Source organism: Phocoena phocoena, chromosome 13, assembly GCF_963924675.1.
Source record: "Phocoena phocoena chromosome 13, mPhoPho1.1, whole genome shotgun sequence".
In the NCBI taxonomy this organism is placed as follows: Eukaryota; Metazoa; Chordata; class Mammalia; order Artiodactyla; family Phocoenidae; genus Phocoena; species Phocoena phocoena.
In genome coordinates, this window is record NC_089231.1 from 63,059,067 (window position 1) to 63,128,245 (window position 69,179).

Below are 69,179 nucleotides of genomic sequence, written 5' to 3' on the forward strand. Positions count from 1 at the left end.
ATAGTTTCTAAATTACGTGTGGACTTTGGGTGAACTGGATCTGGGTAAGGCTTGCCTCTATATGGAAGTTTGATGTTTTCTCTGCTTTTCTGGCATGGTTTTGACATGGTGTTCTGAAAAGTAATTTACTTTCCAATAATTTCAAACATACAACTTTAGATACATAAAAGCAAGTCTTGTATCTTGATTAAATATATTCCTAAATATTAATGTTGACATTATTTAAAATGGAATTGTTTTCATAAGTTCTTTTCAGATTATTTATTGCTAGTATATACGTATAAGATATGATTTTTGTGAATTGACATTTTTTTCCTATAACTTTGCTGAATTATTGACTAGTCAAATAATTTTTTGTTGTTATAGGAAGTTTTATATGTAAGATGGTGTGATCTGTGTTCTGTGAATAGACAGTTGTAATTTTTCCATTCACACATAGATGCCTTTTCTTTCTTTCCTCAAAACTCTGGGTAGAACTTCCAGTATGTTATTAACAGTGGTGAAAGCCAGCTTACTGGGCTTGTTCTTGATTTCAGGAGTAAATCTTTTAGTTTTCAGCATTGAGCGTGATGTTTGCTGTGGCTTTGTATACTACTCTTTTTCATATTGAACAAATTTCCTTTTATTCCTACTTTCTTGAGTGTTTGTGTCATGAAATAGCACTGGATTTTGATTATAGCTTCTTCTGCAATAATTGATATGATCATGTGTTTTTACTTCACACCTTTACAGTTGTTCAATACATTGCATAGTTTTGTTTTTTTAATTTTATTTATTTTTGGCTGCGTTGGTCTTTGTTGCCGCGTGCAGGCTTTCTCCAGTTGTGGTGAGTGGGGGTTACTCTTCGTTTTGGTGCACAGGCTTCAGTAGTTGTGGCACATGGGCTCAGTAGTTGTGGCTTACAGGCTCTAGAGCGCAGGCACAGTAGTTGTGGCGCACGGGCTTAGTTGCTCCGCGGCATGTGGGATCTTCCCGGACCAGGGCTTGAACCCGTGTCCCCTGCATTGGCAGGCAGATTCTTAACCGCTGCGCCACCAGGGAAGCCCTTCTTGATCTTTTAACAGGGTTTAGTCCCACTCTGTCCCTGCCATAAAAATGTCCAATGTCCAGTTATTTACCCTATTTCTGTTGATGGTTTTTTCGAGGTGCAGGTCTCGAAATATAGACAGGAGTCCAGTCATAAATCTGTAGTCCTGGAGCCCGTTTGTCTCTTGCTTCAGGAAATGTAAACAGGGGGCTGGTAATGAATGTCTGGCCTGGAGCCCATCTTCTTCTCACCCCAAGAAGTGTGAACAGGAGGCCAGTTGTAAATGTCTAGCCTGGAGCCCATCTATCTCCTGCGTGATACTCTTTAGGGGTAGCACTGCCAGATCATACGGTAGATCCTTTTTCATCTTTTATAGGCACTTCCATAATGTTCTCTATAGTGGTTATAACCGTTTACATCTCCCTAGGACCATAAAAGTATTTCCTTTTCTCCATGCTTTCTCCACCGTTTATTCATTGTCGATTTTTGATGATGGCCTCTCAGACGGGAGCCAGGTGATCCCTCATTTTAGTTGTGATTTGCATGTCTCTGCTAACCGCTATGTTGAGAATGTTCTTATGGGGTGTCTATTCATAATCAGGGTGAGTAGAATTTACCTGTTGAAATTGCCTTCTTGAAAGTGTGCCCTGTTTTCAGTTATTTTCGAACACTTAGACCTGGACATTGTTTGAGGGCAAGTATCATTTAGAGCACAGCAGGCCTTGTGAAAATTAAGTGCCCCCAACCAATCGCTTTCAGGTTGCTTTTGTGGGAAACGGCCACAAGGTGGCAGAATTTCCTTGGGCCCAACTCTGGTTGCCCCGGCAACCAGAGCCTTAGGGGAAATCCTGTTGGGGGTTGTAAATTAGAGTGGAATGTGCCAGAACAAACACCCAAATCTTGTGTCTCATTAACACTTTTTAAATTAGATTAATTTTTATTTTTTATTGCAGTAACATCGATATACAAGGTTGTGTTTGTTGTAGGGCTAGAGAATATTTTTCTGTTAAACATATACATATATCTATGCATGTTCGGCTTCTTTTCCCATAATGGTTATTAAAGAGTGTTGATAGACTTCCTTTGGTATACACAGATCCTTGTTGAAGATCTGTTTTGTATGTAATAGTTTGTATTTGTTAATCCCATCCTCCTAATTTATCCCTTGCCCCTTTCTGTCCCCTTTCGTAACCATATGTTCGCTTTTTAAGTCCCCGAGTCTGTTTATCTTTTCTAAATTATTTCAATGGTGTGTATTTTTAGATTCCAACTATAAGTGATGTCATAATATTTGTCTTTCTGATTCTGACTTACTTAGTATGATTATCTCTAGTTTTCTCTACGTTCCTGCAAATGGAATTATTTCATTCTTTTACATGGCGGAGTCATATACCATTGTATACATGTATCACACCTTTTTTATCTGTCCATGGACATTTTGTATGTCTCCACATCTTGGGTATTGTAAATGGTGCTGCAGTGCACGCTTGGGTACATGTCTGTTTGAATTCTGGTATTCTCTGCATATAGTCTTAGGGGTAGCACTGCAGATCATATGGTAGATACTTTTTTACATTTTAAAGGCACTTCCCATAATGGTTATTAGAGAGTGTTGATAGACTTCCTTTGGTATACACAGATCCTTGTTGAAGATCTGTTTTGTATGTAATCATATGGTAGATTCTTTTTTACATTTTAAAGGCACTTCCATAATGTTCCCTATAGTGTCTCTTACCGTTTACATCCCACAAGCAGCATAAAAACATTTCCTTTTCTGAATGCTCTCTTCACCATTTATCATTGTCGCTTTTTGATGATGTTTATTCACACCGGTGCCAGGTGATCCCTTGTTGTAGTCTTGATTTGCATGTCTCTGCTTATTGCTATATTGAGCATGTTCTTATGGGCTGTTTTTATTCATAATCAGTGTGAGTAGAATTTACCTGTTGAAATTGCCTTCTTGAAAGTGTGCTGTGTTTTCAGTTATTTTTGAACACTTTGGCCTGGACATTATTTGAGGGCAAATAATATTTAGAGCCCAGCAGTCCTTGTGAATATTAAGTGCCCATAAGCAATCGCTTTCAGGTTGTTTTTTGGGAAAGGGCTACCAGGCGGCAGGATTACCTCGGACCCAACTCTGCCCCGGCTACCAGAGCCTGAGGGGAAACCCTGTTTGTGGCTTGTCAATTGGAGAGGAATGTGCCAGAACAAACACCCAAATCTTGTGTCTCATTACCAATTTTTAAATTCGATTAATTTTTTTATTGGAGTGACATTTATATAGACTGTTGTATATGTTGCAGGTATACAGAATCATTTTCATTTATACATATACGTATGTCTGTGCATGTTCAGCTTCTTTTCCCATAATGGTTATGAGAGTGTTGTAAGCCCTTCCTTGGTATACATAGATCCTTGTTGAATATCTGTTTTATATGAAATAGGTTATATTTGTTAATCCCTTTCTCCTAATTTATCCCTTGTCCCCTTCGGTCCCCTTTGGTAACCATGTTTGCTTTTTTTTTTTTTTTTTTGCTGTATGCGGGCCTCTCCCGTTGAGGAGCACAGGCTTCGGACGCGCAGGCTCAGCGGCCATGGCTCATGGGCCCAGCTGCTCCGCAGCATGTGGGATCTTCCCAGACCGGGGCACGAACCCGTGTCCCCTGCATCGGCAGGTGGACTCTCAACCACTGTGCCACCAGGGAAGCCCCATGTTTGCTCCTTAAGTCCCTGAGTCTATTTATATTTTCTAAATTATTTCAATGGTACATATTTTTAGATTCCAACTATAAGTGATACCATATAATATTTGTCTTTCTGATTCTGACTTACTTCGCTTAGTATGATTATCTCTGGTTTTCTCTATGTTCCTGCAAATGACATTAATTCATTCTTTTACATAGCGGAGTCAGATACCATTGTGTACATGTATCACATCTTTTTTATCTGTTCATCTGTCCATGGACATTTTGTATGTCGCCACATCTTGGATATTGTAAATGGTGCTGCAGTGCACGCTTGGGTGCACGTGTCTTTTCGAATTCTGGTTTTCTCCGCATATTCTCTTAGGGGTAGCACTGCCGGATCATATGGTAGATCCTTTTTTACCTTTTAAAGCCACTTCCGTAATGTTCTCTATAGTGGCTCTTACCATTTACATCCCACAAGCAACATAAAACCATGTCCTTTCTCCATGCTCTTTCCACCATTTATTCATTGTAAATTTGGGTAATGGTGTTTTAGACCAGTGCAAGCTGATCCCTCATTGTAGTTTTGATTTGCATGTGTCTGCTAACTGCTATGTTGAGCATGTTTCTTGTGCTGTTATTCTTCATAAACAGTGTGAGTAGAATTTACCTGTTGAAATTGCCTTCCGGGAAGTGTGCCGTGTTTTCAATTATTTTCAAACATTTAAGCCTGGACATATTTTGAGGACAAGTGTCATTTAGAGCCCAGCAGTCCTTGTGAATATTAAATGCCCATAATTAATCGTTTTGAGGTTGCTTTTGCGGGAAACAGCCACAAGGCGGCAGAATCTCCTCGGGCCCAACTCTGGTTGCCCCGGCAACCAGAGCCTTCGTGGAAATCCTGTTTGGGGCTTGTAAATTGGAGTGGAATGTGCCAGAACAAACACCCAAATTTTGTCTCATTACCACTTTTTTTTTTTTGGATGCATAGAACTGATTAGCTTTTATTCATGTTACAAAGAGTTGTTTTCTTTACAAAAATTATCTTTCTGTCTTCTTTTTTTTTAACATCTTTATTGGAGTATAATTGCTTTACAATGGTGTGTTAGTTTCTGCTTTATAACAAAGTGAATCAGCTATACATATTCATTTATCCCCATATCTCTTCCCTCTTATGTCTCCCTCCCTCCCACCCTCCCTATCCCACCCCTCTAGGTGGTCACAAAGCACCAAGCTGATCTCCTTGTGCTATGCACTATGCTATTCCCACTAGCCATCTGTTTTACATTTGGTAGTGTATATATGTCCATGCCACTCTCTCACTTCGTCCCAGCTTACCCTTCCCCCTCCCCATGTCCTCAAGTCCACTCTCTAGCAGGTCTGTGTCTTTTTTCCCATCCTGCCCCTAGGTTCTTCATGATCTTTTTTTTTTTTAGATTCCATATATATGTGTTAGCATACAGTATTTGTTTTTCTCTTTCTGACTTACTTCACTCTGTATGACAGACTCTAGGTCCATCCACCTCACTACAAATAACTCGATTTCGTTTCTTTTTATGGCTGAGTAATATTCCATTGTATATATGTGCCACATCTTCTTTATGCATTCATCTGTCGATGGACACTTAGGTTGCTTCCATGTCCTTGCTATTGTAAATAGAGCTGCAGTGAACATTGTGGTACATGACTCTTTTTGAATTATGCTTTTCTCAGGGTATATGCCCAGTAGTGGGATTGCTGTGTCGTATGGTAGTTCTGTTTTTAGTATTTTAAGTAACCTCCATACTGTTCTCCATAGTGGCTGTATCAATTTACATTCCCACCAACAGTGCAAGGGGGTTCCCTTTTCTCCACACCCTCTCCAGCATTTATTGTTTGTAGATTTTTTGATGATGACCATTCTGACTGGTGTGAGATGATATCTCATTGTAGTTTTGATTTGTATTTCTCTAATGATTAATGATGTTGAGCATTCTTTCTTGTGTTTGCTGGCAATCTGTTTATCTTCTTTGGAGAAATGTCTATTTAGGTCTTCTGCCAATTTTTGGATTGGGTTGTTTGTTTTTGTGATATTTCATTACCACTTTTTAAATTACATTAATTGGGCTTCCCTGGTGGCGCAGTGGTTAAGAATTGCCTGCCAATGCAGGGAACATGGGTTCGAGCCCTGGTCTGGGAAGATCCCACATGCTGCGAAGCAACTAAGCCCATGCGCCACAACTACTAAGCCTGTGCTCTAGAGCCGGTGAGCCACAGCTACTGAAGCCTGTGCGCCTAGAGCCCATGCTCCGCAATAAGAGAAGCCCTCGCAATGAGAAGCCCGCACACTGCAACGAAGACCCAACTCAGCCAGAAATAAAATAAATAAAATAAATCTATTTAAAAAATAATAAATTACATTAATTTTTATTTTTTATTGGAGTAACACAGATATACAATGTTGTGTTGTTTGTGGGTATAGAGAATCTTTTTCCTTTAAACATTTACATATATCTATGCCTCTTCGGCTTCTTTTCCCATATAGGTTATTAGAGTTGATAGCTCTTCTTTGGTATACGTAAGACCTTGCTCCATATCTTTTTTAAAATTTATTTATTTTATTTATTTATTTTTGGCTGCCTTGGGTCTTTGTTGCTGTGCTCAGGCTTTCTCTAGTTGCAGCGAGTGGGGGTACTCTTCGTTGCAGCGTGCGGGCTTCTCATTGCTATGGCTTCTCTTGTTGCGGAGCATGGGCTCTAGGTGTGTGGGCTTCAATAGTGGTGGTGTGTGGGCTCAGTAGTTGTGGCTCACAGGCTTTAGAGTGCAGGCTCAGTAGTTGTGGTACGCAGGCTTAGTTGCTCTGCAGCATGTGGGATCTTCCCAGACTAGGGCTTGAACCCATGTCCCCTGCGTTGGATTCTTAACCACCACCAGGGAAGCCCTCCATATCTTTTTTTTTTTTTTTTTTTTTCGGTACGCGGGCCTCTCACTGTTGGGGCCTCTCCTGTTGGGTAGCACAGGCTCCGGACGCGCAGGCTCAGCGGCCGTGGCTCATGGGCCTAGCCGCTCCACGGCATGTGGGATCTTCCCTGGACTGGGGCATGAACCCGTGTCCCCTGCATCGGCAGGCGGACTCTCAACCGCTGCGCCACGGGGGAAGCCCCGTATCTTTTTTATATGAAATAATTTGAATTTATTAATCCCATCCTCTTAATTAATCCCTGACCCCTTCTGTCCACTTTGGTAACCATATATTTTCTTTTTAAATCCCTGAGTGTGTTTATGTTTTCTCAATTATTTCAATGGTGTTTATTTTTAGATTCCACTTATAAGTGATATCATGATATTTATCTTTCTGATTCTGACTTACTTTACATAATCTGATTACCTCTAGGTTTATCTATGTTCCAGCAAATGGCATTATCTCATTCTTTTACATGGCGGAATGATACCATTGTGTACACGTATCACATCTTTTTTATCTGTTCATCTGTCCGTGGACATTTTGTATGTCTCCACGTGTTCGGTATTGTAAATGGTGCTGCAGTGCATGCTTGGGTGCATGTGTCTTTTTGATTTCCAGTATTCTCTGCATATAGTCTTAGAGGTAGCACTGCCAGATCATATGGTAGCACTATTTTTACTTTTTAAACGCAGTTCCATAATGTTCTCTGTAGTGGCTGTTACCATTTACATCCCACCATCACCATAAAAGGGTTTCCTTTTCTCCATACCCTCTACACCATTGATTCATTGTCAGTTTTTGATAATGGTTATTTACACCCGTGCCAGTGATCCCTCGGTGTAGTTTTGATTTGCATGTCTCTGCTAATTGCTATGTAGAGCATGTTCTGATGGGCTGTTTTTATTCATAATCAGTGTTGAGTAGAATTTACCTGTCGAAATTGCCTTCTGGAAAGAGTGCCATGTCTTCAATTATTTTCGAACTTTTAGGCCTGGATCTTTTTTGAGGGCAAGTATCATTTAGAGCCCAGCAGTCGCTGTGAATATCATTACCCATAAACAATCTTTTTGAGGTTGCTTTTGTGGGAAACGGCCACAAATAGCAGGATTTCCTCAGGCCCAACTGTGTTTATCCCGGCAACCAGAGCCTTAGGAAAAATCCTCTTTGGCCCTTGTAAGTTAGAGTGGAATGTACCAGAACATACACCCAAATCGTCTCTCTCATTATCATTTTTAAATTAGATTAATTTTTATTTTATTTGGAGTAACATTGATATACAATGTTGTGTATTTTGTAGGAAAGAGAATCTTCTCCGTTATGCGTGTACATATATCTATGCATCTTTTGCTTCCTTTCCCATGTAGGTTATTAGAGAGCATTGATAGCCCTTCCTTTGTGTACATAGATACTTGTTGAATATCTGTTTTATATGAAATAGTTTGTATTTGTTAATCCCATCATCCTAATTTATCCCTTGGCTTCTTTTTTTTTACGGTTTTCTTGGAAAGGTTTTTTACTGTATTTTTATTTAAGGTATGTATAACTCTAAATTATATAATTATAAATTTCACCTATTCTATTACATGGTTCTACCTATTTTGACAAATGTATATAGTTATGTAAAAACCACCACAATCAAGATATAGAACAATTGCATTATGCTAGGAAATTCTCCCATACTCACTTGTAGTCAGTCCCTCCCCCACTTCTTAGCCACTGATCTATTTTCTGTCCCTGTAGTCTTATCTTTACAAGAATATTATATAAATGGAGTCATACAGTATGCATCCTTTTGAGCCTGGCTTCTTTCACTTAGGATACTATGTTAGAGAATCATTGTGTGCCCTTTGGTAACCATATGTTTGGTTTTTTTTTTTTTTATTCAAGACCCATTTATTCTCTAGTTCTGCCACAGGGAGACACCCTCCTTGAAAAGGCGTTAAATCCTTCCGTTCACTTTAACACCTTGTGCTGAAAACACGTGTTCCAAGTTTTCAACTATGAGATCCACATTCTTAAAGCACTAATTCTTAAACCTCATCTAGATTTCTCCCCTTGGATGGGGGAAGATGACCCAAACACAGCGAAGAGCAGCTCAGAACTGTGAGCTCTGCTTGCCCAGAAGACTTTGCAGCTCCCCTGACCACCCGGCTGGAGCCAGGATTAGGGCCTTGAGACGAGGAGCACCTGCTGGGCTGCCGCCACTGCCACCGGCCCCTTCACTGGCTTGCTGTCACCTCTAGTTTCCCTGGAGTTTGGGGATTCCAGACGGTCTCTGCTCACACTTCTGCATCACACCTGCTGCCTCAGCACTGCTGATCCACACCAAGGGGGAAAAGCACGCAGAACTGCTTTTCAACACACCAACGTTCCACATAAAAGTTATTTTATAAGCCTGCAGGTTCTTTTTCATCAGAGGACATTCCCAAGGCCATGACTTCCCCCGGCTCCCCACTGCCCTTGCCGGCTGACTGGACATGCTTGGTCACGGTGCTGAGTCGGGCACACGCCCCGGCTCCACTCAGGCGCCCTCTCCTGGAGGACTGAGGGCAGTGCCCTGGGCTCATCAGCAGGATCTGTCCTGAAGCCAGTCCGAGAGTGACACGAGCCACACCTGCAGGTCTGTTCCACTGACCAGCCGCACAGGACCGAGCTGGGCCCACGGACCTTGGTCTGGATTGTGTTGGCTGGTCATTCTTGCCTAGGTTCACAGGCCAACAGCCAGTGTCCTTCCTTTCCTGCTCATCACTGCACCAGCGGCTCACTCCTACCTGCTGCCGTCACACGCCTGGCAACCTCGTGTTCCGGGGCCAGCCAAGAACTGAGACCCCAGCAGGCCCCTAGTTCCCAGCAGTCAAATTCCCCATTAAACTACTGCTGCCTAGCCGTGTTCTCGAGACTTCAGAGCCGGGAAAGTGCGGAGAGCGTAGCAAGCCGCGGCGCCCCCATCCCCGGACCTGTGATGCACCGCGGAGGCGCCGGAACCTCGTCGCACCGCACCCCCCGCCCCAACACAAGCGACATCTGCGCCCACCTGTCCCGGGGACCTGGGCGCACCTCCGGCCACCGCGACCCTGGACGGAGACGCGGGCGCAGGGCTCGGCCGGCGGCGGAAGCTGGGGCGGGCGGGGATCCCGGCTCTGGCCCTGGCCCCGAGGCTTCGTGGACCCTCCAAGCCCACCTCCGTCCCCGCTGCCCGGGAAGCTATATGTAACTTTTTAATACCATCTTCTAGTAAAAGGAACCAGAGCTCTTCGAAGAAATGGCTGACACTAGGACTGAGACAGTAAATATATGAGCCAGGCCAATCTTGAATCTTGTATCAGAAAGTAAGGAAGTACCAAGAAAACAAATCCACAGGATGAAATGATGTCAAAGGAAAACAATGGAAAGAGCTCTCAGTAGCCAAAGTGGGAATGAACTTAGCAACCAAATCTGGATTGCTGGATAATAACACAAAGTTTAAAAAATAAAAAAACTATCCATAGGTGTCCATGTTGGTAAAAATAAGTAACTGCCTAGGGTTTTTTATGAATGGGGTTGAATAGAAATCTCCTATGTAGAAGAATTCCAAATAATTGATGTAGACACTCAGCCATCCACGGAGTGTGGAGGTGGAGCTAACTCCTGCCTCCATAGGTGCTGGTTCCCAGTGTGACTTCCTCCTAAGGAAGTATGGAAATGGAAAAAAATTAACTTCATTGTGGAGAAATCTGACAAGCACTACCTCAGGCAGGTAACCAAAGTTAATATTAACAGTGATAAGTTGCCTTGAGAGCCTGTTCCCTTGATATAAAGTGATGAGAAATCACTTTACCTCTGTGATCTGCTTACTCAAAACCCATAACTCAAGCCTAATCATGAGAAAAACACCAAGTAAAACCCAGCACAGGACAGTCTACAAAATACCTGACCAGACCTCCTCACCAATGTCAGTGTCATAGAAACAAGGAGAGTCTGAGAAACTGTGAAAGCCCAGAAGGGCCTAAACAGACATGATGAGTAAATGTCACATGATACCCTGGATGGCATCCTGGAAGACAAAAAGTTAGAATGAAGGAAACCCAAATGAAATATGGACTTCAGTTAATAATAAGGTATTGATATTTGTTCACTAATTGTGACAATTCTGTAGAAAACAGTCTCTTGCAATGTGATCTGGTCTCTCGCCAATCCTTTGTCCTGCTTTGGGGTGGCCCCATTCACAGGAACAGTCTCTCTCACTGCATCCAGGGCCTCCTGGAGCAACTCCAGGCTGATACCGCTCAATGTCCATTTTACCAGAAAGGGTCTCTCCTTCCCATGAAAAGCCATGGTCTAAAATGCCTTTGGCTTGGGTCACATTCTCATTCTTGAACCCATCAGAGCACCAAGAGGATAGAACATAGGATTGGCTAGATGTGGATCAGAAGCCCATCTTCAATGTGTGTGGAATGTGGGGTCTCCCCTCTGGAAATGTTTGGATTGAAAGTAGGTAACAAGCAGTTCCCCCAAGGAAAGCTGAGCTGCTGGACTTGGCCATGAGAACAGATACCCAGTCCGGGAAAGCAGCTGCTTCTGTATCACTGACAGATCACTGCACAGCTGTGGAATCTGAAGCCCAAAGAAAGAAGGGGTTCAGTTAGGGTCAGGGGCTGCAGCCACCCATCCACGGCCCTTGCTGTCCTCCCTTGATGGCAAGAAGCTCTTCCACTTACTAAAATAGCAGCTTTGCTGTTGGTGGTAAACTCCAGGCTCTTGCTTTGGGCATCGGGTCCTCACATCAGAGACAGGCCCTGATTGCCCGTGTGCCTCAAAAGGCACACAGACTTCATTCACGCCCCTGGTGGTGGGAGCCCAGGAGTCACACCTGCCCCCTGGCCACATTAGTCACCCATTCCTGAAGAACAAAATTGCTAATGTTCCAGTCTCTTCTCTCTCCTTTACAAAGAGCTGAGACCAAATGCTGGGTGGTAAGTAAACTCTTGCTCAGTGAAGCAGTGGGAGCTTCAAGGGTTATTCCATGCCACACAATCCGCAGTTGGCAAGCTTTCTGGAGGACACAGGGGCTGAGCCCTAAACTCACATGGCTCACTGAGACCATGTGGCCTCCGTGAGAAACTGCCCATTGGGAGGCCCAGTGGCCCCCATATCTTTGAGTCTTAACGAATATGAGTGTCAAAGTTTATTACAACTGGAAAGCCAAAGAATTTTAGGGTAATAGTCTGCTGTTTGGATGTTGTGACCAGGGCCACACTCCATGTTCGGAGGGTTATTACCTCTCTTGGCCGGCTACGAGGCTGCGAGGGAAGAGACACTTCTCTCAATCACATGGATGTAGGGAACGGAAACATCCAGGGGGATGTCTACACTGCCCAGGTAGCTGTTCAGTTGCACAGCTGCATGGTCGGCTCAGTAATTGGCAACAAGAGCTTGACAGGGCCCAGGCTGGCCTGAGCTGGAGAACCACAGATGCCTGCCTGGATGCTCAGAGGTCAAGGGCTATCCTGTCTGAGACTTGATTTTCTACTGATGCCCACTCAGATGGGACAAAAGATTCATCAAGTCCCAGGAGGGCCGCAGTAGCCCTCAAAAAGGCAGCACCTGAGGGCCAGCCAGTCACTGCACCCAGTCCTGAATAAATCCACACATGTCTTCTGAGTGCCCTCGCGTCAGAGCTATGCTGGAACCTAGGTCTGCCCAGGCAGAGTGGGGCCAGCACCATCCTTTCCAGGCAGGAGGGAAGGCTGACAGAAACTGCTTGATTTCTGATGCCCTCCACAACCCTTGACTGAGGTTGAGTTGGATTCGAAACAGAGACAAGTACAGACATTCATTCTTCTCTCAGAGCCCAAGATTGGGGGGCAGAAACACAGTGATACAGCTCACCTACCTGACTAATGTGTGACCCTGGGAGAATAATGTCCATCCTGGAAGCCTCAGAGAAGGAGAAGGGGGGTGAGGGTGGGTTATGCTTAAACCTAAATCTAACCCTAACACCACAGCCTATAACCCTAACCCCTAACCTATAACCCTAAACCTAACAACCCTAACCTTGGACTCTAGACCCTCGATCCTGACACCTAAACTCTAATCTCTGACCCTGACCCTTTAACCATCACCCTCTATCCTGATTCTCCAAGTCTGACCATAATCCTAACCCTAACCCTGACCCCTAAGCCCTGACACTGACTCTGACCACAGACCTAAACCCTAGCAAAGTGGATACCGAGGGATGTCTCTATAATCTCTCAAATAAACCAAGGGAATAAATCTTTATCATCTTACATTTAGTAATAGTTTCTTAGATCTGACACGAAAGTACAAGCAATGAAAGAAAAAAATAGATACATAGGATTTCCTCAAAGTTAAAAAGTTTGTCATATCAAAAATGCTATCCAGAAAGTAAAAAGACAGCCCACAGAATGGAAGGAAATGTTTGCACATTTTATATCTAATAAAAGTCTATTTTTAGAATGTATCAAGAAACTTACCAGGGACTTCCCTCCTGGCACAGTTGTTAAGAATCTGCCTGCCAATGCAGGGGACACAGGTTCGAACCCTGGTCCAGGAAGATCCCGCATGCTGCAGAGCAACTAAGCCCGCGTGCCACAATTACTGAAGCCCTCGCGCCTAGAGCCTGTGTTCCGCAGTAACAGAAGCCACCACAATGAGAAGCCCACACATGGCAATGAAGAGTAGGCCCCGCTCACGGCAATTAGAGAGAGCTTGCGTGCAGCAATGAAGACCCAACACAAGCCCAAAATAATTAATTAATTAATTTTTTAAAAAGAAACTTAACAAAAACACAAAGAACTCAATTTTTACAACGCACAAAGGACTTGACCTGACTCTTCTCCAGACAAGATATACAAATGGTCAGCAAGGACATGAAAAGGTGTCAAACATCAGTAGTCATGATGGAAATGCAAATGAGTACCACGATGCAATACCCCTTCAAACACACTAGAATTGTTATTGTCAAGAAAAATAAAAAATAATGAATAGTGGCAACAAGGTAGAGCAAATGGAATTTTTTTTTTTTTTTTTGCGGTACGCGGGCCTCTCACTGTTGTGGCCTCTCCCGTTGCGGAGCACAGGCTCCAGACGCGCAGGCTCAGCGGCCATGGCTCACGGGCCCAGCCGCTCCACGGCATGTGGGATCTTCCCGGAACGGGGCAGGAACCCATGTCCCCTGCATCGGCAGGCGGACTCTCAACCACTGCGCCAACAGGGAAGCCCTTTTTTTTTTGTTTTTTGTGAATGGAAATTTTAACCATTGCTTGTGGAAATCTAAAATGGTGCAGCCTATATGTATAATATTTTGATATATCCTCAAAAAGGTAAATGTACAGTATGATATGGTGCAACAGTGTAACTCCTATAGACACCAAAGTATTGAAAACAGGGGTTCAAACAAAAACTTGCACATCCATGTTAAGGGGAGTGGAATATGACACCCCCATATATGCCTCTTTGGCATAAGGATTATTTTGAACCAATTAATTTAAAAAAACAGACACAGGAGAATCTCTGAAATTCGAGTAGAAGTTAACCTTTTGGGGAGGGAAATTTACATTTATAATGGAAATGTACAATTATAAATGTGTCTCCCTCTCAGTACCAGGAATAGAAGGGTGACTATCTCAAGAAACTGTTATCAGTGGAGAAGGCCCGGACTTAAATCTGCATAACAGCCATACCCTTTTTTTTACTGTGCTTTGCCTGATAACCTCCTTTATCCGGGTTCCCCCCTCGCCTAACACCTTTCTTTTGTTTTTAGCTGAGGATGGCATTTGAGGAGGGGATTCCCCCTCGCCTAACATCTTTCTTTTGCTTTTAGCTGAGGATAGCATTTGAGGAGCTGGTTTGGGCCATTTCAGGGACTTACTCAGTTTTCCTGGGTATCTCCCAAATTCACAGGATGTATGTACGTTATTAAGCTTCTGATTGTTTTTCTTTTGTTAATGTATCTTATAGGAGTGATCTCAACTAAGAACACAGAAGTATAGAGGGAAAATTATTTTTCCTCCCATACACATGCAATTAAATACTATTTAGCAATGGAAAGAAATGAACCATCAACCTATGCAAAGACATGGATGAATCTTACATGTATAATGCTAAGTGTGACAACCAAAAAAAAAAATTGCAGGAGACTGCAAACAGGAAAAGGGTTTATTTGGGGTCTTAAGAATTGTGTTTGGGAGTGTCCACTGGAAAAAAAAAAAAGCACAACGTGAGAGTTATGTTTTATTTGGGGGCAAAATGAGGACTATAGCGTGGGAGACAGCCTCTGAGATAGCCCTGAGGAACTGCTCTGAAGAGGTTGGGGTGGGGGTGGGATCAGTATATATGTGATTTTGGTGAAGGGCGATACGTGCAATCAAGCACACATGTTGGCAGAAGATTGCAGCTGGTCATGAGGCGGTTGCTGCTAGTCACGAGGAGCGGATGCCTCAGTTAATGATTTTAGTGCTTTTCTTTTCTTTTTTTTTTTTTTTTTTTAACCGGTACGCGGAGCCTCTCACTGTTGTGGCCTCTCCCGTTAAGTAGCACAGGCTCCGGACGCGCAGGCTCAGCAGCCGTGGCTCACGGGCCCAGCCGCTCTGCGGCATGTGGGATCTTCCCGGACCGGGGCACGAACCTGTGTCCCCTGCATCGGGAGGCGGACTCTTAACCACTGCACCACCAGGGAAGCCCAGTGCTTTTCTTTTTTTAAAATTAATTAATTAGGCTGCATGGGGTCTTAGTTGCAGCACGTGGGATCTTTCATTTACAGCGTGTGGGCCCTTCGTTGCAGCACATGGGCTTCTCTAGTTGCAGAGTGGGGGCTTAGTAATTGCGGCGCGTGGGCTTAGTTGCCCCGTAGCGTGTGGGGTCTTAGTTCCCCGACCAGGGAATTGAACCCGTGTCCCTTGCATTGGAAGGCGGATTATTAACCACTGGACCACCAGGGAAGTCCCGATGCTAGTGCTTCTCTCGATATGAGAAGATGCAAGAAGTTGGGCTCGTAAAATCTCCTGTCTGAAGACCTGTTCTGCCAGTTTTCCCAGAGCAGAGTGCCTCATTCCTGATCTCTACCCTGATCTCAACTCCTTTCAGGGTGTGTTTTGAGACTGCAGTGTCTGATGACCTCATCCTTGCAGAGCCAGATGGCGAGTGACAATTTTTAGTTGGCAGGAGACACAGATTCAGGTAACCCTTAAAGAGTGTTCTAGGGAATAGAAAGGGTCGGGGCTTATAAAGACAAAAAGACACAAGGTTGTTAAAAGTTGCCTGGCAATAATTGTTATTGACTCTGGCGGGAGTCAGAAAATATTTGTCCTTAAGAAATCACGAGTTTTGGGGACTTCCCTGGTGGCGCAGTGGTTAAGAATCCACCTGCCAATGCAGGGGACAAGGGTTCGAGCCCTGGTCCGGGAAGATCCCACATGCTGCGGAGCAACTAAGCCCGTGCGCCACAACTACTGAAGCCTGTGCACTTAGAGCCTGTGCTCCGCAACAAGAGAAGCCACCAATGAGAAGCCCGCGCACTGCGACCAAGAGTAGCCCCTGCTCGCCGCAACTAAAGAAAGCCTGCATGCAGCAACGGAGACCCAACACAGCCAAAAATAAAAAATAAATTAAAAATAAATAAATAAATAAATTTAAGAAAAAAGAGATCATGAGGTTTTTTTTTAGGGTAAGGATTGTTGCAGCAAAACTAAAAATGAAGTTTTCCCTCTCCTAAGAACAAGGAAAATAAAGGGAACAGTGAACAGGCTAGAGAAGAAACATAACCTGGCCTGAAAGAGTTAATCCTAGTTTTATTTTAACTGTTACTAATCTGTAGTGTCTGTAGTTAGAATTGTCCTTCACAAAGCTAACCCATCACCCCAATCCTTTGTAATTTACATTCTGCACCTGGTATTTGCTCCCCCTGTAACCTCTTGTAGCAAATCACCCCTTGTAGTTGTTTGCGTTTCAGAAAGGAGGTCGCAGACCGATAACCCGGGCTGGGGGATGCAATTACCGGGTTGCTTGACTCCAGCGGTGACTGTTTTGAAATAATGCAAGAAGAATGCATGACCTTCACCATTTTGATCCTTGTCACTTACTGCGGATTGCGAACTCCCTTATAAGAATCCCTGTAATTCCCCAGGAAGGTTGGTGGGGTGGGGCACAGTTCTTGAGGCACTAGCCTACTATCTTCCCTTTGCCTGGCAAAGAAAATTAAGCTCGCTACTTCCTATCTTCCAAACCTCTGTCTCCATATTTTTATTTGGCATCGGTGCACAGGGAGCCAAGATTTTTGCAACAGGCTTGGGATTTAATCCTTGTAGAGTAGATGGCAAGTGCCAATTTTTAGTTGGCGGGTTTACTGTTACCATTTTACTCTAGCCTTTGTGTAAAATTGAAAAGTCTGAAAAGAACCAATGTTTTAGAAGAAGCAGTGTCACTTGTAAACATCCTGCCACCTAACAGGACAGCCTCTTCTTCTCCACCCATGACTTGATAAAACAGGAAGCTCTCAACACAGGCCTGAAGAAGGTGGATTTCACGTCACTGTGAATTAAAACTGTTCTAATGCAATGAAGCTACTAAATACATATGCTTGTTCTTAAGAAAAATTATAAAACTAACAAATCCTTTACTCCAGATATAAAAAATAAAATCTATTAATCACTACTGTAATTTGATTCCAGAAAAATAGCCAACTGAAGCAAAAAAAAGCACAGGCTGCCCATAGCACAGTCTACAATGTAGGGCGGGGGTGGGGGCGGGGCCTCGGTCCACGCCCACCGCGTGGGCGGGGGAGAATTCTCAGAAATCTCGCGATTTTGAGGCTGTGGAGTAACGCCTCCGAGGTCGCGTGGGCGGGGAGGCAGGGTAAGGGGCGGGAACAATGCGGGACGCTCTCCGGTGGGGCAGAGACAGCCTCCTTCTGGGTGACGCAAAGCCGGGTCGCGCTGTGCTCAGAACTGTCGTGAAAGGGGGCGGGGCGCGCCGCGCTGGGGAGTGACGTAGAGGCGCGCGTCGCTTCGGCGGCGGCTGGCGGTGTGCGGGCGCCATGGAGCGGTACTCCGGCGCCTTGGAGGAGGCTGTGGATGGAGCCCGGCAGCAGGAGCGGCACTACCAGTTGCTGTCGGCACTGCAGGGCCTGGTCAAGGAGCTGCCCAGGTGCGCGGCCTCGGGGCGCGCGGGGTGGGCGGGGCCGCGGGCAGGCGGCTCGGCCCCGCCCCGCTCACTGCGCCCTCCTCCCGCAGCTCCTTCCAGCAGCGCCTGTCCTACACCACGCTCAGTGACCTGGCCCTGGCGCTCCTTGATGGCACCGTCTTCGAGATCGTGCAGGGGCTGCTGGACATCCAGCACCTCACCGAGAAAAGCCTGTACAACCAGCGCCTGCGGCTGCAGAACGAGCACCGAGGTGCGCGGGGGCGACGGGACGGCCCAGCTCCCCGCGCTGGAGCTCGGCCTGCCCGGGCAGTTCCGGTCTCTGCGGGCGGAGGCCTTCCGCGGATACCGTTCGAAAGAAGCCCTTGAAATTGACCGGATCGAGGGCGCGGGGCCGTTGATGACAAATGGGTCAAGTCGGTTTTACTTTGTCAGTTGCACAGTCATATTTTCGCAGGACATCCAGAAACTCCCTGCTCGCGCTCCCGCGTGCCCTCACTCCCCTTCCAGGCAGGATGGCCCGAGGCCTCTGTGCTTGGTCAGCCCATTGGCAGGTCTGGTGTTGGCGGTTGGCCGCCCGCAGTGATGCCCCGCAGTGTTGACAGCTCTGCAGCGCCCTTTAGTGTCAGTTTCCTCTCCACAGCGCATCAAGTTCCCTTGCACTGATCCCTGAGGCACCCTCCAGAATCCGAAAACTTTTCCACTTGAGCCACGCGTTTGGCCAAAGCCTTGGGAGCCTTGGCCCCTCCCAGGCATCCCTACTGGGAATGGGAGGGGCCTCCGGAGCCCCTTCCTGCGAGGTATGCTGGTCAGCTCTTCCGGCCCCCTCAGATTTCCCACCTTTCTTATTTTATTTTTCCCCAACTTTTTTTTTTTTCCCCAACTTTTTATTTATTTGAAAAAGGTTAAGTATTTAGAAAAGTTGGAAGTAGAATATAATGAATACTTACTTATACGTTCTCCAGCTACACTCAGTAACTGAAGTTTTGACAAAGTTCTTTGTGTCCGTAAGTATGTGCAGCACCACAGGGCTTCACCAGGGGTCCTCAGCATTCCTCTAGACCAGGGTTTTCAACAGCAGCGCTGTTAGCATTTGTGGCTGGACAAGTTTTTTTTTTTCTTCTTCTTTATTTATTTATTTTTGGCTTCATTGGGTCTTCGTTGCAGTGCGCGGGCTTCTCATTGCGGTGGCTTCTCTTGTGGAGCGCGGGCTCTAGCCGCACGGGCTTCAGTAGTTGTGGCACGCGGGCTCAGTACTTGTGGCTCGCAGGCTCTAGAGCACAGGCTCAGTAGTTGTGGCACATGGGCGCCGCGGCATGCAGGATCTTCCCGGACCAGGGCTTGAACCCATGTCCCCTGCTTTGGCAGGTGGATTCTTAACCACTGCGCCACCAGGGAAGTCCTTGGACAAGTCTTAATGGTTCTTTGCTGAATGTTTAAAAGCATCCTTGGCTTCTAACTACTAGATGATAGTGGCACCTTCCGCCAATAATGACAGCCAGAAATGTCTCCAGACATCCTTGGGGGTCAGCCTTGGTCCAGTACTGAGAACCAGCGATCTAGAACAAGAACGCTCTCCTCTGTAACCACAATGGATAGAAATGAATCATTCCAGGGTGTGTTCTGACATTGAGTCCACAGTCACATACCAAAACTTGTCTCAAATTATCTGTCCCTTTATAAGGATCCAGTGTGGGGTCATGCATTGCCATTGGTTACTTTGGTCTCTGCTTCTGAAACAGTTCCCAACATTTATTGTGGCGCTGACTTTTTGAAGAGTCCAGCGTATTCTGCCTTAGAACGTCCCCACTGTGGATCTGTTGGATTGCCTCCTCATATTGACATTTTACCTCTTTTTCCACTTTCTGTGTTTCCTGTAAACTGGACAGCATGACGATACACACGTTAAGCGTTTGTGGCAAAAATTCCTCCTAGTGATGTGAGGTCCCTTTCCTGTGGGGGCAGATGATAGACATCTGCCCCAGGATTAGTGTGTTTCTATCAGGAATGGATGTTGGGAATTTGTCAAATCTTTTTTCTGCATCTATTGAGATGATCAGGTGGCTTTTTGGTTACGACGGTGAATTACATTGATTTTTTAAATTCCTGGGATAAATCGCATTCCTGGGACAAATCTTAGTCATGATGAACTGTTCTTTTTGTCTATGTTGGTTTGATTTGCTAAAATCTTAAGAATTTTTACTTCTATGCTAGTGATGGACATTGGCCTGTAGTTCTCTTGTAACATTTTTGTCTGGTTTGAGTATCAGGGTGATACTTGCTTCACAGGATGAGTTGGGAAGTGTTCTCTTTGGTTTTCCAGAAGAATTTGTGTATAATTGGTACTACTTCTTCCCTAAATGTTTGGATGGTTGTCTTTTTACATATTTTTTTTTATAATTATATTTTATTTATTTATTTTTGGCTGCGTTGGGTCTTCATTGCTGGGCACGGGCTTTCTCTAGCTGCAGTGAGCTGGGGCTGCTCTTCGTTGTGGTGCCTGTGCTTCTCATTGTGGTGGCTTCTCGTTGTAGAGCACGGGCTCTAGGTGCGCGAGCTTCAGTAGTTGTGGCATGAGGGCTTAGTAGTTGTGGCTCGTGGGCTCTAGAGCACAGGCTCAGTAGTTGTGGCGCACGAGCTTCATTGCTCCACGGCATGTGGGATCTTCCCAGACCAGAGATCAAACCTGTTTCCCCTGCATTGGCAGGCAGATTCTTAACCACTGCGCCACCAGGGAGGTCCCTGTACACATTGTTATTGAGGAATGAGATGCATATTCACAAATCCAAAGTACATAGCTGATGCCTTTTAACGCTCAAATCATGCCACATTTGGCCAGTGGAAGAACAGTGGGCTGGCTCCTGTGTCCTTTTGATGTGTCGCCATCATTCTTGGAGCACTTCTTGCTTTCTGGTACAGGAAGGTGTTCAGGCTCATCATGTTCTTTCCCAGCCTCAGCCCCTCTTCTGACAGCCTGCTTCCAGCTTCCCCACACCAACAACCTTCCATCAGGATGGACCTTTCCCCTTTGCCACCGTAAAACTTTCCCACTCCTCCTGCCTTTGACTGGGTCTGTGCCAAATGCAGGCTGTCAGTAAGTAGTATTTGCTCTCGTTTTGGTGATCTTTATCTCCAGAACTTAGTAGCTCAGGGAGCAAATCAGGCGCTCAGAATAATTTTTTTAAAGGGAGAGGGGGCAGCAAGGGAACAAGCCATGTCTCCATGGAGCCCTGGTTCCTTTCAGTGGGGAGTTTTGATAACTCTTCAGACACTTCGCTTCTTGTCCTTTGGAAGGTTTTGTGCTGTCAGCAGCGGGAAAGTGCCTGTGACTTTCTGCTTTTCCTTCCTCTGACTTAGCAGGTGGTGGTTGGCTGCCATTGCTTTCCTTGGTCATTGCAAAGGCCAGGCCCCCGCCCGGGCAGTGGGTGCAGCTCTCTTTTTGCCTCTGGTTGCTCGCCCTGTGGAATCTGGAAGTTGACCTGAGATCTGTAGTGACGTTGATAGATGCGGTGAAGATGACATTTCCCTGCATTTATCTGTTTCCTTGCATCCTGCCTCCACACGTTGTAAATGTTAACTGGGGAGTGTCTTTGTCATCTCTTTGTTTATGGAAATGTCTTGAGGGTAGCCCTCAGCTTCAGACTCACTTAGTGTGATAAATGCCATAGTCAAGATGTGCACGCACTGCGAAGAAACAGGAGATTGGGGAACCTCAGGGGTCCTCCAGAGAAGGGCTGTAACGTGAGGTCTCTGCCGAGGACCGAGTGGTGGCCTTGTGTCTTATAGCCGGAACCCCTCCTCACAGGGGAGCTCTGGCCACTTGACACTTACTAGTCTAGGATTTTGGCTGCATAGTGTTGAGTGTTCTGTTTTGTGATTGGTTTCTTTCCATCCCATGCTACCTTTCTCTTCTGTCCAGTCCTGTACAATTAGTGGGGACTGTGGAAGCTTTCCTTGGTGGTCGTGGTGGCCCCTCTTGGAGCAACACAGACTCCCTGGCACATGGCCTCTGCCGGCTCATGCCATCTATTGAAAAATTAATCAAAAGTCAATCTAAGAAAGAAATGGAAAATTTTAGTCGATCCAACCTGAGGATTCTAACCTGGAGACAGTCTTTCCGAAAGCTCTGAGGACTGTTCCAAAGAGGTGAGGAGGAAGGCCAGTATATATGTGATTTTGGTGAAGGGGTACATGTAACCCAGCATGCAGCTTGGTAGAAGGTTACTGCTATTTATGAGGAACAGATAGCTTAGTTAATGGTTTTAGTGCATTTCTAAGTATGGGAAGATGCAACAAACTGTATTCATAAAATTTTCTCCTGAAAATATCCAAGTGTCTGAGGGCCAGTTCTGCCAGTTTTCCCAGAGCACAAAGTGCCTCATCCCGATCTTCACCCTGAATTCCTTTCAGGTAGGTCAGCGACTGCAGTGGTTAATGACTTGATTCTTGTAGAACTGGGTGGTGGGCAACATTCTCTCTGTTACAGTCCCTTCTCTTTCAGTCTTTTTTTTTTTTTTAATCAGTGTTACTTTATTCTTTTTTTACAATTTATTTTTGGCTCTGTTGGGTCTTCGTTTCTGTGTGAGGGCTTCCTCTAGTTGTGGCGAGCGGGGGCCACTCTTCATCGCGGTGCGCGGGCTTCTCACTGTCGCGGCCTCTCTTGTTGGGGAGCACAAGCTCCAGACACGCAGGCTCAGTAGCTGTGGCTCACGGGCCTAGTTGCTCCGCGGCATGTGGGACCTTCCCAGACCAGGGCTCGAACCCTTGTCCCCTGCATTGGCAGGCAGACTCTCAACTACTGCGCCACCAGGGAAGCCCCTCTTTCAGTCTTAATTTCGACCAAGGTTTGGGAGGCATTTCATGACCAATTTGTACCACGGTGTTAGGAATGCTCATTCCCAGGTCAGGCGAGGACTTCCTTGATAGGCCACTCAATGTGCTGTTACCAGACTAGGCCCTGTTAACTAACAGTAGCCCAAGGGCTCCGCGCTGCCTGTCCTACTAGTCTGTTATTGCCCTGTTGTTGCTTCTTCCCACATCTAGAGCTACACTATTACAATCCCTGATCTTACAGAACTATATATTTGGTCAGTTGTTTCAGGTCTTCTAGTCATCATCTTTATTGGAGGCTCAGCCACATATTTGGTCATTAAAGAAACAATAATCTTGTAAAATAGGCAGAACTATAGCTAGTGACATTAATAAGGTCATCAGTAAGTATTTAAGCTGAGAACTCCAGCCCAGTGTCTCCCCAGGTCGTCTGACCAGTCTGTTCTGCACCAATCGCTGTCTTTAAGGGAAATGATATAGTGGCCTTGTCCATAAAGTCCACCAAAGACGTCTGCACCTACAAGGCCAGTGGTGGGTCATCATGACCCCTTACAGGACTGAGAAAGGAATGTTACCTCCTAAGGAGTTACATGGCTGGCACCAGAGGAGAAAAGTTGATGTTTGTGGTTGAGCAGGTATTTCTGCCACTGGGGAGTCGGGTCATGCTTAATGCAGATGCACAGGGCACAGCGGAGGGGAGGGAGGAGGCTCAGATAGGCAGAGAAAAATTTTGTTTAAATGTTGCTTGTCTTAACTTAAAATATGAATTTTATTTCATCACATCCTTGGGCCCCCCAGGGTCTGTGCCTACCCTACTCCCTCTAGGAGCTGTGGATAGGGTACAGGGTGGCTCTGCACCCCTCACCACCACCAAGGGCAGCACTGAGGGGGAGTGACTGCCACAACCCAGGGCAGAGGCCACTCTCCTCGTCCTCCTTTCCCAGGCCTTCGCCTGGGTGGTCTTTTGGATGTCTCAGTGGATGTCCCTTGGATGATGGCAGGTCACGCTGGACTCCTGGCCTGTAGCCAGCATCTGAGCCTAGAAACCTCTAGACCGCAGTCTCCTCCCTCCCTATCCACAATTCTCTGAACTCAGGCTGCAGCCCTGGCTCCACACCCATACCATACACTTGGCCTCACCCTTCTCTAGTGCCCTGGAGTCCTGCTGCTGGAGAAGGGCCGTACCCTGGGAGAGGGCCCGCCTGAGTGGGCTGGGGACTGGGTGTCCAGAGCTCCACCCAGCTCCCAGTGCAGGCCTCCCTCACGTCCACGCCTCTGCCCTGCTTCCCTGTGGTGGTAGGACAGCTGGAGCAGGCCCCCTCCTTACCCCTCTGTCACCTGCTGATACCCCTCTGGTCTTGTCCCCTTCCAGTGCTCAGGCAGGCGCTGCGGCAGAAACACCAGGAAGCCCAGCAGGCCTGCCGGCCCCACAACCTGCCTGTGCTCCAGGCGGCCCAGCAGCGCGAGCTAGAGGTAGGGGTGTGGGCAGGGTGGGCACCACTTGGGCTCTGCTGAGAGGGCCGTAGAGGAGGGGCTCCGGGTGGCTTGGGAGCCATTGGCCAGCCTGGGCCTCAGCCTGGGGTGGGCCACGAAGGCTCCATGTGCCCACATGTGGCTCTTCACTGTTGGGGGTTGCGGTGTGCTTGGAGTGGATGGAGAGTGTGTGATCCCCCCACTCCCCTCCTCCTGCTCCTCGAGACAGCAGCTCCTAATGGGCTGGGCCTGTACAGGGCAGGTGTGAGTGGGGGCCATTGTGCCCCATGGCCTTGGGGATGAGGGCAGTGGTGGGATGATGGAGCCAGCAAGTCCTGCTCCCACGTTGCCTGGGAACAACACAGAGGCCCACCCATAACCAAGAAGCCACCAGTGGTGGGGTGCATGTGGAGGCGTGTGCAGGGTCCCAAGGCAGCCCCAAGCCAGGGCATGCAGGGAGGAGGTGCTGAGCCGGGCTTGGCCGCAGCTCCAGTGGGGAGGAAACATATGCAAAGGCCCAGAGATGGTGGCCAGCTTGACAGTCAGCAGAGGTGGAGCCAGCATCTGGCCAGCCCATGGTGGTCCCGAGCTGTCAGGGCTGGGCGAGGCCTGGCACAGCAAAGGGAGGACACCTGACAGGAGGTGTCGGAGGAAGGGCATTTGGGGCAGGTCATCTGAGCCCCTCTGCAGGGTTGTGTGTGGCTAAGGAGCGACGGACCTGGGTGCAGTACGGGATCCATCCGTAGTCTGGGAGCTGGATCCACTGGGAGGTGGGGAGGGGCCAGAGGAGGTGACAGGCCAGGAATGTGTGTGTGAGGCACTGATGGGCAGGAGGCTGAGCCCTTGAGCTGCCTTCACTGTGGCAGGCGGTGGAGCACCGGATCCGTGAGGAGCAGCGGGCGATGGACCAGAAGATTGTCCTGGAGCTGGACCGGAAGGTGGCGGACCAGCAGAGCACACTGGAGAAGGCAGGGGTCGCCGGCTTCTATGTGACCACCAACCCGCAGGTCAGTGGCATAGGCCTGCCCTGGCACAGCCCAGGGGATGTTGGTCCCCAAGGCTAGATTCCATATGGAATTTTAGCTGGTCACTGGGAGCCCAGGCCCAGGGTGTGTGGGGACAGGGGACATGGTGAGTTAGGGAGGCTCCAGGAAGGGTTTCTGCGTTGTGCTCAGCATGGAGGCCGGTCACACTGTCTCCGCCACAGGAGGGTAAGCCATGTGACTACAGAGCATTGCCCACCTTCCCCAGGTTCACTATGCCCTACAGGGCCTCGTGTGCAGTTCCCCTACATCCCTGCACACACCTCCACTTGTGCCAAGCCAGGGCAACTGCAGGCCCTGCCACAGGTGGAGTCCCAGCACCTGCCCCTTTCTGGCAGGCAGTAGCCAGGCTTCACTGGAAGTCAGCCCCATGGGCTCAAGCCTGGTGCTCTCTAGGTCCTGGTATCTGCCCCAGGTCCTTGGGTAAAGGAGGCTGCTTCCTGGGGCCTTTGCCAGGGCTAAAGGGGACCTCACAGTGGCCCCTCTGCATCCCAGGAGCTGACGCTACAGATGAACCTATTGGAACTCATCCGGAAGCTGCAGCAGAGGGGCTGCCAGGTGGGGAAGGCGGCACTATGACCAGGCAGGGTTCCTGCCAGTGACCCGCTGCCCATCTTGGCTGGGAAGACAACCCTGTTCCACAGTCAGCAAAGGCAGCAGAAAGCTGAGTGGCGCTCATCTTCCTGAAGTCTGGCCACCACCCTCCCAGCTGCTTGCAGGAGGGGCACCCCGTGAGAAGCTAGGTGGACCTGGGCTGCGTCTGCCACCCACCTTCACCTGGGCTTTTTTGTCCAAAGCTAGGGTGGGAAGGTAAAGGGAAGAGTGGGCCCAGCCTTCCGGCTGTCTGCCCCAGGCTTCCAATGTATTCTGCTCTCGGCCCCTCCCTTGGCAGGTGCAGCCCCCGAGTAGGAAAGGCTCATGAGCTGCATGTGACCCCGAGAAATAAAGACGCCGCAGCATGGCCTGCACGTGGCTTGCATGACAGCTTTGTGGTACCTGTCGTGACCAGGGCCTAGCTAGGGCCCTTGCCTGTGGGCTCCGTGGCCTACAGAGGAATCAGCAGAAGACGGCCCCACCCCCATGTCACAGAGGCCCCTCCCTGGGGCAAGTCCGAGGGCACTAGGGCCACATCCAGTCTGCTCTGTGGGGCGGTCAGAGCAGCCAGAGCCTGGTGTGGGTCACTGGGGCCGCTGGGGTGAAGGGCACAGAGCAGCAGAAAGGGTCTGAGGGAGGAAGAGACTGAGGATGGGGAAGCACCAAGCCCACTCTGGGGAGTGTGCTGTCTGCATTGGTCCGAGCCCCAGCTGTGGGGTTGGAGGTGAGAGTATCCAGTGCCCTGCGTGGCTGGGTCTGCAATACGGCTTGAAGGCAGGTGTTGGTGGGTCCACCCTGCCCAAGGTGTGCCGGGGGCGCGTGACGCAGGAGAGGCTTCTCGGGCCATCAGAGCCACTCCCTCTGCCACTGACTGCACGTGAGGGCTCTGCAGGGAAGAACATCGTGGGCCTGGAGTCAAGGGCTCTCAGCTGCAGAAATAGTGGTTTATTGACAGGCCACCTTTCCCAGCCAGCCACTGCCCACCTGTGGGGCTGAGGGCCCATGGGTTGAACCCTGCAGTAGGTGGTTCTTCAGGCCCAAGGTCGTGGGGGTGGGCAGAGATACAGCCATGCTTGCTCACTGGAGGGCGGTTTCTGACAGTTCCCAGCAGCTCTGGCAGGTAACAGAAATAGCCCGCACCTGGGTGCCCACGGGCAGGGGCCAGCGGGGTCTCACAGTTTGGGATGTAAAAGGTGTGTGTGAGGTTGGGGTCGGGCTGTAGCCCTGGGTGTTCACAGCCCAGGTGAGGATGCGTTGGGACGTGGCCACAGCACTAGGCCTGGCGGTGGAAGAGGCTGCCCGTGCGGAGCCTCCGCTTGAGCTCCTGCCAAAGCAGCTGCCACTCCCTCTGGGCGCCCTTCATGACTCCGCTGTTCTCTAGGGCCCGGCGGGACAGGTAGGGCAGCACCTCCATCACAGGGCCGTAAGGCACATACTTGTACACGGGGTAGCCTGCCTGTCCTGCACACAGGGGTGGAGGCGGTGAGTCCCAGCACCTCCGCCCCTGCCCCCCGCCCCCCACCGGAAGCCCAGCTCACCTAGCGGGAAGCTTATCTGGTCGCACATACCCAGAAGCTGTCCGAAGTACACCTGGCAATCGGCAGGGTGCAGGCCCAGTTCCTCCATCCTGTGAACAGGCAGGGCGGTGGGTAAGACCCTCCCTCCACCCCCAGATCCCCACCCACAGGGTAGGGCGTGGGCATAGGCTCTCTCCTGCATAGACCAGGCCTCTTCCCTGCTGCTGCTGCCGCTGCCTCAACCCAAGGCCACCAAGTGCCCCCCTTCCCCAGCCAGCCTCCCTCTTGCTGTGCTTGCTCCCCGATGGCCCCTTCCCTGCTGCCCACTATGACCCAGCAAGGCAGATTCACCCAGTGGCCAGCCCTTGGTGTGGCCTGGGAAGCTCTCAGCCCTCCCACCGTCCCCTTCTCAAACCCCTCAGAGTTCCACTGCCTCTGTGTTTCCAGCCCTGTGACCCCACCTCCAGCTTCTCATCCTCCCCTTGCTGGCTGCCCTGTCCGTAAGGTAGTCACCAGGTACTGGTGGCACCTGAGCCTTTGGAAGGCGGGTGGTCTGAATTGAGGTGCACTGCAAGTGTCAAACACATGGGCTTTTGAAGACAGTGTGAAAACTGAATGTAAAAATATCTCACTGTTTTTCTGAAAACATGTTTAAATGGTACTATTTTGGATATGTGGGGTTAATTAAAATTATATCAAAATTAACTTCATTTTTTTTTTAACGTGGCTATGAAACATTTGGGGTTAATAGATGTGGCTCGAATTTCTATTAGTGCTACTCAGACGTTGAGGTGGGGGCCCCCAAATCTGTCCACACCCTCTCCTATCCTCACACCTCCCCTCGTAGGATCTTTAAAAAATTCCCAGGGTTTGAAATATCTGTGCATTAATGATTCCCATGTTTTTACCTCTGGCTTCCTGCACGTGCAGATACAGACTCAGCCTATCAGCACCAGCAGTCTATAGCCCGCCCCCATCCTTCCACCCCACAGGGGCATGTTCCGCCTGGGTCCTCACACCCACCCAGGCTACAGGCTGGGCCTGCTGGTCCCCGTCCCTGCCCTTGGAGCCCCCCTCCCTTCTCACTGTCTCAGGACCCCACCCCAGGCTTCCAGAGCACTTAGCGCCTCTTACCCTGGGCCTCCACATGAGGGGCATCCCAGACCATTTCTCTCCTTCCCCCAGGGCTAGGCTCCAAGGTAGGGGCCCCAGTCTGCACAGTGTTGCCAGCTTACATGTCTCTGTCCCCCGTGACAGCAGGGCTGCCGCTGTGTTGCTGCCTGATGGGAACACTCATGTGGCGTCTTGCAAAAACTGACCCCTCCCCTGCTGCTGCCCCTTCCCTGCCAGTGTCCATGCCTGCTGCCATGTGACTGTAGCTTCGCCCAGCACAGAAGGAGGCTCTCTCCATCTGGACGGCAATATCTGGGCTGAGCATGACTTCCTTTAGCCAACAGAATGATAGCAAATGTGACATGGGCAGAGGCTTGCCCCCTCCAGGGCTTCTGGTAGCCTGAGACCACCTGTGGATAAGCCTAACCTGGCCTGTTAGGACACCCAACATGTGATGCAGTGCGCTTTGCTGTCCCAGCCACAAATGAGGCCATTTAGGGCCAACCAGACACCATGTGACCACGGATGCAGGACAGGCCCCGGGCAAGGCCAGCAGAAGCAGCCCGAAGCAGAGCCCAGCCCACACTGCTGGCTCACAGAACATACTGTGTTCAGGTGTCTGAATTTTGGGTTGGTTTGTTAACTCAGCCAAAGCTAATCTGACTGAGGTCTCTAATGTGTGGCATCAGAGGCCCACACTGCTGCCCCTGGGAAGACCAGCCCAAGGTGTTCAAGGCTCTGTGGCCCCTGAAGCAGGTGCACAGGACCTTGGCCTGGCGTGGGCCGTGGAGCCTGTGAGACGGGGAAGCGCTCAGCTGGCACTCAGCATGGGGGGAGCTGTGTCTAGGGTAGGAGGCCACCGCGGCCAAGATGGGGAGGCCACACATGCTCCCAGTGGCAAGATCCAGAAATCAGGTGAAAGGAAGCCCTTCTGAGGGCAGGTTATACCTTTAGACGTTTCACTGTCCTCGCCTAGTCAGTCTGAGTGGACTAGCCTGTGACAAAAACCTAAAACGGGGCAACCACAGACTGCTGAGATGGTGATGGAAACCTCAGGAGGTCGGCACTGCCAGGCAGGAGCCAGGGCCTCTCTGTGCTTGTCTTGGGGTGGACCCTGGTGCCGCACGGACGACTTCTGATCATGGTTCCATCACAGAATTGTACTTTTAAGCCTAAGTGAGAGCCAGCTTTTAAAATTTTCAACTCAGCCCTGTGTTCCTTCAAAAGTCAAAGAAGCCAGAACTGGGGTTTCCCTGGTGATACAATGGTTAAGAATCTGCCTGCCAATGCAGGGGACACAGGTTTGAGCCCTGGTCCAGGAAGATCCCACATGCCGCTGAGCAACTAAGCCCGTGCGCCACAACTACTGAGCCTGCGCTCTAGAGCCCATGAGCCACAACTACTGAGCCCGCACGCCTAGAGCCTGTGCTCCACAACAAGAGAAGCCACCGCAGTGAGAAGCCCGTGCACTGCAACGAAGAATAGCTCCCATTCGCTGCAACTAGAGAAAGCCCGCACGCAGCAACGAAGACCCAATGCACACAGCCAAAAATTTTAAAAATAAATTAAAAAAAAAAAAAAAGAAACCAAAACTAATCTTCCCCGAGCACAAAAGGTGTCCCTGGCCATCCCACGTCCAGGGGTAGGATGGGGCGTCCAAGGAGGCCCCAGTGATGGAGGGAAGAAAGCGAAACAGTCCACCCAGCTAGGAAGCCAGTCAGAGCCAACCACCAGCGAGGAAACAGCCTGACCCCAGCCCAGCAGGACTCCAGAGGGAGCCTGGACACAGTCTGACCTCCACCTGGCAGCCCTGCTGGCCTCAGCACTCCTGTTCACAACCAAGCAGCTGCAAATGCAGAGCATTAGAAATCGTGGCCTTTAGTTGCAGTTTCACACCATGAAAAAGCAGCCCCAGCATGAGAAGGACAAGCACAACATTAATGAATGGTTTAAGACGACAGAGTCACCCTCCAGGCAGAGCCTGCAAGTGCCTCTGGGTGCACGCCCTGCACCTTTACTACTCGGCCCAAGCCTTGGGCTTGGGGTGCCCACTGTAGGAGGGGGTGCCCCTGCCTTGCTCCTGGGGAAGGCAAGGGCCAGCAAGGCCACTGCCCGCCCAGCTTCCTGTGGTGGGGGGTGGGGGGTGGGGTGGGGGAGCTAGGACCCCTGCTGTGGTCCAGTTTGGGTTAAGATATGAGATAAAAGAACGTGGTGATTGGAAGTTCCCTGGCAGTCCAGTGATTAGGACTAGGCGCTTTCACTGCCTGGGGCCTGGGTTTGATCCCTGGTCGGGGAACTCCCAGAACACGGCCAAAAGAAAAAAATGTATATTTATTTCACCTCATTCCTGTAACTGACTTATAAGGATGCTCCATGGGATAGGCATTTAAAGAGAAAACAGACTATCTTAAATTCTAAACACAGTTTAAAGTGTTGAGAAATTGTTTATAAATGAGGTGACACATCTGAGGGCTCCAACATTTCACATTTAAATTTCACCTAATGAAATTTATTTTTTAATTTGAAACTTTAGTAAGTCTGGTATTAATGTTAAAAACCCAAGTAACTGCAAACAGCCTTTTGGCTACTGCAGCACAACGCCCAGCCGGCCTCAGGGGGTCTGGGGGCCCTAAAGCCACCACTTAAGCTCGTTTCACAGATGTCCCCCCAAAACCCACTGCCTGCCCACCAGGAGCGCCCAGCGGGAAGGAGGCGGGGCCAACCTGCACAGCGTGAAGCGCACGGTGTCCTCATTGTGCGAGGCCACCATCACTGCGGCCCTGGCGTTGTGCTTCAGCTCCTCCAGGACGTAGTTGAGGCACCTGTGGAAGGTGACGCGTGAGTCAGGCCTGCACAGCCCCTGCAGGGGCAGAGGCAGAGGCAGGTGCAAAACAGTAGACGATCCTGGCGTGGAATTAAAAAGCAAACAGGGGCTTCCCTGGTGGCGCAGTGGTTGGGAGTCCGCCTGCCGATGCAGGGGACGCGGGTTTGTGCCCCGGTCCAGGAGGATCCTACATGCCGCAGAGCAGCTAGGCCCGTGAGCCATGGCCGCTGAGCCCGTGTGTCCGGAGCCTGTGCTCCGCAACAGGAGAGGCCACAACAGTAAGAGGCCCGCGTACCATAAAAAAAAAAAAAAAAAAAAGCAAACAGGCCTCGTGCCATTTGGGGAGGGATGCCGGGGTACAGCTCTCATCTTTATCAACCCAGGCAGTTCAGTAGACTTTTATATTAAAAAAAAAAAGAAAAACCTTAATGGTTTTGGAAACAGTAAAACAAAGGCAGAGGAGGTATTGGTTCTGACCCCCGGGTTGCTCCCACGTTGGACAGGGTCACGTTGGGTCAGCTCCAGCCCCTTCCCGGTTTCTCCCCCCACCCCCCCAGGAAGCTCTGAGGCTCCGGGAGCCAAAGAGGGCAGCGCACCTGTGGTACATGGCGTTGGTGGCCTCGTAGGTGGGGTTGATAGGGTCCTCATACCCAATCTCCAGGGCGCGGGCACGTTCCTGGGCCATGTATGCACCACGCACCAGCTTGGCCCCGAAACACCAGCCCTCTCGGCGAGCCAGCTCCACATCCAGGGTGACATTGTCGTAGGTGTCCTGTGGGCCAGAGCTGAAAGTTGAGGATGACCAGGATGGGCCCCCCTCCAGCCTGCGTCCCATAGGGCCTCCCTGGGGCCCGGGTGCCCCCCAGTGTGTAGTCAGCAGGGGCACTGGGGCCAGCAGCTGTGGTGACTTGGGGGCTGTCAGCACCTGCCTGGACCCCACGCACCCACTTCCCCTTGTCCCTGCAGCCCCTACACCCACCCCACCCTGAGTCCTCCAAACACCTGGCTGGTCCCCGAGCGGCCACCAGAATTTGTGCTCAAGGGTCCCTGAGGCACACACACGAGTCTGGGGAGGGGCCCAGAGCCTTCATCAGACCCTTAGAGGGAACCAAGCTAAAAAGGGCGGGAGTAAACAGTCACTCGAAATCTGGCGATTAAGGCACGTTACATGGACTCCAAAAGCTCCTTCATCGTCCTCCTGCCCCTTCAGCACCCTGTCTGGGGTCTGAGGCCCAGGGGACGGGTCCGCTGGCAGCTGGTCCTGGGGGCCTGTCTCCCCGCAGCCTGTCTCCCCGCGGCAGACACTGGGCGCACCTTGAGGTAGCACTGGTATGTGTTGAAGATGAGTGGCCTCTCCACATTGAACCTGCGCTGCATCTCCAGCGTCAGGCGGCTGATGGCCGGCTGGAAGTAGGTCTGCTCGGCATCCACCATCAGCCGCACACCCACCTCGCTGGCTTTCTGAGGGGCACAGCGGGGTGAGAGGGTCTGTCTGGGGCCCAGGTGACATGGGTGCCCCCCCACCCCGGCACATCCCAGGGTCTTCAACCTTGGCCAGGACGTCCATCCTCTGGAGCATCCTCGTCATCTGCCGTTCCTCCTCCTCGGTGAACCGCGACAGCAGAGGCTCCAGCTGTCCTGTCTGAGGGGGCAGCGCAGTCAGGCCACGGCAGGGCTCCACATCTGGGCTCTCGAGGCCAGCGCTCCCCCCCCGTCCCGTAGGCAGCCTCTCGCCCCTGGTGCAGGGCCTACCAATACCCAGTGCCTGGTACCCGGGACCAGTGGGCCTCATCCCCGCACCCCCTTCTCCACCTGCCACCCTGTTTGCGCATTAAGGTCAGTGTCCTGTCCAGGGTCCCGTCCAGGGTCCCGCCGGCCACACAGCGTCCCATAACCGCGCTGCCCACCAGCACACCCTTCCTCGCGGGGCTGGCTGCCCCAGGTCAAGCCTGCACCCAAGGAGTCGTCTCCCACGGCCTGCACAGGATCCTCACGATGGGTCCCCCTTCTGTTCCTGCGCAAAGTTCAGGAAGTGACCCTTGACCCACCCAATCACCTGGAAAGACTCAGCCCCTAGCAGGCAGAGGACATGGAAGAAGAACTGTGCCTACAGGCAGACTTGGCTGGCCACGCATCACAGACTGACATGCAACAGGGGGACGGAGGCATCAGCCCCAGATGGTGGCACTCAGGGCGCTGGGCAGGTCAGCAGTAGGCACCCACCCTGCAGGTCCGTGAAGCACGGGGGGCCCTCTGCTTGCCCACTAACACTGCCCAGGGCACTCCCGGCGAGGCCTCAAGCACACCCCTCCTGGGCCCTCCGTCGCCAGGCTGGAGCTTGTGAAAGGCAGCATCTGTGGGGTGTTTCCCAAGGCACCTCTGCTGCTTCCTCCCATCCCAGCTCAGTGGTGCATTCAAGCACGGCCACAAATGCCCGATCACCCTCCCAGGGGCAGGTGGAGTCTCATTTTTCTCCCCCGAACACAGGTCAGTCTAGCGATTCCCTTTTAACAAACAGCACTGGGCAGAAGGGACGGCGTGGGTCTCCTGAGGCTCGACTAGAATAGGTAACAGCTTCCGCCTGGCTTGTAGGGACACTCATCCTGGGGACCCAGCGCCACTCTGAGGAAGCCCTGGCGGTGTGAGCGGGGACCCTCCGTGACGACCCTGCGAGAACTGTGAGGTGGGGGGCACAGACGCGCACAGCGTCACCTGCATGTTGGGGACCACCAGGTGCCTGGAGAGCTCGGTCCTGCTGTCAATGAGGCTGCCCCAGTCCAGCAGGTCCAGGGTGCTGTGGGAGAACGCGCGTCAGCAAGTGGACCCACGGCCTCACCACGGCCCCAAACCAGCCCCCTCCCTGCAGGAGCACCCCCAGACCCAACCCCACAGAACCTGCCTCTGTGCTCAGTTTTGAAAGACTGGTAAAATGTAAACATGGTCCTCTGTTTAAAAAACAGAAACCAAAACATGAATATTCTTACATCAGGGCCCAGACCACCCAGGCCACATCAGGCTCGGGGAAGAGCTGGACACGGGAGACCAGGCAGGAGGGGACGGCACACTGCCGCCAGCCCCCAGCTCCTCACAATGAGGCTTGGGAGCCTCCGGGATCTCAGCTGCCCTCATCCTTCACCCGCCTGCCAGATGGGTCCTGGGACGGCTGGGTGTGGCACCCTCACTCCACAGCCCAAATAATTCTGTAAGAAGCCCTAGGGTTCAAGGGGGCCCATGCCCTGGAAGAGGGTGACCAGGATTGGAGGAAGGCGTTGGGACTAAGCCAGAACCTTGGCTGAACCAGGGCGGCCGCTCCCGAAATCTCAGCCTGGGGGCTACTCTTACCCGGACACGCCAAGGGTCTCCACAGTGAACCAGTTCTCAATCTCCATCCGGGACGCGATGCCCATCTTCACCACGCTTTCCTTCAGAAGCAAGAGGGCGTTGGTCCCACTGCCATCTCCCAGCCCTGCTCACGAACATCTCCTGCCCCTGCCTGCTGGCCTGTGATGCTAGGCTAACTTTATTATGCCAGTACTGAGACTGGCTACACTTCTGCCTTGGGTTTCTGCTCCAGAGATAGTCTCTCCCCACTGCCCACCCCCCCACACCTGCCCATCCCTGCGGGTCCACAGAGCTCGGCTACTGGCAGGGCCAGCCCCGCTCCAAGCCTCCCACCCAGCACATCCTCCATCTCTGCTCAGATTCCCTCCCCACCGACCCAGCAGCTGGGGGCTGGGCAGCAGGCCCTGGGAACCCACCTCGGACACTGCCTGGCCAATTCCTTCTGGGCAGGGCTCCTCCCTGGCCCACCTTCTCACACCCACCACGGAGCGGCGGCCTCACCTGCAGTGCAGCCACCTCCAGCTTCGTGTCCATGGCAGCCAGCCCGGCCTTGCCCTGCTCTGCGGCCATTTGGTGGAAGAACCGTCTCCACTTGGTCAGCACATCTGAGAACTGCAGCTGCGGATGCGGGCCTGAGCTGCCATCCCAGGCGCACATCCAGCCCCCTCCCAGGACCCCCGTGTAGCCCGAGCCACCCCATCCCACCCGCGTGCCTGGCTCCCAGGGCCAAGGCACCAGCACACAAGCTTTCACTTAACGCTCACGGCAGCCCCAAGTTCTTACAAACTCCCTGTGGGTGGAAGGTTTTGACACTTACCAGAAACTGGGGTCTCCCCAGTGCAGTGAGCTTAATGGCTGAGAAGCCATCCTCGCTGGCACCACCTATGAGAAGCCGCAGGAAGAGCCGTCAGTGCTGGGGGGTGGGGGTGGGGGACCCTGAGCCTGCGCCCGGAATCTGTGCCACTCAAGAGTTAGGACACTTCTTGGGACGTCCTGGTGGCACAGTGGTTAAGAATCTGCCTGCCAGTGCAAGGGATGCAGGTTCAAGCCCTGGTCCGGGAAGATCCCACATGCCGCAGAGCAACTAGGCCCGTGCGCCAAAACTACTGAGCCTGCGCTCTAGAGCCCGCAAGCCACAACTACTGAAGCCCGCACGCCTAGAGCCCGTGCTCCGCAACAAGAGAAGCCACTGCAATGAGAAGCCTGTGCACCGCAACGACGAGCAGCCCCCGCTCGCTGCAACTAGAGAAAGCCCGCATGCAGCAACGAAGACCCAACGGAGCCAAAAAGAGAAAAAGAAAAAGAAAAAAAAAAAAAGTTAGGACACTTCTCATCGACATATGACAGACTTCAGGAGCCAGGCGGTGGCCGTTCTTCCTATTACCTACAACACATGGTACTGGGTCTACCTTGCACCTGGGCCCTGAGACCCCTAGAGCACGAACAATCCAGCCACCCGATGAGACGGTGCAGTGGCACCAGCGCAACTTTCTCCCTTGCCCACCAGGCCCAAGCAGGCCCACGGTGGCCATGCTTCCCGGGCAGGCTGCCTGGCCCTCAGAAGCAGCTCTGGTGGCTGCCTGGCAATCTCAGGCCAAGGGGCATGGCAACAGGAGGGGAGAGCCCACCGAGGACCCAGACGCCTGGGCTGGCTGACCACCCATGGCAGAAGGACAACGACCCTACGCAGCCCGCACACACCCTGCACTCGGCTGCTCCAGATGCCCCACCATGCAGGTGGGAAACGGTGACTCAGCAGGGTTTGAGTTTGCCATGTGGGTCCAGGAATGCAGTGGGCAAAGGAGCTGGTGATGCCTGCCCACTCAATCCCTGCCTGTTTCCTCTCCAATGCCCTCAGCACCCGGGGCTGCCCCTAGGGGTTCACTGAACACAGAAACGCCCAGCAGAGCACAAGCTGGAGGCAGAAGGCACTCAACCACCACCGCCATTCTCTCCTCTGGCTTCTGGAAGCCCATGACACACATCTTTGCTTCTGTGGGGCCCTCCCTGTCTGTCTGCCCCCAGGCAGAGTGGGCAGGGAACCAAGAAGACGCCCCTGGCACTGGACACAGGGCAGCCAGGTGTCTGCCTGACCGCCCGGGGTGCCCAGCGCTGCTCCTAGGAGGCTGCCTCCGGGCGTTGCTCACTCCCACTCCTTAAAGTGTTCAGAAGGTGTGGGACCCACTAACAGGAGGGCTGCTGGGGACCTGATAGACGCTGAGGCCTCTGTGACCTCGCGGCTTAACTCACCTCCCTAGCAGGTGTTCCCACCCAGAGGCCACACGGGGAAGAATTCTCTTTTATAGAGGACGTGGCACCAGCTCCCAGAATGGTGTGGCCCTCGGCAGAGCCAGGGGTCATGTGACAAGAGTCAAGCCCCTGCCTGGGACTGGGGGCCACTTGGCCCACTGACAGGCCCACATCTGGGCACCTGGTACTCAGGAGAGGGGAGGCGCCCTCCTGTGGGCAGCCAGGCTCCTCAGGAAGGAGCTGGACTCAGGTGTGAGACCAGGTCATCCTCAGGACCAAGGCCACAGAGATGGGGACGGAGCCCTGAGCAAACACTCCAGGCCCGGGCTTGTGTTCCCACACCAGCATCTCCTCGAGTGGAGGTCAGCCCAGGCTGGGCCTGGCGGGTGGCGGGCCAGCGACAAGCAGGACCCCACCTGAAGCCTCGATGCAGCGCAGGAACGTCTCCATATGGCTGTCGCACTTGGCCTCGCTGGCGTAGAAGTAGGTGCGGGTGCTGACAACGCCATCCCTGCGGTCTCCGAATGCCCGGTGGGCCTGGAACTGCTTTTCCCTCTTACTGGTGCCTGGAGAGGCGGGCATCCGGCCTGAGCCACCTCCCCACACCCCCAAGCCCGCATCCCGCCACCAGCGCCGCACTCCAGCTCCAGCCCCATCCCACCCCGAGCCCACGGCCCCCTGCCTGTGCTGCTCCCCAAACCCGCCCATCCTGGCGCCCACTCTTCCTTCTCCTTGGGTCACCCTAGTCATGTGGCAAACCCAGGGCAGGAAGGCAAAGCCCAGACCCACCGAGGGCCGAGTGCACCAGCCCCCCAGGTGGGCCGTAGGATGTGTCAGCCACTCATAATGACGGCCTGGGTGCCCAGGGACACGGGGAGGAGCCGGGGGTGTGTGCGGGTGGGGAGCGGGCTCGTTCCTGAATGGCTGCCTCCCACTCACCATGGCCGTCCCTCTCCGATGCTGAGGTACAGGACCTGCAGGAGGGAAGAAGAGGGAGAGGGTCGCGGTCACGCCACCTCAGATACAAGTGACAAACACGTCCCATTGAGGAGGCACAGGTGGGAGGAAGTAGAGGCTGAGCCCTGACCCTGACCCAGGAGGGCTGAAGAGGAAGGCAGGGTCACCTGGCCAGGTAAGAGTGACTCACGCCACCCCACCCACCCCCAGCCTCCGGGGTCACCTTCTCTGAGCCTGGCAGCCTGCAAGCCCTGCTCCGGAGGAACCTGGGTCTCCCCCTGGGTGAGGCCCCCTCCCTACACTGGGTGAGGAAGAAATAAAGCAATACACAGCCCAGTAGGTCCTTGAGGCCGGCTAGCCATGGGGTATTCCTTCCTGTGAGGAAAAGGCGGGGCGCGGGCCAGTCAGGGCTGAGGATGGCGGAAAGAGGGAAACCACCAGCTTCCTGATCCCCAGGGCCAAGGAGCGGGGCCCCTTGCTCTGCCCTCTGCCCACAGCCGGCCCCACCTCCACCCACGTTCCTCAGGATTATTTTCAAACCAGCAACCACAATTTATTTTTTTAATGCAAACCCTCCCCTGGCCTCCCCTGGTCATCATACCTGAATATACCCAGTTCTCATGAGGACAGGACAGAGAGGGCACCTGTAAGGCCCGATGCAGGCCGCCCCGCAACTGTGGCCCACTGAGGTGGAGGCATGACATGGCACCCGCCATCTGCATCAAGGCAGGGGCCTCATCCCGAGGTTGGCAGCTGCGGAAGGCTCGGGCCTGCTCTGTCACCACACAGCCCATAACCTGCAGGTATCCACCTTCTAGGCAGACTGCCCTCCACTGAGGGGACACCACTACCCAGAGGCCCCCAGGGGCCCGGGGCCGTGTGATGGTCCCAATTAGCATTTCCACAGCTGGCCTTCTACCCTCCAAGCCCCAGCCCAGCTCCAAAGGCACAGGGGAGCCAGCCGGCCACACAGCCACGTGATCAGGGGCAGTGGCCTATCCCAGAGCAGACAGTACTTAGCATGGGCGGTGCTGCACTCTTGACCAGGCCCGGCGTGTGGATCACGAGGAGACAAAGATGGCAGTTACCAGGCTGGGGGGAAGGGGAGTGTGGTGTCACCATGAAGAGAAGAGCATGCTCTGTACACACGTGCAGACACATGTGCACACATGCACACACGTGCAGACACATGCGTGCACATGTACGTGCATGGGCCAAGATGTGGAGGAGGGAATGGAGTGCCCCCGGGGGCAGGAGAGGACCGCAGGAGCGACCCAGGGGCTTGCAGTAGTGGCAGGAAGACCCCAACCATCCCCTCAGCCACCTCCAAGCTCAGCTCTGCATCAGGTAATTTGTTGGCTGGACACCTTTTAGAAAAAAGTGAAAAGTGAGGGGAGACCACGCCAGCCACCCTCACACCAGCTCTCCCCTGGTGAAACGCAGGAGGCAAGAGAAGAACACAGAAAAGCCTGTGGGCTCCCAGGCCCTGGCTCCAGGCAGCACCCAAGACGCTGCGCACACCAGTCCCGAGGAGCGGCCTCCACCCTGGGGACCAAGGCCCAGGCCTCGCCCCCAGCCAGCCCTGGGTTTGCACAGCCAGGACACACACACCTGCTGGCCACACTGTCCCCAGCCATCCTCATCACAGCCAAATCATTGAGAGGAACCCAGCCCTGTGCCCTCTCCCCACGGCCTTCAGCCTGCTGGGGGGACCCTGCGAGGCTCCTCTCCTAGAGTTAGGTTCCTGGCCTCTGCCTTCTAACAAGTGTTCTGGGAAACACCATCCCACCCCCTCCCCGGATGGCTATTCTCCCTCCTGCGCCTCTGGCCTCCTACCTCCTGCTTCCTAACCTGGGGAAGCCCCACGGACCCCCTCCTCCCAGGGCCATGTCCTCAGGGCACCTGCTGGACCTCTTGCATGTTCAGACGCCCCCATCTTTTCTGTGCCTCTTATGCTTATGCCTGGGGCAGGGCCCCACCGCCTGCGCTCGCTCCCCGCCCCACCCCCACTCCACTCCTGTGGCTTTAACTTGGGGCAGTGGCCTCTACATCATTCCCCAGAGCAGGGTCTAGGGGCTCCGTTCCCCACACAGGGGCTCCTGATGGAGAATGCGTGGCATCTCGATGGCGTGGATGTCCGATCAGTGCCTATGAGCCTGGTTCTGCACCCTCAGCCAGGCTCCACCGAGCACACAGGGCTGCCTGGCAGCAGCCCTGCCACTGGCATCGGACGGCGGCCACCAAATTAGGACAGGAAGGGACTGCCGTTCACGTCCCAAAGCCCACAAAGCAGGGCTCCTGCAAGACAAGGGGCACCAACAGCAGGGTGGCCCAGGGTCACAGGCTCCAGTGTCCATGGTAGGGCGAAGCCGGCCCTCCTCCCAGTGCTCCCCTGCAGGGCAGGGAGGAAGCCAGGCAGATCGCCCTGGGAAGGAAGTCTTTTCATACCAGAGAGAGAAAATCCCACTGTGAAACCACCAGCCCTCACCCAGACCCAGCGGGGATACAGCCCATTAGTTATTCAACAGGCAGCCTCAGTGCAGGCTGCAGCCCCAGCCCACAGCCCCCCTAGGAACACCGGGGCGCTGAGCTGGAGAACCCCGCCTTCAAGACAGCAAATCACAAGGCAGGGGCTTGGCTCCCCAGGCCAATCCACCAGCAGCTCAGCTCGGACATTCCGTTCCCAGGGCAGGAGCCTCATGTGATGCCTTCCCCTCCCCTCCGTGCCCCTCCCCTCCCCTTCCCTCCCCGCCCCACCCCACTCCTTCCCTCCCCAGGCCAGAGCAAACACCAGAGCTTGAGACAGGGCAGGTTACTCAGCAAGCCTCCCAAGCCTCACACGGTCAGGTGCGGCTGCTGTCAGGACTTAGGGGCCCAGATGCCAGTGAGGGGTGGAGGGGTGCAGGCACCAGCCCAGAACTGGGCGTTTTGCAAAGAAAGGGCTGGTTCTGCCTGGATCTCCCATGAAGCTCCTACTTCAGGAAGCAGAGGGTGAAATGGTCCTCGAGTTCTGTCCTATGGCCCAGGAGGGTGGGTCGGGGGATGCCCATCTGTCCCCATACTCACTGCCCAGAGAACGGGCCCTGCAGCCAGTTGGTGACCTCGGCAGGAGCCGCTGGGCTCACCTGCCACACGTGTGCTCCTGGCAGCACATTCCCTTTTCCTCGGACCCCCAGGCAGTCTCCACACCCACCAGGTGGGGCCCACCTGCTAATCAGGAAGTCACCTCAGGGGCCAGGCAAGGGTGGGACAGTGGGACCTGCCCAGTAGGTCAGAATCCCCAGAAGAGATGCTGCAGGAGAGCAGGAAGCCAGAGCACCTCCAACACCAGTGTCAGCAATCCCATTTTGTAAACTGCTGGGTAGCACCCAGCGGCCACCATTGAGTCACGGACACTCAATTCTGCCCCTGTAGGGTGAGAGCACTTTGAATTTCACATAATTTTCACGTGTCACAAAACATTACTCTTGCTTTGTTTCAACCATTTAAAAATACAACAATGATTCTTAGCTTGCAGACCACACAAAACCAGGCTGATCGGGCTGGGGACCAGAGTCTGCTGACCCCATCCTCGCCCCTCCTCCAGCTTCGGCACACAAGGCCTCGGTGGAAGCCCAGAGCTGTCATCCTCACGGGGCAAGAACACAACCCCAGGCAGACCCAGGAGGGCTGCCGTTAGTCAGGTGGACAGAGCTCTCCCAGCCAGGCCCAGCCCAGCCCTGGTGTGCTGGGGCTGCCAGCAGGTGCCACGCGGGCCTTACTCCATCTCCTTGCGTTCGGCCTCCTCAGGGGTCAGGTCCTCCTCCACACCATAGTCCAGGATAGAGCCCACGCCAAAGGCCCTGTTGTGCTGGATCAGGGGCCGGATGGACTCCTGGTCCTCACCAGCCACAAACTGCCCGTAGAAGGTCATCTTCATCAGTCTGTCGAACAACCTTTGCCCCAGAAGTCTCCTGGCAAGACGGAGCAACTGAAAGGTAAAGGGCAGCGGCTAGCCTGGGCCACCTGGCCTCCCATGTCCCCAGCAGGACACTCCTGCTCCCCCGCCCGCCCGTCACAAAGCCTTGACGTGCTCTCCCTAGGGCCAAACTCGGCTCATGGCCTTGGTTTTACAGTGACACCACCCGAAGCAGATTGCTTCTCTGCTCACAGTGAGTGTCCATGCCCCACTCCTCATGCAGGGTGGCCAGTCCTAGGCGCTGCTCTTGCCTCCCTGCCCTGCACGCTCATGGGTGACCCCAGTGGCACATGGCAGTCGCCTGACTACCGCTCAGTGGATAAAGAAGTGAACGGCAGCTCTCTCTGGGAACAGCAGTGGGCGTGTTCATAACATTCTCTGTATCCACACCTCTGCAGGTTATGCTGGGGAAGAGGGGGATTTGGTGTGAGTTTCTAGAAGGTGAGAACCCAGATTTTTCAATGTTTTGTTCACTGCTTATTCCAAGTCCCTAAAACAGTGCCTGGCAAGGGGCCGGCCCTCCAGTGGGTGCTGAATAGGTGAACACACAAAACTCTGAGTGAGCATGAGTTCCGCTGGAGAAAGCATAGGCTAAAAGTGAGCCAGGTAACCACCCACAAAGGTCTGGGGGATGACCATCCACCCGGGACCAGCGGGGACTCAGCACACTCATCCAGCCCGCAGCCGGCCGGCAGCCCGAGAGTACGTCCCCCAGGGGAAGACAGCCTCCCAAATGACCCAGCTTTCTCCTCCAATCATATCTCGCCACACCCCAAACTTCTGCCATCATCATTCAAATGTCCCAAGCAACTGCCTCCTGCCCGACACAATTTTAGGGTGAACAAAACAGATGACAGGGCTCCCATCCTAGTGGCAGGGAGACCCAGAAGGAGGGAGGGGCAAGGTACCTCCATGGAATTCAGAATGGGGGTGAGGGAGTGCCGACCAGGGCAAGGGCGGGAGGTGTTTGCTAACTTAGATCCAGGGTGCAGGGCTTGCCAGGCTAGGAGGTGACGCGGTGCTCCTGCACTGGGGACAGCGGTGGGAAGGAATGAGGTCAAGGAGGGGCAGGGGGATGACCACTGGGAGGACACACCCACCATCTGTCTGGGAATTCCTGTGTCTACTATCCCCAGCTCCAGCTCCAAGGCAGGAACAGTCTGTTTCTCAAACCCAGTGAATAACAGAACCCCACTTTTTTGTGAGGAACATCTCTTGGGATCAGGGTCTCAGGGAGCAATCTCTAGTCTAAGCAAAAGCATGAGTCAGTCACATACCTTCATCCACAAACCAGTCCCAAACAGCCCAAGCCTCTCAAAGGCCGACACACCTGAACTGTGGCTGGCACCCAGATGGAGATGCTTAAGGAGCCATGAGGCAACACGAGGGAGGGTGAAGGTTTCCAGGCCATCACCTCTGTCTGTGCCGCGTCTGATTTTATTGCATCTCATTATTTTTATAAAGAAGAAGAGAAATGGAAAGTGGAAGTGCCAACCCGGGAGACGGGCAGGCCTCCTCCACCTCACAAGAGCCCTAGCCAGCAGTCACGAGTCTGTGGGTCAGAGCACCCTAGCAGGAGGAAAAGCCAGGTCTTGGATATATCAAAGTTCACCCCAGAGGCAGGCGAGGCAGAAACAGGGACCTGAAAACCAGCATTCAGCTCTGGAAAAACCCGGACATCATACACGTCAATTCTGAGGACTGTCAGTGTGTGTGGAAGTGGGCCAACTGTCTACTCTAGGGCCAGCAAACTTTCCCACCCAGGAACACGTGGTAAATAATTTAGGGCCACCCAGTCTCTGTCATAACTACCCAACTAGCATGAAAACAGCTCCAGCCAATGTTCATAGAAGGAGCAGGAGCAAGGCTGATGCTGAGATGTGGTCCAGGGGTCATGGGCTGGTGACCTCCCGCTCCCCTCCTGTTCCCCTATTGTCAGAGGGAACAACAGGGAAGGCCACCCAGGTAACCTGAGCTGGTCACCGACCCTCTCACCCTGGCAAAGGGGAGGCCAGCCTGTCACAGAGGGCTATGGAAGCACATGGTGCAGGGCTGGCAGTTTTAAGCCAACTCCAGAGCAAAACAGCCCCTTTAAAACCATCCTGGCATCAGGCGTGCCCTGGGGTGGCACTACCTGAAACGAGGGTAGCCCCACCTCTTCCCCAGGTAGGAACATCCTTCATGGATTTAGAAACTTGCACCAGTAACACAAACACCGTAAAAGACTCAAAGACATGTCTGCAGAGCGAGGACGGGTAAAGCCGGTTCTCTCCCCTCCCTGACTGCCCCTTCCCCCACATTCTCCTGCACTGGCTCACAGCCAAGCACAGAGGCTTTCATCATGAAGACCTTAATTTTCTAAACCCTTCTCAAAAAGGCCTGCCTTCGGGCAAGTGCAGGCCCCCACTGGGTCCTGAGCCAATGCCACAGCTCAAACTGGGCTCCTGCAGGCTGACACTCCCTGGGGCATGAGCTGCACAGACCTGCACTGGCTCAGCAGGAGGAATTTTTGCTGCAGGCCAGAGCACAAGAAGGACCAGGTTCTGGTGAGCGGCCCACTACTCTGAAGTCTGGCCTCTGCCCCGTCTCCTCCAGCACCAGGCACCAAGGCCACTGTCACCACTGGGACCACCAGCAATGATGACAGGGGGAACAGGTCCCACGGAAGGCAGGCAGAGCACACCACAGAGTTACAGGGCTGCTTAAGGATGTCCCCAGGGCACAGGTAGAACACAAGGGGAGCGTGGGAGAAGCCTCCTTGCTCCTCCAGGCACCCACAGCACAGTCACAGTGCACTGGCACTTGCCCCAGGCAGGCACCCAAGGGACAGTGGAGCTGACATGTCCCTCCCATTGTTGCCCATAGTACCCGAGGACCCACAGCTCTGCTGGCTTCTCTGCTGGTTTTGAACCTAGCCCCTTCAGAGCCACCCAACTCTAACTCTGCCCTCATCACCCACCCACCTTTGGTGGCCTCACCTTCATGTATGCCCAAGGTGTGGCTTGGTGCTCCTCCTGGGTCCAGTCTCCCTAGCCTCTGCCCGGAGCTAAGGTGCGCTCAGCACAGTCTCACTGAGAAGTCCACACCACCTGCTTGAAGTGCCTTCAGGACCCTCAGCACCAACTGGACCCTTGCTTTTAAACTGTTCCCAGGATCACCTCGACCAAGAGTGGCTAAGACACTTCTGCTTTTCACTTCCCCAAAGCCCTCACACTTTTCAATGTAACTGTGTTAAAGTTTCAAAAGTCGGATATTTGAGCAGCAAGCGTCCCATTCTCCCTCAACATTGTCTGTTCAGAGTGACCATGTCTGGGGATCCCCTGGGTCACAGCGTCCAAGAACTCTGGGGTCCCAGGCTATGAGCCGCTCAGTACGGCCAGGCTTCCCTTTGGGCAAAATAGACGACACTCAATTTTAAATTTCGGGTGAACACTGTGTATTACTGCCAGCAGCATATAGCTTAATATTTAAATTAATCTTTGTTTTTAGCTGCCAGTAACTGACACGTAGTAAAATTCACGGGCCCGATAGGGCGTGCAGGATACACCTTCCTTCCTGACTTCCCGGCCACAGGCGATGCTCCAGAGGCCCCGCTTTCCACTTTGAAACTTCATAATGGCTCCCAGGACCGGCGAATTTCCGCGGGGCGCTGGCCGCGCCCCACCCCCAGCGTCCCCGAGCCCCAGCACACCTGCTCGTGGCGCGCCAGCAGCGCGGGCGAGGCGCAAAGGCGCAGCACCAGCAGGCTGCGCGCCAGCTCCCAGCTGCGCCGGCTCCGGTATGCCTCCTGCGTGTTGCCGAAGTCCACGGCGGGCACTGGCGGCCGCGCGGCCTCAGCCGCCCCGCGCCCCCGCACGGCTTCCAGGCCCGCGGCGTGCTGCTCGCGGGTCGCCGGCGCTGTAGACAGCGGGGCTCGGCGGGAGAGGGCGGAGCGTAGCACGGGGAAGGCTCGCCTAAAACTCATGGCTGTTGTGCGTGTGCCCCTGAGCTGATTAAGTACGCGCCGCCAGCCCCGCCCCGCGCTCGGCCCCGCCTTTTCCCGAGAGGCCCTGCCCCGCGCTTGGCCCCGCCCTCGGTCGCGCCCCACCGCACCCCGAGCTCGAGCCTCGCCCTCTCTCCCGGAGGCTCCGCCCCGCGAGTTCCTGAAAAGTGTGGGTCCCCTGGCAGGCCCCGCCCACCGAGCGGCGCCACGTGCGCCTGAACCCCGCCTTCCCGGCTAGTGGCCGCCCCCCCGCCCCCGAGGAGACCCCGCCTACTTGGCTGACCACCCTAGCTCCGCCTGCTCCGCTGGAGGCCCCACCCTCCCCGCCCCCGCACACCTGTACACCTGGGCGCCTCCCTGGGCGTTGAGCTGCAGGAACTCACAGCTGAGGCTGGGTCTGCGGAGAATCCGGAAGGCCGAGCTCGATGCTGCTCCTCTCGTGTAAAGGGGCTTTGGGAAGCCCTCCGTCCTCTCCCCTTCCACCGGCCTCCCTTCACTCCTAAGGACCTTCAGGGCCTTCCCACCCTCTGTCCCTCTGCCTTGGATTCCCTTCCTTCCAACATCATGCTAGGCCTGCTGTCCCAGCCCCAGATTTCACCTCCTGGGAGGAACATGTCTTGACCACCCTCCCCATCACTCCCCTCCCCACACCTGCATCTCCTCAGGATGTTCCTGCACACCCACGGGTGCTGGGTCTGACTGTGTGTGGCAGCCTCATGCCATACTTTGCCCACCTGTTTCACCTGGTTCTCTGGGTGCTCCACGCATCTTGGTGCATTGGACACCCTGACCTGTTTGGCACTTGGGACTGAATAATTGTGCATTGAAGGATGTTTATCAGCATCCCAGACTTCTACCTGCCAGATGGCAGTAGCACCCCTCCCCCAGACCTTGCTCATGTCTCCTGGGGGATACCATCACCACGCCCTATATTGAGGGAGGCTTCTTGACATTGTCATGGGCCTCTTGCCCCCCCCCCCCGCCCCCTATTGGAGTTGAAGAGAAAAAGGGAGAGACACAGCGGGCAGGTGAGTCAAGGCCCAGGGACAGGAACTTGGGGGTCCCTCCAGCAGCTCAGAAACTTAGCTCCCCAAGAGTAGGCCAGCCTTGACAGCTGGCCATGGCCACCAGACTCTCCCATTTTCCTGTCATGGAAAAACTTCCCTCCTCCTGAAAACCCTTCAGGGACTCCCCGCTGCCATCTGGACAAGGCTGCTGGTTCAGCCTGGCTCATAGGGCCCTCAGTGGCCAGGCCCCGCCTACACCCACCTTACCTCTCACCGTGCTAGTCAATCTGCTGGCCCCTCCTCTGAGCTCCAGGTCATTTGCACACTGCTGGCTGCTCTGGGGCACCTGTCCCTCCCCTTGCACCCCAGCCCTCGCCCTCCTCCTCCTCCTCCTCAGGGTCGGCTTGGTGGGCACATTCCCAGCTGGGCACCAGCTTGACCACAGCTCCCAGCCACCTGCTGTGTCCCTCCCCAACTGCCTCTTGACGTGTCTTTATTGAATGAAGAAAGGAAGGAACACATTTGATGTGGGAAGTTTGATGCCAAGCTCTAGGCTGGTGACTGGGTTGGAGACGTCCTCCAGGCCCCGCCCTGAATCCTGAGTCGCCCTGGACCACACCCAGCCCTTGCCTAGCACCCTGGCTCCTGCTTTACAGGCAGACACCCCGTTGGTGCCATGTCTCTCCTCTGCTGGCCACACAAAGCTGGCCTGGGTTGCGTTCCCCCAAGAGCGTCTGTACCTGGTTACCAGGATCGGACCCAGGTTCCCAGCCCTCAGCATCCTGTGTCAGGACAAAGTGCAGTTCTGTGGGCACCTGGTGACGCACACACCAATCGGTGTTGGTACTTAGTCCCAGCTGACACACAGCGCTGGAGCTGACCCTAACCCCAACCCTTCCCACCAGCAGCCAGTACTGCACTTGGCCCATCTTCAGGATAATCTTGTTGATCTCATCTGCCCCTGCCAGTGATCTCCCTCTAATGCACTCGTATAAGGGGCCAGGGTGGGGGGTACCACAGCAGCCCCAGCTGTGCCACGGCTCACTGCACTGATAGTGAAGAATGCTGGTAATCATCCACGTCACACACACTTTTGGCAAAATGATTGTGTATGTGAAATGCCAGGTCAGCTCGTGGGCTGACCTTCCCACGCACCTGTCCTCCGACATCTCCAGCCCTGCTCTGCCTCAGGGAATAGAGGGTGGAGTCTAAGCCAAAACACAGCTGACAAGGTCAAGGCAAGGTCCAGGCAAATCTCACAGACCAAGCAGCACAGTCGTGGTCAGTGCTGGGCCCAGCCTGGTACCGCACCCCAGCCAGGGACAGTCCCCAGGGGCATGTTCAGCCCTGCCTCCTGTGTGGGAGGTCACACTGGGTTCCTTGCCTCACATCAGCACTGGATTCCTGTCCTCCAGCTCAGGAGACTGAGACAGATCTGAGAAGGCCAGACCTCTGGGGCCTTTGCCATGTGGCAGTCACCTGCTGGTCACACCTGGATGAGGGCGAGTCAGCAAGGGCTCCGAGGAGGAAGCAGCTGAGCGGCAGACCCTAGTGGACGGGTCTGTCCCACTCAGTGGACTGACCCATCTCAGAACAGTCACTGACCCACTTCTGCCACAGTCGTGTGGCCCGGTTCTTCCCAGAGAGCACACCCTCTGAGTTCCCCCTGCGCCTCGTCTCCTACGGATACCCGGTAAAATGTTTGTTTTCACCTCATTGGTGAGCATGACATTGGAACTCTGTCAAAGTTATTATTTTGCCATGGGCCTCTTACCCGTATTTCCTGAAATATTTGTCTGCCCGAATCGTGGCTCCCTGTCAGAACACATTCTAATTTATTAGTTTGCTGCTTGCTCTATACCCATTTTCACTGATATATTTGCTCTGTCTGCACACAGAGGAATTCATTCACATTTGTTTAATTTGGGGATTGTCTTCCTGTTATCAGCCTGCACCAAACACAGGCCAGTATTTGCCCCCCCGGAGCGTAAATTCCCTCATGGGCACAGCATCCCCTTATCCACTCCCTGCCAGTGTTCATAGACTCTGCCCGAGCTCTGTTGAACTCTGTGATTTTAGTCATTGTTTTTCAGAGCTAGTAAAATATGATTGCATTCCCTGACATTAAGATTGTCTGCTCGATCTCAGAACACGCTGCTGTGTTTACGTGGATGCCATCACTCTTCACCACACAGGCCGCTTTGTCTGGTGACTTTCAATACATGTGAGGAAAGGCATTCAGATTTCCCCCCCAATTCTTTCTCTGTAAAATCAAATTGTCCTCTGTGTGCTGACAAGCATGGCTGTCATAACCTTCCCCCTCGGGAGCTATGATTGCTGACCCGGTTTATGCAGGAGAAACTGAGGCCCGGCGGGGAGGAACAACCTGCCCAGGGCCCACTACAGGATTGGAAGCCTGGGTCACTGTCCCCAGAGCCTTCTTCCACCTTTTCTGGTTGTCAGGCGTGCACTAGGTCTGCGGAGCACACGACCCCCGGTGACGCACGTGGCCGGCACCGGGCTGGGGACCTGCAGGCCAAGGAGGCAGGAATGTGGGGACCCCAGCCTGGGCTCAGGCCTTGAAAAGGGGCCAAGCCCAAGGGACCCGCAGCCCCTGGTGACAGAAGGGAGGGCATGACAGCAGAGTCGAGGCTAAATAAGCCTGTGCATCTGAGGTTAGTGGAGTGGAATCTTGCCCACGAAGAGGGCAGTTGGCTGGGGGCTCCAGACGCCTTTAACGGGACGGAGCAGGCACATGTCATGTGAAGGCCGGAATGACACAACAACAGAAACAGCAGCCCACGGCAACCCAGTTCAGGTTGTGTCCTGGGCACACCCACACCTGGAGTGCAGGGACTGCAGAGGGAGGCCACAGACTGTGGCTCTGGGCCAGAGAGAGTTTGGGACCTCTTCCATGGGGAGATGAGAACAACAGTAATCCCCCCCAGGGGTTACTGCCAACAATCAATGGGCACCGAAGGTGTTTAGCACAAGCCCTGGCACCCACCAAACTCCTGACAAACCAGAGCTCTGCTCTCGCCAGCTGCGCGGGGCACCTGAGAGGTGCGGGGAAGCCTCAGGAGACCAGGTCTTCCACAGGCTGGAAGGGGGCCCCAGGGGACCGCAGGACTTGACAATGAGCAGGTTGCAGGCAAGGATCCCGTGTGGAAGCGGATACCCTGCTGGCATCTGTCCTGGGGACACAGACATGGCAGTCCCCTCACACAGAGCTTCCTGCATGATGGTTGTTCCCTTGGGGGGCGGCGGCAGGTCACCAGGGCCCTGGACATTGAGGATGGCCAACGGGTCCTGGGCCAAGTCTCAGAAGCAAGGCCATCCTGGGAAGCTGTGACTTTGGTCCTCCTGCCCGCAGCCCTCCCTGGGTGACCCACACACACCCTGTGAGTCTGGGTGGGATGTGAGAGACAAGCCACCCATGGTCCTCTGCAGTCAACTAGAAGCCAGGACTCTTGGTGACACTGGGCCAGCCATACCCTCTCTGCTCCAGCCTGGTGATGGTGGCACCCCAGCCCAGGTGGAAACCTCCCCGGGGAGCAGGAGCCAGCTGCCCCGTGTGGCTCCTTTGGGGCATCCACCTGGCTTCTCCCTAAGGTCATGGGGCATGATGCAGGGTGATGCCTGTGGTCTCTGCACGTGCCATGGGCCCAGCAGGGCCTCCCGGGAGAGTGCGGTGGGACAGACACAGTCACTCGTTCCTTTACACACCTGTCTACTTTGAGCTTTTTAATCCCAACAAGCAGGTGTGACTTCTGTAATTAAAAAAATTATTTTTAAAGTGTGTAAATAATAGCCATAGAAAGAAAAGGCAAAGTAGGGGCTCTGGCTGAAGTCCTGGATGTTCGTGAGGAGCTGGCTCAAGGCAGGGTTACACGACCGGCCTTTCATGCCTTTGGACACAGGTGGAAATGGCCCTGGCCCTGCCAGGTGCCTCGCACACGTGGGACTTGCACAGCTCCCTGTCCCTGGCGGTCTCTCTCCCAAGGTGGGAGGCCCTGGTATGCAGGGATGAGCTTGTCCAGAGTCCCCAGGGCTTGGCCTGGCTACGTGTGCCAACCCGGCCACCAGCAACGGCCTCAGCACTGGCCATGCTTCCTGGGCACCCATGCAATGACTGGTTGGCTTCCTGGAAGAGGTGACAGCTGAGTTGGAACAAGGAGGACCCTGGATTGGTAAGGGAGAGCTGGGGGCTTCAGGGGGTCACAGTGAGACTTGGCCCGAGATGCAGAGGCTTGCAGTCCTCCTCTACCAGCTGGACGCACCCTGAGCATCCTCCAGCCTGTGGGGCTCCTGGGGTCGGCTTGTAGCCTTTGCTTCTGACTTCTGACCCTTCACCACGGGTGCCCCCACGCCCCTTTGTCTGCCTTCAGCAGTACTGGGATGAGCCTCCGCCACCAGCTCCCATCAGTCCCAGCTCCCGAATTAGTGCCAAACCACAGCCTCTCCTGGGGGTCTCGGCATGGGGGGAGGTCGGGGGTTCCCTGCCCTGCCCCTCCCCCAATAGTAGCTACATCAGAACTTGCACCGGGGTCCCCAAGATGGGTTCCCTTCGGTAGGGGTCGGGGACAGATGGGGGCTTCACAAAGCATGACTGAGGGCCCCAGTTCCTCCTGCTGCCCCAGCACCTCTCGGGGACTTCAGGCCTCCTGAAGAGCCATCTCCTTGGGCTGCATGGAGGCATTTCGGCCCAAGGTCTTGCTGGGGGTTGCTTGGCGGCAGGGGCAGGGCCGGCCTGGCACACTGGGTCCTGGATGAGGTCTTGGGCTGGGATTTCTCACAGAGCCCCCTGATAAAGAAGGTTTGGGACATCCTTAAATGTCACCACAGGGGTTGAAGGGCTGGGAGCACCTTGGGGCATCCACATGATGATAAATGAGTGTCTTCTGTGTGTTGGCCACAGTGACACATGTCCCTAGTACACGGGGGTGAGGAAGGCCTGCACAGGTGAGGCTGCGTGCCCACAAAGGCTGCAGAAGGGGGTGGGAGTGGGACAAGAACAGGTGAGTCGAGGAGGCCAGGACTCAGTGACTCTTGTCTTTTACAGTAATGTTTTTGTATCAACTGCTCTTTTATAAAGAGTTGCCATCATTCTTTTTCAAAAGTTATAACGTCGTAAAATAACCTTACAGCTTACTTTGTAACGTGTAATAATCAGGGCCGGTCAGAGATGGAGACGAGTCCCCCAGGCTGACCCCTCACAAGCGTCCTTCACCCAGTCCAGGCTTGCCGGGACTTTTTGGAGATTGGTTCAGCTGGTGTGGCTGGAGCTGGCCTAGGGCGTCTCTGGATCGCTGTTCAAGGCCCTCGGCTTCTCTCCAGATCCGCCCCAGTGCGTGGTCAGCAGTTCTGCTCCAGCTGGGCCAAGAGCCCGACCACCCCCAGGGGATATCCAAGGCCCAGGTGGATGGGCTCCCGGAGTGCTGTTCACCTGGCCGCCCCTTCCCTGGGCTCCCATGGGAAGTGGAAAGGCGCAGGGGCCTGTGGAGCCGGGGTGGATCCGGGGCCCCAGCCCTACCCCCAACCCTGTCCCCACTCCGCCCCCACCCCCATCCCTGCAGCTGCGAATAGTCCCTCAGCCCAACATTGATTTTCCTTCCTTGCTCCGGCCACACTTTGAAGTTGGTACGAGCTGTACCTCCAGGTGCTCAGCGATGCTGACCTTGGCCTCCCTGCCCCTCAGCAGAGCATGCTGACCTTGGCCTGCCCCTCAGCAGAGCATGCCGCTTTGTGCATCCTGCCGTCCTCCTGGAGAGGCAAGGCACAGACGACCCGGCCCCCTGGCAGTCCACGTTAGACCCCGTATTGCAGAGAGCAGCGCAGACGGGCCTCCCCCTCCTCTGATTAATGTTTAAACACACATGTGGGGGAATGGCCAAGGGGGAGAAGAGCTGTGTCCTCTGTCCACTCAGATGCTGCTGCCTGCTGAGGCTGAAGGGGAAGCAGGAGGCCGTGGGCATTGGGGGTTACATGCCTTCTCTGGGGACTGAGCCTGGGGAACGAGGGTGCCCACCCCAGGCGAGCCCCAGCAAGTTCCCTGAGGGCCAGGGGTGGGTCTGGAAGGACTAGGTTGGGCGCCCTGGGGCAGAGCAGACTGTGGGGCGCAGTGGGAAGGCCCCACCTCCAGGCCATAAAGGACGTCAGCCAGGCGGGCCTGGTGAGGACAGGGCCCAGAGGTGCAGGGTGGCTGGTGAGAAATGCAGCACACAGGGCTTCCCTGGTGGCACAGTGGTTAAACTCTGCCTGCCGATGCAGGTTCGAGCCCCAGTCCGGGAAGATCCCACATGCCGCGGAGCAACTAAGCCCATGTGCCACAGCTACTGAGCCTGTGCTCTAGAGCCCGCGAGCCTAGAGCCTGTGCTCCACAACAAGAGAAGCCACCGCAATGAGAAGCCCATGCACTGCAACAAAGAGTAAGTAGCCCCTGCTCGCCGCAACGAGAGAAAAGCCTGCGTGCAGCAATGAAGACCCAACGCAGCCAAAAATACATAAATAAATAAATAAATAATAGAAAGAAATGCAACCCCCCCACACACAAACACACACACACATAAACGATACTAAAACAGAGCCCTGTGGGTCCCCCGAGTCCCAGTGCAGCCCCGCTTCTGCCTTAGCTGCCCTGCCAGGTTCCTGGAGCCTCTCTCTGGACCACCTGACCTAACCCTTAGCCTCTCAGAGAACTTCATGTGCTTTGAACACTGCCTGATGTTTTGAAAAAGCTGGTTTCCTTTCTGATTATAGAGCTAGCCTGTGCTTTCTGTAGACATCTTGATAAACACATGGAAGGTCAACAGACAGAACAGCACTGTCTGAGACCCCAAACCCAGGGCTGGAAGCCAGGGCTGAAATTCAGGTGTGTCTCTCTCCAATCTCTTCTTTGCAGGTGTGACACGTGTGCACACGTGCACCTGTACCCAAGGCACACTGGCCCCACCCCACGCATGTGTTCATGTGTGCACACCCACCCTCCCTTCTGGAACTTCCTGTCCCGCAAGGCTCACTCTGCCACGTTCAGGGTGATGTTGGGGGCAGAAGGGGTGGATCCCCTGCCCTTAGCCTCTCCTTAGATCTCCCACCAAGGGCCCAGATGGGGAGCCACAGTGCCAGGTGCTTGGGGTGGGGCTTCCGGTCCTCCTCCTGGTGGCAGGGCACCTGTCAAGCTGGCCCCTGCTGTCCTGAGACCTTGGGTGGCAGCCCAGCCTTTCTGAGCCCTTTCCTCTCGAGCCACTGTGGGACAGTGGTGGTGGACCCCAGGCTGTCCCATGGAGTCCCCCAGGACCTCCTGCCCCAGATGACGCTGGGCACAGGGGTCGGCACAGGCTCCCAGCCCCCTCAGACCTCAGCAAGTCAACCCCGTGCCTGCCCCTGGCACCGCCTGGCCTGGTCTCTTGGGGTCCATGCCCTTGGGGGTGTTGGGGAGCTGAGGCGCTAGGCCCGCAGTGACAGAGCTGGCCAGCAGAGGGCAGCAGAGGGCCATGGAGCCCCCTCTATAGAGCACCCCGCCCCCACAAGGGGCCTTATCCCGCCTCTAGGACACCCAGACCCTGACCCTCATCTGCAGAGGGAGATCAGGCCTCACCCCTCCCCCACCCCAGGCCACCTCTCCTTCAGGCCTCTATCCTGCCGCCTGCCCCCAGCACAGAGCTCTCCCCCACTGCTCTCACCAGCCCCCACGCACGGGTCACCCCCAGAAACTGTCCTGGCCCATCCCAGAGCCCAGCACAGGGTTTGCCTCCTGTACCCCTGGGCCCCCAAGGACCGGGTGAGGCTCCAGAACATTCCAGGCGGCAGCCCAGGGGCCATAAAGCACGTTTGTGTTGCCTCTGCACCACGCATCCTGAAAAACCCACCTCCTAGCAGCTCAGAGACCCCACGTGCGCCCAGCTGCTGAGGCCACAGATAGGTAGCACCTCCAAGGAGCGAGACTGGGCCTCCAGGGTCTGGCCAAGCATCCTCAGGGGCCAACTTCTCCCAGCGGGGGTCCCGACAGAGGTGGCTGTACCCTGCAGCAATGTGAGGCTCCCTGGACCTTGAAGGCTGCAGAGCCTTGTTGCCTCAGTGGGTGGTCAGTCTCTTTGTGTCCTCCAGTGACAGGGAGCTCACCCCTTCACGGCTGCTGGTTCCAGAACCTCCACAGCTCCTTCCCATAAGCTCAGGTTTGGTGGTATCAACACCCTCGGCCCCATGGGTGGTGTACTGAATTTGCCATCAAGCCCTCCTCCTCCCGCTGCTAGATCCGGCCTCTGGCCTGGGACCCTCCCTTCACTGTCCACCTTCTTTCCAAGGTGAATGCATTGGTGTCTTGGCTGTAACTACAGTCCACAATGGTCCTCCCACCAGCCCAACCACTCCCAGGACCCACCCATGGGCCCAGGCTCCCACTGTAGGCTCCACACAACTGACCCTCCTCAAACAAGCCCCGACCCCATCCCCCCAGCCACCAAATGGCACCACTGGCCCTAGGACATCGCCGCCCCCCCATTCTTCTTCACTCACCCCAACTTCTGTCTCCCTCTCCCTCCTTCCCCAGCCCACTTGCTTGGCCCCATCCTGGACAGAAGCTCCTAACTGCCCTCGTGCCCCCAGCCATGCCTGAGAAACCTCCCACGGCTGTTCCATGCACTCAGAACCAGTCCGGACTACCCTCCACCCCCACCCCTCCCCAGCCACACTGGCAAGAATCCCACCCCACCCCCGGCAGCTGTGACCTGGCTGGGCCTGGCCCATTCCCACTGTGAAGACTGGGGCCTGGCTGGCTCAGGTTGTCAGCACAGACTTGTACCTGCCACAGAGGCTGATCTGGACCAGGCTGTGTGGCCTGCCCTGGGCATGGAAATGGGGCGATGAGGGTGGAGCCGAGGGTGGCTGCTGGACAGCTGAGGTGAGAAGTGCACTGTGGGCTTCCAGGAAGGTAAGCAGGCACACAGGGCAGCATGGCCGAGGGAACCTCTAGGAGCAGAGTGAGGCTTGATCAAGCGGCACCTGAAGCTCACATCGCTGAAAATCTTCTCAGTTACACAAGCCCATGAGTTCCCTTCACAATCCAGCCCAGTTTGCAGTGGGTTTTCTGTTCTTTGAAGCCAAAGGCTCACTGTGGGTGTATCACCACTGTCTACCCCACCTCGCCCCCACTGCAGCCCAGAGTTTCTCCCCACAGTCTTCCAGGTATGTGTGGCCGGCTCGCCTGGGGATGATTGGGTCCCTCCGCCTCCAGAGGAAGCCGGCAAGGAGCAGACTGGGTGGCACCTACTGCAGAGTAGTCACGCTGGCCCACAGTAAGCCGCAGAGACAGAGACACCCGGTGGCCCCCAAGGGCCCAGGGCCAGCCAACCAGGATGTCCATCTGGAGGGGCAGACAGGTGGAGGGCATGCTCCCTGGAGGTCACTGTGCCAAGGAGGAGAGTGCTCCCAACCAGGACACTCTGGTCTGGACTCTGGGGGGCTGTCTCTCCAACCCACCCCATCACCCCTAGGCCTGCAGCCTCTCCAAACCCCACACCATGTCCACACACAGGGTCTCCTGCCCCAGCCCTGCCCACTGCCCCACACGGTTCCACACCCTCACCCTCTGGGGCCTGCAGCCCCCCAGTGCCCGCAGCCCCACAGTGCCCTTTGTCCAGCCTCCCGAGCCCACACTGAAAGTCGCAGCCTCCTACCTGACACAGAGGCACCAGGAAGATGGGCTAGGTCTGACGTGCCCTATGTGCAGAGCCAGGTGTGCGGCCGTGGCCTTGGCCGGGAGAGAAGCTGGTGAGACCTACGAGCTCCCGCTGGGAACGGGCCCAGACTCCAAAGCTCGTCTCCCTCTTCAGAGTGTCGGGACAGACACCTGCCTGGGGCACCAGCTCGGGTGCTGAGTGAGTGACAGCCTGAACCAGCGAATGAGCCTTGAGCTGCCCCTCGTGGGGCCTCAGCCTGGAGCCCTGGGCCTGGTGACCGCAGGCCCCGTGTCAGCCAGGGGGCGACCCAATTCTGGGCACCGTTTTCAAGGAGCAGCCCCAGGGGCTGAGGGCTGGCCGGGTGGGTGTCTTAGGCCCACTCCACCGAGGACAGACTTGAACCTGCCTCACGTTTCTCCTCCCGAAGCACACTGTCTTCGAGGATGGGGCATTTTGTAACGAAAGGGTTTGATGATCAATGGGAGCAACTTCCCCCTTACAAAATATTGAATGGATTGTCACAGCGTTGTTAATTGTCTATACTCCAATATAAAATAAAAAGTTAAAAAAAAATTGAGGGACTTCCCTGGTGGCACAGTGGTTAAGAATCTGCCTGCCAGTGCAGGGGACACAGGTTTGAGCCCTGGTCCGGGAAGATCCCACATGCCACGGAGCAACAAAGCCCGCGCACCACAACTACTAAGCCTGCATTCTAGAGTCCGCAAGCCACAACTACTGAGCCCACGTGCTGCAACTACTGAAGCCCACGCGCCTAGAGCCCATGCTCCACAACAAGAGAAGCCACTGCAGTGAGAAGCATATGCACCGCAATGAAGAGTAGTCCCCACTCGACACAACCAGAGAAAAACCCGCACGCAGCAACGAAGACCCAACGTAACCAAAAATAAATAAATAAATATTTTTAAAAAACATTGAATAGAGGGCTTCCCTGGTGGCGCAGCGGTTGAGAGTCCGCCTGCCAATACAGAGGACACGGGTTCGAGCCCTGGTCTGGGAAGATCCCACGTGCCGCAGAGCAACTGGCCCCGTGAGTCACAATTACTGAGCCTGCGCGTCTGGAGCCTGTGCTCCGCAATGGGAGAGGCCGCGATAGTGAGAGGCCCGCGCACTGCGATGAGGAGTGGCCCCCACTTGCCGCAATTAGGGAAGGCCCTCGCAGAGAAACGAAGAGCCAACACAGCCAAAAATAAATAAATAAATAAATTAATTAAAAAAAAAAAAAAAAAAAAAACATTGAATAGAGCCACTTCCCCAGGCCACAGCCCCTAGCTCCTTCCCACTCAGAACAGAGGCCTCCTACCTGGCCCAGCTCTCTGGCAGGGGTAACCCTGCCATTGCCCCATCTGGCTATGTGTCCCCCTATACCGCCAGTGCCAGCCTGGGATCTCCCATCCTGTGACTGGGTTTCCTCGATGTCTTCACCTCCAGTGTCCCCGGGAGTGGCTCCCGCTGTGCCCTGCTCCATGGCACCCACTGATTCAGGCTGCCAAGGGGGCACTGGGGTCTCCAGCAGCCTTGTGCCCTTTCTCATCAAGGTGTAGGACAGGGGCCACTACTCCCAGCCTCTGAGGGAGGAAAAGAAGCATGGGGGCCTGAGGCTGTGTCCGGGGAGAGCCTGGCCACACAAAGGCCGGCGGGGGTGTGGCAGGCCCTGGGTGGCCTGGCCTGAGCTCCATCTCCCCCCCGCCCAAACTTCACTTTGCTGCCCCTCATCTCTGCAGGGGAGCTGATGTGGATGAAATGGGAGCGTGAGACACGTCTGGGGAGAGGACGTCCCCAGTGGGGTCGGAGAGGGTCGATGGGGATGGGGGGAGCAGGTGGCAACCCTCAGCCCTTTTTCTGGGCATCAGGAGGAGCTGGGGCTTGTCTGGGCTGGAGCCCCACAGCGGTGGGCAGTGGCCGCAGCGGAACATGCCATTTGTTGCCCCTGACAACGTGATCTTGGAGGGGGTGGTGGTTTGAGGAACAAGCTCATCCGGGCTCCCTGAGCTGGAGGGTCATCTTTGGAATGGGGGGTCCGGGGCTGTTCCAGACATGGTTCTCCTGGGGAGAATGAGCTCTGAGCCGGCCACCTGCTCCCCCCGGGCCCCCTTCCTCCCACTGTGTGTGGCTCTGTGCTGGTCCAGCCCTTGTCCCCTCCCTTCACCTTCAGTCCTACCTGGTTCCCTGGAGCCCTCACTCTCCTGTCTCTGGGCTCAGAACCCAAAGTTGAACTTGGGGGAGACAAAACTGAGCCAGACCTCACCAGGAGAGAGGCAGCCTGGATCGGGGCAGAGGTGGCTGTGACGGGGTGTTGTCTTAAGATGCGATGGGAGGAAACAGCACCAACTACCCTAAATTGCCCTGAGGCTTGAGCTCGGGGCACCGGGAGCTGTGGGAACGTGCAGGGGACGAAAACGCAGACGTACAGTGTGGGTCTCGGGACGGGCCCCAGGCTCCTGGGGACAGAGGGCTTGCAGCTTCCCAGGCAGGCCCACCCAGGTCTCCGGTGGAAGGAACACGGCATTTCCCACAAGCCCCCTCAGCCCGCGGTTTGACTGCTCGTTAACATCTGAGGACTGCGGTCGTGGGCACTCCAGCATCCCTCCCTTGCCTCGGAGGACATGCGGGTGACTCGTTGAACATGCTGGGTTTGAATTTCCAGTTCGGTTCTCCCAGTTTCATAAAATATTGACCCAATCTCAACATTTACAAGGAAAGGGCGTGCTGCTGGGAGGCACCACGGGCTGTTGTGGGATGGGTCTGGGGGAAGTAACCGCAGGGCTCTGACACTCACGCCCGTCTCTCTCTCTCTTCAATCTGGCTCAGATATTTTAAAAAGGGAAATAAAATCTCTGCTTCACAATGGTGGTTTCTGCACTGCTTCCAGGTCTCTGGTGTCAGAGTCCGCTCGTGCACCCTGGGTGCAGTTCCCTGCATTTGGGGGCTCAAGGAACAGGGTGTCAGCACTGAGGGGAGGAGCTCGGGAGAGACGGGGCTGGTAGCTGGAAGCCAGGAGTGGACGGTGGCGGCACCGGAAGCAGGCAGGACGTATGCCTGGCGGCCCCAGCCAGCGTCAGAGGCCTGGCGCCCATGGCCAGGTGGGCAGGGGGAGAGGCTGCAGGGGGCCGGTCTGCCCCCTCAGGCTCCTGGCTTCCTGCCTACCCTTAGGTCTGTCTTGCCTCAGGGCCTTCGCACTGATGGTTCTTTCTGCACATGCCTGGCTCTTTCTGGTCTCCTCTTCTGAGAGGACCTTTGGTAGCACCTGAGTTCGGCCACATTTCCTCGCTGCCTGCACATGCCCTAGCACCTGGCATGCACCTGTCCTAGCAAGTGTGCCCTACAGACTGGGGTGCAGGGGAAGGAGGAGGCTCCCTCACCCCTGGGGGCCTCTGGGGTTGCTTCTCAGGCTGGATGTGTGCTGGACTCTCCCACCTTGCCCTCGATTTGCCAACGCTCCATCCTCCCAGACTGACCACGTTGCTCGGGGGTGCCGGGCAGGTGCTGGCTCAGGGGCCCTGGCTATGGGGCAGAGGGCAGAGGCCTCAACACCTCGGACTGGCCACAGGCATGGGCGCAGCCCAGCTCCCCAACGCCCTGTCCCCACAAATAAAAGATTCCCTTCCTCCTCCCAGCCTTGCACAGCCGCCTGCAGCCTGCTCAGGCCCGGCCCTTTGTGCCCACACGTTGCCATGGAGACGGCGATTCAAAGGCCTGGCACTTCAAGGCTTCCCTCCTCTCTTGGCGGGCTGGGCGGGGGTAGCTGGGACGGTTGGTGGCAGGTGCTGCCTCCTCTCTCCGTCCAACTAAACGCCAGGCTCAGCCAGGACTGGCACCCACTCCCTCTCACCCAGGGACAGGTGCACTTTTACTGGGATCTTATTTGAAGTTGTATATAATGAGGGAAACTGAGGCCTGGTGGCCCCTGGCTCCTTTGGTCTCTCTGCAGCCTAGCGTGGTGCCGGGTACATGAGGGCTGCAGCGTACTACACGGCGGCCACAAGACTCTGCATGTGCCTTCTCCGCTCCCCGGCCAAAATCACCATCTGTGCAGTGGGCTGTTCTCAGCCTGAGTGCCCGCAGGGTGTCTGAGCCTCTGGGACCCAGGCCCAGGCAGATGCTGCCCCTCCCTCCATACCCACAGCACCTGATGGCCCTGGGACTGACAGGCAGGGGGTGCTGCAGGGGGCTCCTGATCCAGTACTAGTCCATCCTCTCCTTGTCTCCACATCCGCCGTCTGGTGTCTGTCTCTGAGTCACCCCATTGGGGGTGTCGCGGGGTTTTTGAGGCTCTTGCGCTTTCTCTATGCCCTGTGCACTACTCACACTTTTTATCTCCCCATAATCCACCCTTTAATCATCTCAGACTCATGCAACTAAAAAAGTCTACAGCAGAATTTTCTGGTTGCAGCCACTGCCCTCCCACCCCCATGGTGTGGCAGAGGAGAGATGACCATTTGGGGTATCACCCACTCACTGTGGCACGTGGGGGCACATGGACCAACTTTGAGCCTCAGTTTCCTCTCCTGCCTAATGGAAGCAGCCACCTGCTCTTTAACATATGTCCTCAGATGTCTGGGGGGCAGGGCACTTTGGAGGGCTCATTTCTTTGGGGGAGACCCTTTGTTCCAATCCAGGAACTCTGGTGAGGGCAGCCCATCCAGACCTCACTCCCCTGCCCACGTTTCAGAGCAGGCCGGGCCAGTGGGGGACTTCCTGGGAGTTTCCTGATGGAGGGACGGAAGCCAGGGAGAGGCAGCAGGACTGGCTGCACCCCAGGCTGGCTCCATGAGGCCCAGGCTTTGCACCTGCCTTCCTTGGCCTGGACCCCTTTTCACTTGAGCAGCTTGGCCCAGGGCAGCCCTCACCCTCACGGGCTGTGCCCATGGAGCCACGGTCCTGGTTTCTGGAGCAGGCAAGTGTTGTGAACACAAAGCAAGAGTATACAGGCCAGGGCCCTGTGACAGGGCACAGCAGGAGCCGGACAGCTTCACTAGGTGTTGCCCCAGCACAGCATCTAGGTGACCCTCTATGTTTTACGTTAAACTCCTGGGAGCGGATACTCCCTTCTGGAAAGATGCTGGCGATGGTCTGGTGTCCCTTTTCAGTAGAGAGGTTCCCATGACCAGTCAGCGTCCTCACACCCCATGAGAAGCTATGAGACACAAGTTTGCGGGATCTAGTGACATACCTGGACCCAACCTTAGCAGAGGAGGGGTCATGGCCACCCCTAGGTGCTGCCCCTTAGTGTCCCCAAATGGGAGGTTTTAGTGGATGTGTGTGCCTTGGGGCTGGGTCAGGGCCCCAGGCTCCCAGATGAGCCCCGGGTGAGTCCTTGGGCTGTGTAAGGAGAAGGAGGAGCAGAGGCTGGGACTGATGGAGCCTCTGGCGTGGTGGGTGCAGGGCCTGGCACACAGAGGTCAGTGACAGAGCTGGGCCCTCCACCCCATCCCCAACCCCTCGTCGCTCCTGGAGATGAGCACATGGACATCACCTAATTTGGACTAATCTGGGCTCCCCAGCCCAGTAGAGGAAACACCTGCCACAGGCAGAGCCCTGCTTGGCCCCTCGTTGGGTGGGCACAGTTAGCTGAGGACCGCTGCCCATGTGCCACCTCTCCGGAGCTTAGCGGGAGCTAACTGGTCCCTGTTCTATCACAGGAGCCCCAGCCTGGCAATGAGGTCACTCAGCTAGGGAGGGATAGGGCTACAGGGGTTGGGGTTGAACCCCGCCCGTCTGACCCTCAGGCCTGGGCATCACCCACCACACTCTTTTCAGAAGAAACTGAAGGGGGCCACAGCCTCACGGGAAAGGGCCAGCTGGGCCCCAGCCCATGGCCCCCACACCCTGTGAGCTCAGATGGGGCCACCCCCTCGTCCCACCTGGAAAGGTGGCCGGGCCAGGTCCTAAGTGCAGGGATACTCTCTGCAGAGTAAGAGCCTGCCTAACTCAGAACCCACTGCCACGTCCAACTGTGTGGGGTTCATGGATTACACCCATCAGGCTTCGCACGGCCAGGAAGAGGGGTTCAGAGGGTGTCCCAGGCGGCGGCAGGCATCGGTGAGGGGAGAGCAGGGAAGGGCAGCACAAGACTGGCCCGACGGGGTGAAATGGGCACGCACAGCCTGGGTTGTCACTGGAGGGAGGGTGTCCTCCTGCTCCATTCTGTATATCCCAGACTTCTGCTGACAAATCCGTCTCTTCTTCTCCTTTTTTTTTTTTTTAAATAAACTTTAAAATTTTAGAACAGTTTTATATTTACAGAAAAATTGAGAGGATAACCTAGGGAGCTCCCATCCCAGTTTCCCATATTGTTAACATTTTACTTAGTATGTGTAATTGATGAACCAATATTGATACATTATTATTATCAACTAAAGCACATACTTTACTCCTCTTTCCTTCGTTTTTACCTGATGTCCTTTTTCTGTTGTAGGATCTGCTTTTTAGTCATTGAAACTTCCCAAGAACAAAGGGACACAGAGGTGTGGCTTGGCACCTGGGACCCAGCCCACCGGGCATCCAGGGGACTACCCAGGAGTCAGGCCTGGACAAGGTGGAGACAGTGACCCACCACATATCTGGCTGTGGCCCTTGCTCACTCCTTACTTCCTGTACCACAGAGACCCTCCTAGACTTCAGTCTCCTTATCTGTGACGTGGGCCCAAGCTGCTGCCACGTCCACACCATGCTCCACACCCGACAAGCACATGGAAGAGCCTTTTCCCCAACTGTGGCCAGATGCTCTCGGGGCTGGACTCCCCCATCTCAGGAGCCTGGGTCCCCCAGACGGGGTCTCCCTGTCCTAAGACCTGCGTGGGACAGGGGCAGCATAACCTGCTCCCTGAGGGGCACACAGGAGGCGTTCCTGACCTGGCAGGCAGAGTGGCTGCTGGAGGTGCCTCCCCCCAGTTCTCACCCCCCAAGTCTCACTCCTCCACACCCGGCCCTGCTGCCATCCTCCCACCTCCAGTCAGCCTCAGCTGAAAAGATGACCTTTTCCCCAGAAAGCTCTGCCAGGACAAGACAAGCTGGTGAGTTATGGGGCAGGAGAGACCCATGCTCTGCTTCAGTGAAAGCAGCTTCCGCCTCACTCTGGTCCTTGAAGCCCAGCCCCGGGGGCTGCCCAGAGCCCAGGCTGGTCAAGCATCCCCTCCTTGGTCCAGGTGGGGGGCGGGGAGGCAAAACTAGGCAAGTGGGTCCCTAAGGAGTGGACAGTCAGCCTTGGTTGCCCTGGCCCAGCACTCAGGGACCAGCTATCTGCCTCTTCCAGGGAACCCTCCTGGATTACCCACCTCTCCTCCAAATGACTGTTGTCTTTGCACCTCCCAGATGGACATGCCTAGGCAGGACCTGCAAACTCAGGGACCCCCAACCCACTTTGGGACCCTGGGAGGGATGCTCCTCCCATGTCCCACCACTCCTGCCTTCCCTATTCTTGTTACTTCTACCTCCTAAGAAGTAGGTCTTACCCCATTTCACCAACAGGGAAACTGAGGCTGGGAGGGGAAGGGACTGCCCAGGGACATGTGGCCAGTCTGTGAGAGGCCAAGGATCTGCTAGCGACCTGTGACAAGTGGGGATAGCTGGGGTATGATAAAGCAATGTGGGTGAAGCTGACTGGACCTATGAGGAGGGGCAGTGAAGCTTCTGGTGATGGGCTGCAGTGGGAGCCGGGGAGCAGGGCCCCTGTGCACCCCTGTTAATCTGGCACTGCTGCTGAGAAGCAGGACAGCTGGACGACAGACTAATTAAAGCAGGTCTTGCTAGCACAGCGTCAGTGAAAACGAGGGTGGGGGGAGGCTCTTCCGGGTGCCTGGTGGCAGCTCCACACAGGTGGGCACCAGGAGAGTCCCTGCCTGCCACCTCGTCAGTGGTGGCAGCCAGGAGGGGATGGGGTCATTTGTTTTCTTTGTAAATAATGCTTTATTTCCTGTTTTGAGTGGATCCCCAACCTGTAATGTAGATAAAAGGGGCACAAGAGTGTGTCTCACTCTCACCCCATCTCCAGCCATCTGACAATACAGCCCTACCTGCAGGTGCCCTCCCTCACTCCCCATCCCTTCCTACAGGTGTCCCCCCACCCCCCATCCCTACCTGCAGGTGTTCCCTCACCCTCCATCCCTACCTGCAGGTGTCCCCTCTCTCGCAGAGTGAGTCCCCTAACCTTAATGAAATCTGTTGCCCTGTCAGGGGGTGGGGGTATTGCATCTTACAGCAATTTAAATTTGCATCTTTCTTATTTTGAGTGAAGTTGAGCCTGTTTTGATGGGTTCATTTCATATCTTGGTCATTTTTCTCTTGGTTTGTTGGTCTTTTTCTCACTGATTCGTAAGAATTTGTTATATGTAACAAGAAGTGGCCTTTTGTGAAATGTCTCCGATACTCCCACAGTATGTTGTTTATCTTTTTATTTTGTGCCCCCCTCTCACTGCCATGCATCTGCCTTTTATTTTTATGAGGTTGAATATATCCATCTTGTACTTTATGGCTTCTGGTTTTTGTATAATTCTTAGAATGATTCAAGTTTACAGTTTTTTTCTTCTTCTTCTAGTAGTTTTATGGTTTTTTTACTTTTTAAAGCTTTAGTCCATTTGGAACTTATTTTAGTATCGGGAGTGAGGTAGGGAATCCAAAAATTTCCCCCAAACGTCTGTTTAGCTGTCCTAAGATGATGTATTTGTTATATATTTTGAATTATTTGTTGAATAATCCATTTTTCCTCCTGGATTTCACCTGCTCCCTTCTCATATTCGCATTGGAGTCTCTTTCTGGGTTTTCCTTCCCATCATCTGACTGCCCATGGGCTGTGTTAATTATTGTGGTTCTAGAATATATTTTAGGATCCCACATGGCCCGTCTCCCTCGGTATGCTTATTTTAAAATTTTGCCTGGGTTTCTTTGCTTGCTCAGAATTACTTTGGCAAGGCCTCTTGATTTAGTCAGAGAACCACCAACCAGAACTCCAGCGAGGCCCAGGACGCGCCCCAGGGCCCAGCGCCCGGACCACCTCCTCTGACCTGCGCCCGCGGCCCCGCCCCATCCCGGCCCCGCCCTTGCTGCAGAGTGCGCAGGCGCGGCGCTGTCCAGCGTGCTGAACAGTGGTTCTGCCCCCTGGCCTTGGAAAGGGAGTGTGCCAAGGGAGTGGCCCAAGCGGAGGACATTCTTTCTGGGTGTCCTCACTTGTCTATGGGAAAGGAAGTGGTCCTGGCCGAGCCGGGATGCTCTGCAGGCCCAGCTGTGGGCCCTTCTGCTCATATGCAGAGCCAGCCCACCCTGTAGGACAGGCTGGAGAGACCCAGTGGCCAGAGCAGGTGGAAAGCACTGGGCAGGGATGGCCGGGAGGGGAGCTAGGCCAGGGGCAGGTGGCTATGGCCACTCTGCTGACCAGTCATTCCAGAGGAGGCCTGCAGGCAGGTGGGAAGCAGCAGCCAGTGGGCCCTCAGGCCGAACTTACACATGCTTAGCCCAGACCCTGGAGCCCAGACCCTGGGCATTAATTGGAGACTCCCAGAAACCCAGCTCTCAGGCCGGTCAAGAGTGGTGGCCGGGAGCCCAAGATTCAGCACATAGGCAGCCGATGGCTCTGCTCCCAGTCTCCCTTCGCCAGTTCTCAGCTGCACCCTCAGGGCCCAGGCTCAGTTCCCAGAATGCCTGACCTGGGAGAGCCTCCCCTGGGAGAAACTAGCCACCTGACTGGGAAGGGCTGCAGCTGGATGGGCTGGTGGGGCGGGGGCCCTGAGCCGGGCTGGACTTGGGTGGCAGACCCTGAATGTCCTGACGCAGGCTGGGAGAATTGCCTCTGTGGCTGGCAGCAAACCTCGGCCAGCCTGGCCTGTCAGCAGGAATCCTGGCTAAAAATACCCCAGTCTCAGAGGCCTGCCTGCTGCTGCAGCCGCCTCAGAGCCCCCTCCTCATGCCAGGCATTGCAAACGTGCCCTTCAACCCCCGTGAAAGAGGCTGGTGATAGGGCCCATTGAACAGATGAGAAAACTCAGAAACTGCACCTGGTGGGTCCCAGTCCAGGACACTAGTCCCCAGGACTGGCCACAGAGACCTCTGTCTCACTCGAAGGGCAGGTTTGGCACCTGTCCTGCACCCTGCTTGGTACCCTGGACAGGGGTCAGGGTGAGGCTCAGTCCAGGATAAGCTGGGGAATGGGGCATGGCTCTCTGTCCCATGGCTCTTGGGGTGCAGAGCCACTTGCTGGGGGGTGGGGGAAGAGCCTCAAGACCTTGGACTGAGCCACCCCAGAAGAATGTGGGGCACCAGGTGAGTGCCAAGCCATCTCTGTCCCAATTGCCTGCCCCACTGTATCAGTCCCTGTGGGCTTCTGGGGGACCACTTGGCATGGGCACACCCTTTGTTTTGGGTTCATTAGCTGACTGACCCCAGGACAAGGCTGTCTTCCCTGGGGCTAAATTTCCCCATTTGTACCCTGTGAGGGTGAGAGGAGTCGAGTCCATATAAGCGTATCTGGAAGCAGTCTTCCAATGTGTTTGTTGAATGACTAAGTGACTGAGCAAGAGAGCAGATGAAGGCATTGAGGGGAGGATGGCCAGGGGGTTCTCCACAGTACACTTTGGATGGGATTTCTGAGCTCCAAGTTGGACTGGCCCTTCTCTGCCCTCAGCCTCTCCATCTGAAAAATGGAGCAAATCTTCATGCCCCGTGGATCATGGCAGCCCAGAGAGGGTCTCAGGGGCCCAGGGAGCCCTGGAAAAAGCAAGACTGGGCACTAAGCCTGAGTTGGCCCAGCAGGAGCCTCTCACTGTGACTTCGGAATGGGTTTGCAATGCCCACCCTGCCCTCCACTCCAATCTACTCCAGCTGGCAGCCATGGCCACGCCTAGGCCTGCCTTCCCCACCCCACTGGGTGCTTGTGGGTCCTCTAACCAGGTGCCCCCCTCTCCCGACCCGGTTTTGACCGCTCGCTGGGCTCCTGCTGTGAGCAGTGGCTCCCAATTTAGCTGTCACTGGCGGGTGGGTGGCTCTGGAAGGATCCGCATTCCCTGCAGGGTGGGGGAGGGGCATGAATCAAGTGCTGATGCCTTGGGCACAGCCTGGGGACCCTGCCTTCCAGACTTTTGGCCCTCAGGGACCAGGAACGTCCTACTCAGCCCTAGGCCCTCAGGGACCAGGAACGTCCTACTCAGCCCTAGCCCCGGTCTCAGCCAGTGCCCAGACAGAGGCCACCAACCTACACTCACTGAGACAGGACCCTGAGCCCACCCCCCAGTGACCACTAGGGAGCCCTGGGGACTCACCGCATCTTCTGGGAGTCAGCAGAAGGGGCAGATCCAGCGTTGGGTGCCATGTGCCAGTGCTGTGGGTCCCACTCAGCCTGTGTCCCCTACCCTCTCCAGGCTTAGGTTCCCATCCTGGAGACCGGCCACTAGAAGCGGGGATGGGATGTGCAGTGAGGGCCACCACTGTGTAATGCACACACTTGCTCGACCATGCCCGGCAGCCTCCCAGAGGTGGGAGGTGCTGGCAAAAAGAGCATCCAGCATAGCAGAATCCAGGATGCCATCCTGTGGGAGGAAGCCTCTAGTTGGTGTGGAGATCGGAGGCATTTGGAGATGGGCAGGCCCAGTGGGATTCTTGGGGATGCTGCCAGGGATTGGGCTGTCAGCCCCTTCCCTGCATTGGCCCCCATTGCTGCTGTGTGTGGCTTTGATGAATAAGAGATGAAGAAACAGATTCATTATGGCCTAATATGCACCAAAGGTGGGCAGAGGGACTCCTCAGAGGCACTCCTCAGGCAGGCCTAGGCGTGGCCATGGCTGCCAGCTGGAGTAGATTGGAGTGGAGGGCAGGGTGGGCATTGCAGACCCATTCCGAAGTCACAGTGAGAGGCTCCTGCTGGGCCAACTCAGGCTTAGTAGTGTATGTGGCTTTACTGGATGGGTGTAGTGGGTGTCCTCAGGGGCACAGGGCTGATGACAGAAGGCCAAGACACCCTCTGCAGCCCGGAGGTTGGGGTGATGGGGGTTTCTGAGTGAAGTAGTGGCTGTGGGCAAAGGTCATCCTGGGAGGGGCTGCCAGGATGTGGGTCTACCTAAGTCCCCCTGACCTCCATTTTCCTGTCTGTAAAATGGGTAGTGGTGGTACTGTCTACACCATAGGACAGAATGGGGTGATGCAATTAGCAGGCCTGACACAGAGTTCTTTTGGGCCTTGGGCAGACAGCTGCCCTGTGCAGAGAGAGCAGATGGCAGGCCAGCGCCCCCCAGCTCCCTGGAACTGCGACCACATTCCCAGCTACCCACTCAGAGTGCTGGGAGAAGTCACATTGGAGCAGCACCTGGGTGGAAGCAGGTTTGCTGCATGCCCTTGGAGCTAACAGGTCCTTTCTTGCACTGCCTTGGGGTGGCCCAAAATGTGTGCAGCAGAGGCCATGCCCCTTATTCCCCCATCCCTCCCTGGGAGGGTGTCAAGGGACCACATGCCCATGGGTACCACATCAGCTGCCCAAGCAAAGCCACCACAGGCCTTCCTGTCCAAGATGGAAACAAGCCTCTGGGAGCATCTGAGCAGGTTGACTCCTGTCCCTGTCACCCAGCACCAACCACAGTGGAAGGGTCCCCTTGTCCAAGCTGGATTCTACCTCCAGTGGACCTGGAGGTGTGAGTGAGAATCCACGTGCCCCCTCAGGGCCTTGTACAGGCCTCTCAGGGAATAGGATAAGTTGGGCAAAGGAGGGACGGCGGCCAGTTGATCCATCCCAGGAGGTGTTAGTGTCAGCCTCATCCACATGCTGCCCCGAGCTCAGAGAGAGCAAGGGGCTGGACTGAGGTCACACAGCTGGGAGGGCC

General features: G+C 54.6%; 2 protein-coding genes across 4 annotated transcripts; one reads left to right on the top strand and one right to left on the bottom strand.

Moving 5' to 3' along the window:
- The first annotated feature begins 17,595 nt into the window (after window positions 1-17,595).
- Window positions 17,596-26,108, top strand: DGCR6L (DiGeorge syndrome critical region gene 6 like). Of its 2 annotated transcripts, none has more exons than XM_065889877.1 (5): window positions 17,596-17,800; window positions 17,887-18,047; window positions 23,997-24,097; window positions 24,964-25,104; window positions 25,636-26,108. In XM_065889877.1, exons 1-5 carry the CDS (start codon window positions 17,691-17,693, stop codon window positions 25,717-25,719), a joined length of 597 nt encoding a protein of 198 aa, XP_065745949.1. In that variant the 5' UTR covers window positions 17,596-17,690; the 3' UTR covers window positions 25,720-26,108. The 2 variants fall into 2 exon arrangements, with proteins under 2 accessions (XP_065745949.1, XP_065745948.1); XM_065889876.1 differs by having other exon boundaries at window positions 17,599-17,800; window positions 25,479-26,108.
- Window positions 26,109-26,664: 556 nt separating this feature from the next.
- Window positions 26,665-45,659, bottom strand: PRODH (proline dehydrogenase 1). 2 transcript variants are annotated; one of them, XM_065889629.1, is made up of 14 exons: window positions 45,387-45,659; window positions 41,499-41,707; window positions 37,720-37,754; window positions 37,197-37,346; window positions 35,348-35,412; window positions 35,032-35,148; window positions 34,531-34,610; window positions 33,901-33,982; window positions 32,738-32,830; window positions 32,503-32,649; window positions 31,785-31,960; window positions 31,088-31,186; window positions 27,273-27,361; window positions 26,665-27,195 (listed from the first exon to the last, which is right to left on the bottom strand). In XM_065889629.1, exons 1-14 carry the CDS (start codon window positions 45,657-45,659, stop codon window positions 27,008-27,010), a joined length of 1,803 nt encoding a protein of 600 aa, XP_065745701.1. In that variant the 3' UTR covers window positions 26,665-27,007. The 2 variants fall into 2 exon arrangements, with proteins under 2 accessions (XP_065745701.1, XP_065745702.1); XM_065889630.1 differs by having other exon boundaries at window positions 27,008-27,195; window positions 41,499-41,690; window positions 45,542-45,600.
- Between the last annotated feature and the right edge of the window lie 23,520 nt (window positions 45,660-69,179).

Excerpts from the sequence above, each read along its gene's own strand:
- DGCR6L (XM_065889876.1), top strand. The coding sequence starts at position 17,691 with ATGGAGCGGTACTCCGGCGCCTTGGAGGAGGCTGTGGATGGAGCCCGG. Across the intron at positions 17,801-17,886 it reads CTGGTCAAGGAGCTGCCCAG|CTCCTTCCAGCAGCGCCTGT; the intron begins GTGCGCGGCCTC and ends CTCCTCCCGCAG. Across the intron at positions 25,105-25,478 it reads ATGTGACCACCAACCCGCAG|GCAGTAGCCAGGCTTCACTG; the intron begins GTCAGTGGCATA and ends CCTTTCTGGCAG.
- PRODH (XM_065889629.1), bottom strand. The coding sequence starts at position 45,659 with ATGAGTTTTAGGCGAGCCTTCCCCGTGCTACGCTCCGCCCTCTCCCGC. Across the intron at positions 31,187-31,784 it reads ACCAACGCCATGTACCACAG|GTGCCTCAACTACGTCCTGG; the intron begins GTGCGCTGCCCT and ends CACCTTCCACAG. Across the intron at positions 27,196-27,272 it reads CCAGATAAGCTTCCCGCTAG|GACAGGCAGGCTACCCCGTG; the intron begins GTGAGCTGGGCT and ends CCCTGTGTGCAG.